Source organism: Medicago sativa, chromosome 4 (assembly GCF_051527215.1).
Source record: "Medicago sativa cultivar Bolivia chromosome 4, Bolivia_mono, whole genome shotgun sequence".
Taxonomy (NCBI): domain Eukaryota; kingdom Viridiplantae; phylum Streptophyta; class Magnoliopsida; order Fabales; family Fabaceae; genus Medicago; species Medicago sativa.
Window position 1 is genome coordinate 59,090,117 of NC_140752.1, and position 72,089 is coordinate 59,162,205.

A 72,089-nucleotide genomic window follows, 5' to 3' on the forward strand; every position below is an offset into this window, starting at 1 on the left:
CAAACAAAGAAATTCAACGACAAATAGAATGAACAGATAATTCTTGTTTCTGCAAAGAAATTGCAAATGTCTAGTCAACGTAACTACCCATATCAAGAAAAGGCCAACGTTCTTGATTTGAAGCTTCTCAACAACTCTTAATGCCCTGACATATTTCGCCAACGTCTCTCTAATCCTTGCGTATATAAGGATATGAAGACTTGAAGAGAAAAAACAAGACTCTGCTATTTTTACTGTGTCGTTACTCTGCCAAAATCAAATAACGGTAAAACACTTAAGAATATCTTATTAAAGTTTGTATCTTAGAAATTCTAAAGTCTTAAGAGTCTGTTCTTATTTGTTCAGCTTACACCTCTGAATGTATATCAAGTGTCAGAATACATCTTGTTTATTTATAAATATTTAGAAGTCTTTTGTTTGTATGCTTGAGTAATGAAAGTCTCATGCATGTGTGCTTGAGCAGGAACTAAAGTTTCAAAGACGAGGCTCATGACGCGGGGTAAGCAGTGGAATAGGTTGAGTATTGATCCTCACCGTAGGGATTTAAACCATTGTGTTAGATTCTATCCGACAGTCGCAGTTGTCCGCGGGATGAATATCACTCCTTATTTGATTGATTGCACATTAAGTCATTCTGAATTGTAAATGTTTTTAGTTTTTTTCTAGTAGATTTGATCTTTTGTAAATAAACTGTGGGGAGAACTTAGTTCCTACAGATGACGCCATTGATATAATCTGATCAGTAGAACAGCGTCCAGTGCAGTGAGGTACTTTGTGCTTGATTCTTTGAATGAAGGGGGGTAGTGTCCCTACAGACACTCCAACGCTCAAGTCAAAAATTTGAGCTAGAAATGGGTTAAGGGATAAAATAAATCGCTCATTGTGAGATTATTTAAGTCTCATTATATAGTTGAGGTGTAAGTTGCTAGTTGTTAATGGTAGAGTCATTGTTCGACGGTTAAGGACAATGGGATCCATAGTCGTCAAACGTTACAAAGTGTTTATAGAGGAAACTTAAACAATCTGTTGGTTTGGATTGTGTCTCTCTCATATTTCCATGAGCACACATTATTACATGATACTATCAATTTAGATAACTTGGGCTCCAAGTTATAAGCAACTGTGTAATAAGCTAGAGCAGCACCATAGTTTGTTATGGTGTACTTGCACTCAGCTATAAATAAGCCTGTACTCTATGATTCAATCAAGGAAAATCATTTCATTTTTCAGTTTCATAATATGGTATCAGATTTTCCCTCAAGGGAAAGTTTGTTACGGTCCTTGTAACCGTTTTCCGTTGTGCCTTGTAGATGAAGCTTCGCTGAATCTTCATCTTCTTCCATCGTTTTTCGCCATTTTCGTTGCTTCAATTGCAGCGTTTCTCGTTTCTTCTTGTTGATTTGTGAAGAAGCTTCTTGTACTTCTTCGTTGTTGAGTTGATTTTACTCAATTCGGTTACTCTGTTTCTTGATTCGTTTTTCGCCATTGTTGCACCTTCTTTTACTCCTTTTCTTCATACTCTGTTTCATCATGGTTCGCAACAACAATCAGCAACATCAATCTGATTCTGACTCCACCTATTTCATTCATCCAAGCGAAGAACCCAATTCTGTGGTTGTTTCACCAAAATTCAATGGTTCTAACTATCTTGCATGGAGTCGCACCATGCAACGTGCTTTAGGAGCCAAAAACAAGCTCCCTTTCATCAATGGAACTTTACCTGAACCTGATCATGATGATTTGAACCGTAATGCTTGGGAACGTTGTAATAATCTTGTTCATTCATGGCTTATTAACTCAGTTTCAGACTCAATTGCACAAACACTTGTCTTTCATGACAGTGCTCTTGAGGTTTGGAATGATTTGAAAGAACGTTTCTCAAAAGTTGATAGGATTCGCATTGCTCAATTGAGATCTTCATTACACACACTTAAGCAGGGTAACAAATCAGTTTTGGATTATTTCACAGAGATGAAGGCTCTGTGGGAAGAGTTGCATTCACACAGGCCTCTTCCTAATTGCCACTGTCCTTTCCCATGCAAGTGTGATGCTGTTAAGGTACCAAAAACCTATAGAGTTGAAGATCAGATTATTCAGTTTCTTACTGGTCTTAATGAGCAATTTTCAGTGGTTAAGACTCAAGTTCTCTTAATGGATCCTCTTCCTACATTGAACAAAGTTTTCTCATTGGTTATTCAAGAAGAGAGCAATAATGCTTCTGTCCCTGCTGTGGTGAATTTTGAAGACAGCAGTGTTTCAGTCATTGCTTTTGATGCCAGAAAGTCTCAAGGGCGTGGTAAAGGTGGTTACAACAAGCCAACTAGACATTGTACTTTCTGCAACAAAACCAATCATACAGTTGATTACTGTTATCAGAAGCATGGATTTCCCAATGTGAATAAACCTAATTCGCAGGCCAATGCCTCTTCTAGTGATGTATCTGAAGTCAACACTTCATCTGGTGTATCTGGTTTGTCTCAAAAGAAGATGGAACAACTTGTAGCTTTATTGCAACAAGCAAATTTGATTCCCTCAGCCTCCACTTCAGCTTCTCCTAGTCCTGTCACCAATAATGTTACTGCACCTCAAGTTTCTTCCAGTTACACCCTTCCTTCTTCTTTGTCTCCTACTTCTGCAGGTATAATCACTTCTACTACTTGCTCCTCTTTATCAAACTCATATTGGTTAGTGGATTCTGGAGCAAATGAACACATTTGTTGTGATTTGAATTTGTTTTCTTCATATCATGCTATTTTACCTGCTGCTGTTACATTACCTAATGGTTCTATTGTCACTGTCACACATGCTGGCACTATCAATTTTAGTCCCCAATTTTACCTTCACAATGTGTTATATTCATCTTCCTTTAAATTGAACCCCATGTCTGTGCATAAAGTTTGTGAGTCATTGTCTTGTATTTTCAAGTTTCTGCCTAACCAATGCATCATACAGGACTCAACATCCCTGAAGATGATTGGTTTGGCTAACCAACATGATGGGCTATACAAGTTTCATGCTTCTTCAGTGTCTCAAAATAAAGAGTCTATTCCTTTAGTTTCAACTACTTGTAATGCTTCTGTTTCTTGTAATTCCAGTATCATTCCTAATAAGGCCATTTGGCATTTTAGACTTGGTCATCTCTTTTCTCAGAGAATGACCATGATGTCCACATTGTACTCCAATATTATTACTGATAATAAGAATTCTGTTTGTGATGTTTGTCACTTTGCCAAACAAAAGCATTTACCATTTACTATTAGCACTTCACATGCTGCTTCTAATTTTGAGCTTTTGCATCTTGACATTTGGGGTCCTCTCTCTATACCTTCTATACATGGCCATAAATATTTTCTTACCATTGTTGATGATCACAGTAGATTCTTGTGGATCATTTTGCTTAAAACTAAATCTGAGGCCTCTCATCATGTTAAAACCTTCATTAAAATGGTTCAAACTCAATTTCATGTCACCCCTAAATGCATAAGATCTGACAATGGTCCAGAGTTTCTCATGTCATCTTATTATGAGTCTCTTGGTATTTTACACCAAAAATCATGTGTTGAAACTCCCCAGCAAAATGGGAGAGTTGAAAGAAAACATCAACACATTTTGAATGTTGGGAGAGCCCTGTTGTATCAATCTAAGCTTCCTGCATGTTACTGGTCTTATGCCCTTCTGCATGCAGTTTTTATCATCAATAGGATACCTACTCCTTTGCTTCAGGGTCAGTCTCCATACTATGTCCTTTATGATAAACTCCCTGATATTGATACCTTTAAGGTATTTGGTTGTCTTTGTCATGCATCTTCTCTTCAATCTCATAGAACAAAACTTCAACCTAGAGCCAGAAAGACAGTTTTCTTGGGCTATAAGTCAGGATACAAAGGTTTCATCCTCCTAGATATTCATTCCAGAGAAATCTTTGTATCTAGACATGTTGTTTTTCATGAGTATTTCTTACCCTATCCAAGTAATAAAGAGTCTGTTACTACTCAATGGGAGTATTTTTCACCTGTTCAGCCTGTTGCTTCTGAATCTGTTGATACTCCACCTTCTGTTCCTATTATTGATGATGAAGATTACACTTCATCATCACCCTCTTCACCTATTCATTCTCAATTACCTGTCACTAATGACTCACCACATCCTTCACGTCCTCATCATTCTCCTGATGATCCTCCTTTACCAAGAAAATCCACCAGAACTACAACTGCCCCACCTTATCTGCAAGATTATGTTTGTCATAATTCACATGTTGTTTCTTACCCTATTTCCAATTATATTTCTCACCAACATTTATCTAACACACACTCTCATTTTGTTATGTCTTTACACTCTCACACTGAACCTAAAACCTATGCTGAGGCAAGCAAATTTGAATGCTGGAATAAAGCTATGCAAGTTGAATTATCTACTATTGAGCAAACTGGTACCTGGAAGATTGTTGACTTACCAGATCACATCAAGCCTATAGGATGCAGATGGATATACAAGATTAAATACAATGTTGATGGTTCAGTAGAGAGGTACAAAGCAAGATTGGTTGCTAAAGGTTACACTCAAATTGAGGGCCTTGACTATTTTGACACCTACTCTCCTGTTGCTAAGATGACTACCATCAGACTTGTCATTGCCTTAGCATCCATTCATAGTTGGAACCTTCATCAGTTAGATGTTAACAATGCCTTTTTGCATGGTGAATTGCAAGAGGATGTTTATATGATGCTTCCTCCAGGTGTTACTTCCACAAAACCTAATCAAGTCTGTAAACTTTACAAGTCTTTATATGGTTTAAAGCAGGCCAGTAGAAAATGGTATGAGAAGTTAACTTCCATACTCATTCAACAAAACTATGTTCAGGCTTCTGCAGATCACTCCTTATTTACCAAGCAGACTGATTCTTCTTTCACTATACTACTGGTTTATGTGGATGACATCATATTAGCAGGCAATTCACTTTCTGAGTTCCAACATATCAAATCCATTCTGCATACTTCTTTCATGATCAAAGATTTGGGACAATTGAAGTATTTTCTTGGTCTTGAAGTAGCTCATTCTAAGCATGGTATCTCATTATGCCAGAGAAAATATTGCTTAGATTTACTTTCAGATTCAGGACCTCTCAGTTCCAAGCCTGTTTCTACTCCCTCTGATGCCTCCATTAAGCTGCATCATGATTCATCTCCACCATATGAAGATATTTCTTCTTACAGAAGATTGATTGGTATGCTGCTTTATCTCAACTCTACCAGACCTGACATCACCTTCATCACACAACAATTGAGACAGATCCTTTCTAAACCAACTCAAACACATCACAATGCTGCCCTAAGGGTTCTCAAGTATCTCAAAGGTTGCCCAGGAAAAGGCTTGTTTTTTCCCAGAAACTCCTCTCTTCACTTACAGGGATTTTCTGATGCAGATTGGGCTGGCTGTGTTGATAGCAGGCGCTCCATTTCTGGTCAATGTTTCTTCATAGGCAACTCTTTAATTTCATGGAGAACAAAGAAGCAGACCACTGTTTCCAGGTCTTCTTCTAAAGCTGAGTACAGGGCTTTAGCTTCAGCAACTTGTGAGTTGCAATGGATCCTTTACTTGCTCAAAGATCTCAATATTCAAAGCTCCAAGCTTCCTGTTTTGTTCTGTGATAGTCAGAGTGTCCTTCATATAGCTGCCAATCCCGTGTTTCATGAACGCACAAAACATTTGGAGATTGATTGTCATTTGGTTAGGGTGAAATTTCAAGATGGCATCATGAAACTGTTACCAGTTTCTTCCCAGGATCAACTTGCTGATTTTTTCACCAAGTCTTTGCTTCCTCATCCATTCAATACTCTTTTATCCAAGTTAGGGTTGCTTGATTTGTACCAACCTCTAACTTGTGGGGGACTATTACATGATACTATCAATTTAGATAACTTGCACTCCAAGTTATAAGCAACTGTGTAATAAGCTAGAGCAGCACCATAGTTTGTTATGGTGTACTTGCACTCAGCTATAAATAAGCCTGTACTCTATGATTCAATCAAGGAAAATCATTTCATTTTTCAGTTTCATAATACACATCTTCATGGCAAGGGTATAGGGAGTGTTGTTGGTACAAAAGTAACGGGGACTTTGATGGGCGTTGGACTGCAAGCGTGGGCCATTTAGCACACAAGAATGAATGATTTCTTAATCATGAGTTTGACATTTGTAATTGTAAGAATACTTGCATATCGCAATAATACACCTTAAGGTTGTAATAAAATTGAAAGGCTTGAGGAATATTAATTATAAGAGAAATGTTAACTTGTGCCCTTAAGGCATAAGTTTAGAAGCCAAATGTAGAAATATTGTATTGGAATGCTGCATTAAATTTAATCTTTAATGTTTTAATGAATTTAATGCACAAAGTTTAAGGGAATATTTCTTTTTTTGGATTTCTTAACATGTGCCCTAAGGGTACAACTTAACACTACCCTAATTATAATTGTGCAAACATTATAACGTACATATAATTTCTTACGTTTAGAGGTAGCATAAATATGTCCTTGTGAGCATAGCTTAGTTGATTTGGACAATACATAATATATGCAAGGTCCGGGGTTCGAACCCCAGCCACCACAGAAAAAAAAAGAAAAAAAAAAAAGAGGTAGCATAAATATATTCTAGAGGTAGCATAATTATTCTCTGGACATCTCTAGATAATCATCGTCAGACATTTCCCCTAAATCGTACTCACACATTCCATTCTTATTACACGTAAATGAGTAATGTGACATCTCTCGGCAATCATCGTCAGACAAGCAACGAACACCATCTGCATTGTCAATTTTGTTTTACTAAATGTTATTAAAATATTGTGCATAAGATAAATTAGAAGATTCAAAAATGGTTTGAAAAATTACATACCTCTAACAAAAAGAGAACTAAAGATGATCAAAGCATAAATAAAGATGATCAAAGTATAAACAAACGTGAGAATATGAGTCATATTTTTCCTCCTTTGTATGAATTAAACATAATTTTTTGATTGCTTTATAAGTAAATATTTTATGCTTTGGTAATTTCAATTAAACAATTTTTAACACTTAGGATTTGTAAGAAGCCATTTATTAAATCAAAATTAATAATAAATGTCTCTGATTAATATGTTGTGTGCAACCCTTTATCTCACCCAATAGATCATTTAACCCTAGTAACATCTTGCTTAAAATTATTGATGGTCATCAATGTTTATTTTATTTTATTTTATTAAAATTTATGATATATTTATATTTTAGACTTTGATAAAACATAGGGGAAATCTCAAAAGATAAACAATGGTAATGAATGATAAAAAAAAAAAAAAAACTAGTTTAAATAACATATCAAATATTTTTTAAAATAAATTAATAGTATGTTGAAGCAATAATAAACTGAAATGATATCAACTATGTTGGAATTTCATGTCTCTAACAATCTTAGTAGCAGTCTGTATATACCAAATAACAATAAAAAGCTTGTTCTGGACTGGGTTAAAGTCCAATCCAACTTCGCTTGGGTTCGGCCCAAGTTCGCTAAGGACGTGACACCATACGATGGACATGCCCTAAAATCCACCAGATTACGGCAGGGGCCGAGGGTTACACACGAGGTCCGATAGTTGGCCACGCCTACACAAGCCGAGGGTAGATCACAAGGGTCGAGGTACGATTGCCAGGATAAGGTTTGCCAGCCAAGACCTACCTAACCTCTATATATACCCAAGATTTAGCCTTGGGACAAGTATGTTGCTTCTTACCTTAAACGACTTCACAAGGAAAGACATCATTCCTCACCCAACTCTTCAACTCAAGATGGGGAACACCTGATTTGTCCACCGTAACACTAGTGGAGTCGACGGAGTCGTCTATTCCTCTTCTTCTGTTCCAGAGCCATCAAGACAAACTCTTGGACTTGTTCTATTTTCGGTTTCCTTTGAGTAACCCCCCAGATATAGGGTTCCTGTAGCAGACGCCACCAACCGTGCTACCACGAGGAGCCAAGGGAGGACAACTCAGGTTTTTTTGAACATACATCAAGTGTACAACGAAGTACACACATAAGTTGTTATAACCCCACATCAGTTAAGATTTATAAACAAACATGTACAACCACTAACTCAAAATTAAAGCACTACATGATGAGGTTAGAAAGTGGGTGGCATTTAGGGTGGGTAAGGGAAAGAATTTCCCACCATAGGAAAGTAGATTCTGGCCATTAGATTAAAGAGGATCACTGATTTTACCCTAGTCTGCCTACATTATATCTTTTTCTCTTTCTCTTTCATATTGTCTTCAACCCCATGAACACAGATTTTTTTCACAGATCTGGAATTTTTCTTGCTTTACCAAAGCCTTTCCAAGTATATTGTGAAACATCGCTGGAGAATATAAAACGCTCTGTTCTCCTCCATCACCCCACTGCATCTCCTTCTCAATTATCTAAAACCTCCATAAATTACATGCTACTTCTCTTCTTGCATCATTGATCTCTCAGATATATATTAGCTAATATTTTCTTGCTACTAGCTCGTATTTTAATTAAAAAACGTACTATATGTAAAAAAGTGATATATAGCTGAAAGCGGAAATGAAGTCAAATTATAAAAGAAAATTGAAGGCAACCATAAGTTACTATTTTACTCAAGTTGATTTCGGTTGAATTCAATTGAACCAGAATTTTTTTCATTGAAATTGCAACAATCATCATAGGTCCGATTTTCTTATTTAACTGAATACATAATTTTTGTTATGTTTTTTTTTTCTTTCTAAAAAGATTATATGATGATTTTGTTGTTGATTATGATTGTATTTCACCGGAAAGAGGGGGAGCTTAAAGGGTTTTCTGCCATGGAGTATAAGGTATTTGAGAGAATGTTCTTAAATGGGTTAAATGAGATTGCTGAAAGAGGAGGGTGAGAGAGACATGGAAGAGAGTGAAAAAAAGTCTTGTGTTGAGTGTCTATGATAACATCAGTGCTCCTCTTTAATCTAATGGCCAGAATCTACTTTCCTATGGTGGGAAATTCTTTCCCTCACCCACCCTAAATGCCACCTAGAAAGTGACATTACGTAACCAACAATTGACAATATACATACTCTATCATGACAATAAAACAACTAACCCTTACCAACTGTAAGCTATGCGTTTTACAACAATTAAACCAAATTAGTTGACCCTATAAGGTATTATCCAACCATTTTTTTATATATCTCATGAATTTTTCCACATCATCCTTTCACTGTTGGAGTTCATGTTCAAGGATATCCATGAAGGTATTGCAAAATACAAGGAATGGGTTATTTTAATCGTATTGATAGGTTAAAAAAAATTGTTTCCATAGTTTTTCTTCATTAAGTTAGATATATACATTGAAGAGAAGAAATAAAGAACATTCAAAGTAAAGACAGAAGATATGGGAAAGACAAAATTACAAGAGGATTTATATACTAGTTCATAATAAATTGTTGGAACAAAAGTGGTTTGTACAATTCCTCTAAGGTTTGTCCTCGTGAGCTTAGCTCAGTTGGTTGGACAATGCATAAAATATGCAAGGTTTGGGGTTCAAATCCCGGCCAATACCAAAAAAAAAAAATTCCTCTAAGGTTTTGATGATAACAAAGTATTGAAAAACAATATAATTGAATATACTAAATTTGTTCAAATATGCAGGATTACAAAATATATTCATCAAAGTATTGAACATGTATTAAATCATCAGAAGCACGAGAGAAGTTTAAGAAGACTATGGTAGAAGATCTGAAGAAAGGTCAACTATAAGTCAACATCTTGGATCAGAAGAAAAGGATGCCTCTCAGAAGCTGAAGATTAACCTCATCAGACTCTATGAAGATCATCAGACTCAGGATACCTCGCCAGACTTCAGAAGATCTTAAGGGATCCAAACTCCACGTCAGATTTGTCGTCTTCTATAACTATCTCCATAAAGGATCTGAGTACAATTTTGTCTTCTTCCGACCACATGTAGAAACAGACAAAGAACTTCAAGGACAATAAGAAAGAACGGATACTTCCAGTTTCAACAAAGGATTTTCGAATGATTTGAAGCTTCTTAACGACACTTAATGTGGTGGCACTCTTCTCCAGCGTCTCTCAAATCCCTGCTTATAAAAGGAGCTAAAGACTTGAAGAAGATTACCAAGACTCTACTATTTTACTATGTCATTACTCTACCAAAATCAAATAGCACAAAACACTAAGGATTTTCATTTCAACTTTGTATCTTAGAAATCCTAAAGTTGTAAGAGTCTGTTTAAACATTGCTCAGTTTACACTACCATTGTTATATCAAGTGTAAGAACAAATTCGTTTATATTTGTAAACATATATAAGTGTCTAACCTGCAAAGCTTGAGCACTAGAAGTCTCCTTCATTTGTGATTGAGCAATAGAAGATTCTTGGAGTTGTCCTTTAGCATTGGAAGTCTCTTGTCTGCGTGCTTGAGCATTAGAAGTCTACTTGAGTTGTCCTTGAGGAGTGGAAGTCTCTTGGTAGTGAACTTGAGTATTAGAAGTCTTTTGCAAGTGTGCTTGAGCAATTGGAAGTCTCTTGAAAGAGTCTTTGAGCAATTGTAATTAGTAGTGATTATAGTGAAATTCCTATGAAGTGCAAGGGGACTAAACTACTCCTGTGGGTTAGGAGGAACTAGAATAAATTAATTGCGTCTGCTTCTTCTCTCTCTCTTTTATCTATATGTCTGTTATATTCCGCTGCACTCAGACTCTGTGTCAGATTCTTAACTCATCACATTCTAACCGGTTATAAACACTCAGAGAAAGCCAACACAAACTCTGTGTCAGATTCTGAACTCATCACATTCTAACCGGTTATAAACACTCAGAGAAAGCCAACACAATTTAACACCCCCTCCCCCCTACGTGTTTTTCTCACCTTCACAAATTATCCGACATATAATCCTCCCTTTTAGGGGAGTATAGTCTCGTAACAGTCAAGGATTTAATCCAATATCCTAACCAAGCTAGAAGTTATTAAACTCTAACTTCTAGCATTTCATATATATTGCTTCCCAAGCCTCATCATGATCCTTATAATATAATGCATTTGCATACAACTATAAGGAACACTTCTAGGTTCCCCAGACTATGACATCAAGCCTATTAAGTTGAATATTACTATAACCAACTCTCCATGATGTGTGTTTTTATCAAGTCTTAACAACAAACTGTCGTAAATACAATTTTTGATATTCTCATGAATCCATTGAGGTACCAAGTGTTCTTTGAGGCCTATCTAGGCATGATTATTATCTGCAATCCTGTCTGTGACATGGGTATTCCAAACGGCTTCTCCTAACCAAAGTTTTCCCCAAGGCCTATTCAGACCTAAATATTATCCCTTCTTCAAGGTTGAGTATTATTAACCTCTCTAGGGTTATAATATTATTTAAATCCTCTCGAGGTCATGACACTTATTCACATCCTCTCTAGACCATGAGTATTTTTCGTAGCCTCTCCAATTCAATACGCTTTCAACATTCCCAAACTTGAAAACCCTTAAGCTTGTTGAAAGTATCGAGTCCTTATTGTTTCTCCACACCCCCTTTAATTACAATAAATGTTGTTTTCATTACCGCTTCAATTATATGGTTTGAGTTTTTATCTATGTGATACAAAGTCCTTTTCTAGGATTATAACTCTCAACATAGAAGATATTACACATAAAAAAATCTTAGATTAGAAACAGCTATGAAGGAAGCTTGACATATTTCCAACATCATCTTAGAATCTCTCACATAGAGGATATTACATATATAAGCTCATTGTCGTAGATAATTAAATGTCCAAGAACTTCTATAATTTACAGTATAAACATACCTTTTCTTTTTCTCATTTCTGACAACCATGGAAGTTCAAAACAACCATAACATGGAGACTATAAAGTATTCAACAACCTTGAAAATTATCCATTGAGAAATAGTCGTTGGGTGCTTCTCATGGCGCATTGAAGTATTTACAATTAGTCGTTTGAATATTGTACTTTAATATAGTATCTTAAATGATGATTAGATTTCAAATAGAACTTGCTAAAGCTAGTGAGGATTCAGTATGTCTTTTCTTCCAGAGTCTTGTGAAGCTTAGGTAGATTACTTTGACCATAAGTTGGACATGTTCTTTTCATATGAGGATGTGGACTTGGACTAATTTTTGTTTACTGTTTCTTTTTTCATCCTACTAGTTTCCCACGCTCCTTATATTTCGGATTTAATTATCCAAAAAGCCTTAAATGCCCTTCAAACTCTCCAAAACACGTTGAAAACCCTTAAAAGTGCTCTATCATTTCGAATTTTATAATTCAAATAGGGCGTGTGAGAAGAGAGAATAGTGGGAAAAGAAATTTTCTTTTTTTTGGGTTAAATGTGGTTTTAGTCCCTATAAAATTGGACTTTATGAGTTTAGTCCTTATTTAATTTTTCGGTTTATTAATGATGCTTTTAAAAAAAGTTAATAAGTGGGATATTTAGGGTTAAAACTCCGACATCTACATATATTATGTAATGTCTTTACCAACTGATTTATCTATAATAAGATTTTAAATAGCTACCATTATTACTTAGTATCCTTCCTTAATCTCATGGTGTCATTAATTTAACGGGATTAATGGTAAAATTATAACTAGATCATTAATAACCCTATTTGCCTTCTCCCAAGTCTGATACATCAAACTATTTTGGTTTCACAATACTAAAGGGTCATGCTATGTAAATCAACAAAAGTCACGGCATTTTCTATAAAATGTAGATCAACTAAAGTCACGGGCATTTTCTTTATGAAAAAAAAAATGTCACAAGGCAAAGTTTAGACAAAGGTTTACTTCTTTCTCAAAATATATTCATTTTTTATTTCACTTTTTTTTTTACCACTTTTCATTTCACTTTGTAGACCTTGCATTTCAAACTTATACTACTCTCTTCTCTCATTTAATTTTACTTCTTCAAAATCTATTTTATTTTCATCTCACTCGGTAGATCTTAAATCACCTCGTTCCATTTTATTATTTCTTCTTTTTCGATTTTTCTATCATTGCAAAAGCATTGATGGAGCTGAACATGACAAAGTTGTTAGTTTTGATTTTCGGAATCAATTCAAAATCATTGATTGACGTTTGTAAAATTCTTGGACGTTTTAGCTATTTTAAATAATTTGATGAAGAAATTGAACGGTGAGTGCAAATTCAAGAACGAAAAAAATATTATTCACTTCGAGGAAGAGATCCGAGTTTAGCCGTGGTGGCACGTCTAAAAGTCGTTAAAGATGGTGGTGGTAGTTCATGGGTATTTTTAAAATATCAACATTAATTTAGTATTTCTATAAAATATTTGTTTATTTTAAAAGTAAAATCAATTAAATATACGGTGGTGGCGGCACGTCTTATAATATTCTAAACATTCTTGAAAAAACTCATTTAAAATTTATAAAGATATGCATGAGTTCACTTAAAAGTTTCAAAAGTGGTGCTTCAAAAGTTTAGACACACAAAAATGAAAATTTGAAATATTTATAGGGACCAAAAACTTATTTAACCCTTAAATATTTATTCATGGGAAGGAGGTAAGACATCATAACAACCTACGTAGGTGTTGTGTTTCCTGTAGGAATTTTGAATCTTTGTTTAAAGTGGAGAATGGGAATCACGCCTCATACCCATGTCTTATACAACCCAAAAATTGATCAAGCTGGTAATGATATGATGCTGGCCCTGTTTCTGAAGGAAGAGTTGCACCAAAACCTTTTCCAAATGCATCTTGATAAACCTTCGAGGCTGGATAGGTTCAACACACATTTTAACATTAATTTTTCAACATGTTCTCTTTAATTGGTTAAAACTCACATGGGTCCCACCAAATCGTGGGATCCATGTAAATTTGGTGAATCTTATATATGTTTTAATCAATCAAAAAGAGTGTGTTAAAATGTATGTTGCTAGCATTTCTCTAACGATATTGCAAATAAATTCTTCCGTAAACAAATTTTCACTTTCACCTTCCCTAAAAAAAAGTTCACTTTCACCTTACGTTTGCAAATCCAAGATTTTTCACATTTTTTTACAAGAGTCCTGGTTATTTAATTATTTAGTAACATACTATTTATTAAACTTTTTTTTTTGAAGATACTATTTATTAAACTTATATCGATAATAACTTTGCATACATTGATTTAATTATTTTATCAAAATAAGATCAAGTATTAATTTATTGCTGGTCTTATTAATATTTTTTAACAAAGTATTAATTTATTGTTGGTTTAAACTAGACAAAGATAAACAGATGTTTTCATACAAAGATATAAAACTTTGCAAAAAGCTCGATAGTTATCGTAATTGTCATATAATATACTTTGGCCATCTTTTACAAACAAGTATATTCTGGGAATTTCATTATATTTTTTTTGACACAAATAAAAATTGTTAAACTTGCAGGGGTAAATTTATAAATAACCATAGACAAATAAAATGCTTGGTACAAAAGGTAGTCATTATTCAATCCTAGCCATCAAATATTTTAACAATATCTTTAAAAAATATATATATTAACAATATGTTAATGGTGGATTTGAGCTTTTCCTATCATGGGAAAATTAATAAGTCTTCCCACCTATCATGGGAAAATTAACAAGGTTAGGCTCTCGAAGCTTAGTTGGTGCCAACCTTCAATGCCAAAGGTTCAAACCTTGTTGTACCCTGTATTTTAAAATTTTGATCCTTATTCAAAAGTTTTTGTACCTAGATACATAGTTATTGGTCCTCGTGAGCTTAACTTAATTGGTATGGATAATACATAATATATGCAACTCCAGACACCACAAAAAAAAAATATATGGTTATTTATCTCAATAGAAAAAAAATATCACCTATATCATAATATAAAGATAACTTCAATAAGTTTTGTGTTATTTTTCTTTCATGAAAAGCATCCATTTTATTTTTCGCTTAGGCCTCATAATCTATTGGGTTGGCCCTGATCTCCACATATATCAAATTTTTCTTTTGTGTTTTTTTATGATTTCGGCGTTTGAGTGCGGCGTTGTGTTGTTCGTCGTCTTCTGAGGCGTTGTTTAATTTTGCGTCTTGTTACGGTGTTTGTTTGGTTCATATTGAAAAATCAGCTTTTATCAACCAAATGATTTAGACATCAACGTTGCAGATCCGAAAGCATGTGTATTCTAGTGATTTAGATTTTATCATATTATTTGTTGGCATTTTACCATTGTATGTCATTAACTTGGATGATGTGAGTTTGTTCGCAGATCTTATATTAATAATAATAATAATAATAATTAGAAAATGTTATACAATGGAAATATTATCTTTACCCTTGACTCCCTAATCGACACCTCGCTTAAATAAGGGTATTTTGTGTCCAAAATTTACTTTTTGTAATTAAAAGATGGTATATAACTACACACGCTTTTTACTAACTTTTTCGCACTTTTATCAATGTTCAAGACAAAATGTTAAGTCAATCAACTTTTTTCTTTTCTTACAAACTTTTTGACAATATCTCTACTCTCTACACTCCACGTTGTTTTCAAATTTCTCACATTTTCTTTTCTGGTGGCATTTAGTCTGGGAATGGGGAGTTCTTTCCCACCATGGGAAAGTGCCCTTTTCCAGGACACCTGTCGCTGTCGGTGGGTAACCACCTTTGGAAAAAAAAAATTGAAATTAGTTTTTTAATGTTGTTTTTATTTTATCCCGTACACCTCCCCACTTACTATTGCGTCACCTGAATTTCTCTAATTTTCCAGAACATGTATTATCTAATTTCTCTTATTTTCTACCGCTGAAATCGAAAAACCCAAGGAAAAAAAGCTTAATCTTTAAAACTGAAGTATACTATCTTCTCTTCATTTCCATAACACGTATAAGTTAACTCATAAAAATCTAAGAACTTCATCCAAAAATATTCCAAAACCTAGATTTCATTATTTTGTTTCTCTCTTTCTCTCTTATACAAGCCACAACCTAATTTTCATCTTTATTCTTCGGATCTGGAAATGAATTTTTGAAGGAGGAAGAAATAAGAAATGCATGAATTAAAGTTGCATCTCAGATCTAGAATTTTCAATGACGTATTTCAAATTTAGAAGTAGATTTGATGTGATGCCATGAATAGTTTTGATTTAAGCTCTTCCTTTGTATAACATCTGAATCGGTTTTGGAGTGTGAAAGGGAAAAGTATAGGATGATTTTGATTGTGCTTGGGTATGTGGAGAAAGAGTAGTATATAATGATTTTTGAGGGTAACAGTGATGGTTAGGTTAATCAAAGGGATAAGTGTGAAGCATGAGAACACATGATGTGAATGGGAGAGAAGAGGACTTAAAGCATTCACAATCATTAAAATACATTTATTCAGTCTCCCTTAAACAAAAAAATGAATTTAATTTCTTTTTTTTTTAATAAAGGTATGAAGATCTGGGAATTTAGTTTCTCCCTTAAACATTTATTCGATTTTTTTTTCCTTCAATTTTATGTAAAAAAGATAACAATATTAGCTTTTTAAAACTTAAAGATTAAAATAGAAAGAAAAAAAGACTAAACTGTCAATTGAAAATTTGAGATAAGCCCGTAATTTACTATGAATTGATGGGGTCACTATTTTTTGTTTGATAATTGCCATCAAAAGGTTGTTGCCATTAACAAGACAACAATCTGGACCGTTGGAATATAAAAAAAAATATCTACGGTTCTAATTTAACTTTCTCATCATGGGAAACAACTTCCCTTTCCCATACTAAACCCCGCATTCTCTTCTATCATTCTTTTAAACTACTCCCTCCGTTTCAAAATACATGTCCAATTTTTGCAATGTGCACTATTCATTTGACTTACTTTGACCATATTTTTTAACTAATGTATAAATACAAATATTGGCATGCAAGATGTTGTTTGATTTGTCTCGACAAATATTTTCAAAATATTAAATTTTTATAATTTTTTACTTTAGATAATTAAAGATATTAGCGGTCAAAATTGTGCATTGACATATGTGAAGTGGTTGACTTGGACATGTATTTTGAAACGGAGGGAGTACTTTCTTTCCTCATTTCAAGTTTCATTATTCATTTTGTATTTTCTTTCTCTCATTAACACACGTATCTAATATTTTTTTAATTAGTACATGTATCTATATTTTACTCATATATCAATATGGATATCTATTTTTTTTTTAATTTATGCATGTGTCTGTATTTTTACTCATGTATTAACATAGATGCCTAATTTTTTTAAGTAATACACATGTCTATATTTTTACTCATATATCAACATAGGTGCCTTTTTTTTAATTTATACATGTGTATGTAATTTTACTCAAATATCAACATGAATGCCTAATTTTTTTAATTTGTAAACATGTATATATTTTTACTCATATATCAACACATGTTTCTAATTGTAACAAAAAAAAAACACAGGTTCCTAATTTTTTAAATTTATACATGTGTCTATATTTTTACTCATATATCAACACGATTACCTTTTTTTTTTAATTTATACACGTGCCTATATTTTTACTCATATATCAATACATGTATCTAAATTTTATAATTTATACACATGTCTATATTTTTACTCATATATCAACACATGTAACTAATTTTTTGAATTTATGCATGTGTCCATATTTTTACTGATATATTCACACGGGTACCTAATTTTTTTAATTTATACACGTGCCTATATTTTTACTCATATTTCAATATGGATGTCTAATTTTTTTAATGTATACCCGTGTCCATATTTTTACTCGTATATTAACACGGGTGTCTATTTTTTTTAATTTATACGCGTGTCTATATTTTTACTCATATATCAACATGGATGCTTAATTTTTTTAATTTATACACATGTATATATTTTTACTCATATATCAACGCGGGTGTCTAATTTTTTTAATTTATACATGTGTCTATATTTTTAATCATATATAATTAATGGTACCTAATATTTTTTAATTTATACATGTATCTATATTTTTATCCATATATCAAAACGAGCGCCTACAAAAATTATAAAATTATAACAACTTACAATACATTATATTGTATATAAATTTTAACTGGAAATTTAACTAATTGAGTATTTCAAACTGGAAAAAAAAAAGAGCGCAGCGCGCTCACACGTGCGTATGCACGAGTATCCCGCTAGTTCACCCTTTACGTTTTTAGCGATGTTGATCATGTTATTATATCTCATGTATGCTATCAATTTGAATGAATGAATATCGTTTTGTTTTTGTGAGAAATAAAAATTTCTCAACAAAAATATTCTCCCCTTAATTGCAATATAACAAGTAATTGAAGTAGCTTCAGACTAACTCATTTACCGTTTTAGTTATTTTAAAGTGGAAGAATTAAGATTATGCTCTAGATACTCTCTATTATGCAGAACAATTCATACTATGCTCTAGATACTCTCTATTATGCAGAATATAACAATATTGGACTGGGAGCTAGAGTGCAAAATCGAGTCCAGTGGCAGGGTTACCATATCTTTAATGAGTCCAGCCAAGCTATTAACTTCACTGTTGCCATATTAATTTCAGGAGATCAATGGTTGAATGCAACTGATGTCTCATACACATCTGGATTTTGTGATCTTTATGCCATCACAGATAAATAATAATATTAATTATTATTGTATTTATAAAATAAGTGTAGAAACATTATATGTAGTGTGCTTTTCATTGTAATTAATCTTTACTTTATCATATAATTAATGAATAGTGTGCTTTTCATTGTAGAACATTATATGTAGTGTGCAATATTTTATTGTTTATATTAAAATATATTTAAGGTTCTATTACAATTTTATAAAATCAACAAGAATATAAATTAAGTATTTTCTTTCAACAATCTATCTCATATGAAAATGAGAAGTGATAATTATTTAAGGTTTTGATTCTTTGTCTCTCATATCTTATATTTATTGTTTTTCATGACATATCCACAAAAATCCATCACTTGCTACTGCATTTATAAGAAAATATACACATGATTGTTTTCTCAATGTACTAGGGAGTTCAAGCTTGTGTGTGCGAGTGAGTGCATACATGCGCGTGCGCGTGCGTGCATGTGTGTGGTGTGTGTTATTTCATTTTTTGTTGATGAGTAGTTTGTGTCAAAATTGATTCAAAGATATAATGAATTATTGTTTTTATTTCTATATATGATACTACAATTTTACAAATATTAATCATTTAGATAATTAATTTTAGGGTTAATCGTGTTTTACCCCATGTAATATAGGGTACTTTTGGTTTTGCCCATTGTAAAAATCAAAATATTTTAACGTGTGGAAATTCCATGTACTCTCTATATAATGCTTGCTAAACACTCACTAGCATATCATCCATTTGCATGCTAAACACTCACTAGCTTATCATCCATTTGTTTGATCGGTTTAGATAAAGAATTTCATTGCAATGACATTTTATGCTACTATTCATGCTTACCTTATAATGGTTATGTTGGTCTTACCTTGTGGAATTGCCTCCGACCTCAATGTGGGAATCAAGTTCCTAAGTGTTCCTCCTTCGGAATTTCTTGTTTCTCTAGAAGAAGTAGGTCAAATTTTACGTGACATTTCATCAACTTTTTTCTAATGAGTTCAACACCAAGGGCATTCGACCATGTCTTGATTTTATAGACTTATCATTGGAACAACTTAGCTGATGTTTGTCTGCTATTGAGAGTCCTCCAGGTACTTCCCTTATTCAATATTACTTGTTAGTGAAAAAAAAATGTGATGTTAGTTTATTGCTCGAAAATAATCATACCACTATTTAAATTTTATATGAACATATAGCATGTACTAATTTTGATGAAAAGAGTTGTTTCTTCAATATTAAGTTACTGTTAGATGGATGTATTTCAATTATATAGGTTAAAGTGAATCTCATGGTTGCTAATCTCATTGAAGTTGATCAAAGGAAGAGTTATGGATTTAAAGTTAAAACTTAAGTGATGTGGTACATCTTATGTTTTTTAGTACAATTTAAAAGTGTTTTGACAATAATATGAACTGTTTTTTTTTAGGGGAATATGAACTTCTAATACAATAGAACAATCATTTGTTAAAAAAAAAAATAGAACAATCATTATTGTCCAATGTTTTAAAACCCGACCCGGTCAATAGAATAATATGAAATTCATATATTTAATATATATACAAATATAATAAATTACCTAAAATTAACAATCTTCAACTAGTTAGATAATTTCAGTATTTTAATAATTAAAGAAAATAGTTGATTTAATATAGCTTAAGAATGCTTAAATTTAATTCATCAATCTTTACCTTTTTGTACGAAATAAAATTCATCATTCTTTAGATGATTTATTGCAATTACTATTTTATTTATTTTTTTTGTTATTCATAAAATTTATTGCAGTTACTGATATAGAGACTTTGTAGTTGAATTTATTGCATGATAGGTTTTGTTACGAAAAAAAATGCATGACAAATATGTTGTTTCTCATCACAGCTTACAGTTATTATTTAGTTATATAAAATTTAAATGCAACTGCATCACAGAAGTTTCTTTTGCCGAGTGGTAAAGTAATTTATCAAGATGATGTGAGTCCCTGGTTCGAATCCCTCCTAATGAAAAAGATCTAGACTTTTTGTAATTTTACTGTAGCGCCAAAAAAGTTATAATGCATGTTGATTTACTTTAATTAAAAAAAATATTGCTAATTTATATGCGTGTTAACATAAAATAAATTGTAGGCAAGCATATTGGTAGTGGGGATTTGGAGTTAGATGTTAGGACATGGCTTAGCGCCATAATTGCCCATGCCAACACATGCAAGGACCAGATTGAAGGCGCGGACGCAACCAATGGATAAAGTGACCATTCTGGTGAATGACATTCTTACTTCCCAAGTTAAGGTGTCTCATCAAGGTCCACTTCCCATTTCACTTGCAAAGGATACATATGAGATTCACGCTGCTGCAAATGTCGTTGTCGCCAAGGATGGTACTGGCAACATCACTACGGTGACCGCGGTAGTTTCCGCAGCACCTGAAAATAGTTTGGAACAGTATATAATACATGTTAAATAGGGAGTGTACTAAGAAAAAGTAATTATTAATAAGAATAAGATTAACTTAATGATGATTGGAAATGGCATGGATGCCAACATCATCACCGGCAACCTAAGCACGGCACAAAAAAATATGTCTACATATGCTACAACAACATTTAGTGTCTTTGGTATCAGGTTTATAGCAAAGGACATCCCTTCCCAAAATACAGCAGGGACAGTTAACCATCAAGCTGTTGCTTTAAAGTCGGATTCAGATTTATCTGTCTTTTACAGGTGTGGGATTTCCGGTTACCAAGACAGTCTGCTTGTCAGCTCCAATCGCCAATTCTACGCGTATTGCAAGATCAGCGGCACCGTTGATTTTATTTTTGGATATGGCGCAACAGTATTTCAACACTGTCAAATACTGGTAAAAAAGGGTCTGCCAACAGACACGAATACCACCGCAGCTCAGGGGGGAGCGTACGCACCTAGCGCAGTATTTGGGTTTACACTCTAATTCTGCAACATTTCAGCCGATCACGACCTCCTTCCCTTTCTTAAAACCACCAAGACATACCTTGGAAGACCGTGGAAACCTTACTCAAAGGCAATTTTCATGCAGTCTATCTTAGGTGATCTATTGAATCCTGAAGGGTGGTCTAGGTGGAATAATTCGGATTATGCCCTAGATACTTTGTACTATGCAGCGTATAACAATACTGGACCGGAAGCTAGAGTGGAAAACCGAGTCAAGTGGCAGGGCTTCCATATCTTTAATGAGTCCAACCAAACGATTAACTTTACTGTTGCCAGATTAATTTCTGGAGATCAATGGTTGAATGCAACCGGTGTCCCATACACATTAGGATTTTGAGATCTTTATGGCACCATATAGAAATAATAGTAATTATATTATATTATTCAAAAAACACATATTGTAATTTATCATTACTTGATCATACAGTACAATAAATGAATAAATGAGTTGGTTTGGTAGTTGTTATCTCTTTTGAATTGATTTTTTTTTTTTTTGTTACAAGGAGACAAGCATAGATCTCTTTTGAATTGATTGTTACAACAAAAAAAACTCTCTTAAATTGATTAAATAGTAGTATATAGAGAGGACATATCTAGTGAGAATGCCTTCTTTATATGAGAATGGTGAGAATACTTCTTAACCATCAGATCTAAAATAAATGGTTAAGATTAAAAAAGTCCATTTAAGAAACACATGTATCTCTCCCTACTACATTATTTCTAATAAACCCATTTTTATCTTTTCATCTTCCTCAACCCACAATAAAATAATTGAATATGTTCTTGAGAAAAACTTTCATCATAGTGCTTGCTAGTATCGATCCACCATTAACGTGTGGCTGATGTTTATTTGATAAGCTGTAAATTGGTTTGTCAATTTCAATCCTATATATCCATTTTTTAATTTAATTGCTATTAAGGTTACAACAACGATCCAGCCATCACTCTATATGATAAAAATTGAAACTTGGTTTGTTTTCAAGATTGGTTATTTTTAACACTTTTATTGATTTGTTATACAAATCGAAACCTGTAAAAAAAATGAAACCATTAAAACATTACATTCAAACTCACGTACACCAAATTCTCACCGTTGCTCATAAATTGATTTAGCCGTGTTCTTCATAAATAAAGGCCGCACTGGTGTTTTCTTTCAATTGGAACCTCCATGATGAAAAAAGAAAAAAAAAACCCAAATTTCAAAATTAATTCTACACTTGTGGAGTTCATATTGAAATCGCAAATCTGAAGTTCATTTCAAACATGATATCACTTGATTGAAGTTGATTTAAAAAAAAAAACAAAAACCCCCAATTCACATCCCAAACACAGATAGAAGTTGTTTTGAAGATTGAAGCACTCAATTGATGTTGATTTGTAACGTATATAACGAGGAGAGAAGGAGGCAGATTCTTCAGATCTGATGAGATGTTACGTGTCGGATCTGCAAATTCTGGGCTCTATAGATCAATAGGAAGGGGTGAAGAACAACATGATCAACCATGGATAGCGAATGTTTCTGGTGCTGCAAAATCAATTGAAAGAAATGGTGGATCAAAGGAATGATGAGATGAATATGGGTGAGAATTGGGTGTGCGTGTGTTTTGATGTGATGTTTTAATCTTAACCGTTCATTTTTTATTTAATGATTGAGATTTATTCTCATCATTCTCACATAAGATACTCATTCTCATGTGGTACATCCTCAGTATATAGATACAATTGTACAATTCTAATAATGGAGCGGGTCGGGTCGGGTCGGTCTAAGTTAGCCTATAATCCTTTGCTTTATGGAACCGATACTGAACCCAAAGAAAACCCGGTCCATTCTCAATCTCCAAATCAATGGAACATAGAAGAGAGAAAAAGAGCTAAATCTTCTATGGGTTCTTCCAGAACGTAACTTTGAAACAAACGATTTTCAAAACATTAGTATAAAATTAACACTCAAAAAATCAATTTAGGGTTTGTGAATTTTCGCATCAATGTCACGAAGACGAAATTTAGTAGTTGCTGCTGGATTACTTGCTTTTGCTTCAGCAGGAATGGCTTTTCCTTTCTACATGGCGTAAGTTAAATTCGTTTTCATTCGCAATTTTGATTTTTTATATGTTGATGAATTTGATTTTGAATTGATAATTTGCAATTTTTGGGATTTTTAGTTCGTCGAAGAAACCGGTAATTGATCCAACAAAGCCACTTTCACCACAAGCTACATTTCGAGGACCTTATATTAATACTGGGTCACGTGATATTGGTCCTGATTATGAAACTTATAAGAAGAAGTGAATGAATTTGGCCCTAATTGTGATCAAGTTCATGTTTTCTTTATTGGTTTTTGTAATTTTGAATTTTAAGTCTTGCAACTAAGTTAGAGTATAGGTGGTTGATTAATCTGTAATCTGTATGGTTTATTTCGCAAACGATGATTTTTTTTAATAAAAAGAAGATGATTGTTGTTATTTAATTACGTCTCGTATATATGTTAAATGAGTTTGGATCTCACTTTCAAAAGTTATGGAAATGGCTCTGTATGGTCTTAAACAAGCTCGTCTCTTTGTAACTTTTGTATTTATGATTATGTATTATATTAGAACCCTAGCACTTTGTTCTTACTTCCTGCGCTTCTTTGTAGATTCATTTGTTAACAATATTGGTTTGTAAATGAATACTGTATTGCTTGTCCAAATAGTATAAGTTGTCTGGCAACCTGAGCGGCTGAGCCTATGGCAATGCAATGTGAAGGGTTCCTCTGCATTTGCATCTATGTTCGTATCATAGATGAATTTAACATTGTGAACAAGTTGACCCCTGAAGTGTTTACAAGGCATCGGATTAACCAAGATAAGTGTTGATGCTGATTGTTTTACAAATGGTTTTATTGTCTGGGGAGTGATTTTTAGAGATTATGCAAGGGATGTGTTTGCTGAAGCCACCAAACTTGAAAAGATTGAAGCGTTTCTCACCCTTCCATTGGCATTAAGGCTTAGGTGGTGCCTACAACGGGTTAAGGAGGAAGACATGGCTAACTTGAGAATTGAATGTGAGTGATTCTGAATGGAGTACTAAGTTAGTAGAGATAGATTTTTTGAATGTGAGTGATTCTGAATGGAGTTACTAAGTTAGTAGAGATCAATTTTGTTAATATTAGACTGCATTGATCTGCTCATTCAATAAGAAAAGACTAGAGTTAGTAGTATTAGAATTTAGAAGGGAAAAATGTTGTGGCATGGCATGTGGCTCATGCTCTAGATTGGTCTATAGTTCTGTTGCTGACCTAGTTTATCAAGTTTATTGTAATGATCTTTCAATCTAATGAAACTGGATTTCCTGTAAAAGAAATGTGTAGTTTGAGTTCAGGTTTGTATATTTGATTCTATACAAGCAATTTGAGAGGATTGTGTGACTGTGATTAAGATTATTAAGATTGTGTGACCTCTGGCCATGAATTGGTGTGAATAGGTCCTTTGTTATGAGCTGGGCTCAGGAAAGTCCAGGGGTCCAGTCTGCAGAAACCCTTGGCCCTGACGTGTCCACAAGGCAACTAGAGTCAAAATCGGAGACCCTTTGCCCTGAGATTTACCGACATACGGGTTGATGCAGGCTGTTTTACAAATGTTTGCATTGGTTGGGGAATGATTTCTAGCGATTGGGCTGGTACCTACAGTGGGTTAAGGAGGAGGACTTGGCTAATTTGAGAAGTGTATGTGAGTCTGAATTGAGTTACCAAGATAGTTGAGATAGATTTTGTTATATTGGACTATTAATCTGCTTAGTGAATTAGAAAATACTAGAGTTAGTAGCATTAGAACAGGAAAATATGTTGTGGCTCATGCTCTAGTTGGTGTAGCTGGTAATGTAGGAAGTAGAGATTAGTCTAGCTCTGTTCATGACCAAGTTTATCCAGTTTATTGTAATGATCTTTCAATCTATTCATGAAACTATATTTACTGTGAAAAAATGTGTAGTTTGAGTTCAGGTTTGTCAATTTGATTCTATGCTAGCAATTTGTGAGAATTGTGTGACTCTGATTAAGATTCTTAAGATTGTGTGACCTTTGACCATGAATTGGTGTGAATAGGTCCTCTGTTATGAGCTGTGCTCGGGAAAGTCCCGGGTCCAGTCTGCAGAAATTCAGACCTGAAATGGGTAAATGCTTCAGTGTCGGGGGCTGAGACGCGTGCCACTGAAGGAATTGGCCGAATATGTACGGTCACTCACACGGTCCTTGCGAGTTGCGACTAACATAAGGAGGCTTACACTTCATGGTTGAAATTTTTGGACTGGACTAACTGCAGTAACTATGTGTGAAAAGCCAAAGGAGAGGATGACGAAGACAATTTCTAAACTGTTGGCATAACTTTTTCTATTATCATATAACATCAGAGGAAATAAAATACCATGTCATTTGAAATAAAAGTTTCCCCAATCCAACATTAGTCATCTAGTTGTCTAGATCTGATTTTCATGATCAATTTCTGGCCATGATTATAGTATAAGAGATGTGCCTAGAATTGTACTAGTAATTGATTTGGGTTAAACGCAATTTCGACTATGTATCTCTTGTATGAGGCAAGCATATAAATGTATCCTTGCATGTGCTTCGCTTTAGAGATTGGTTTTTACCAATAGTTGTGGAGATTGTAATATTGAGACTAGTTTTATAAAATTTATTAGTTAGCTTTAGAGATGAGTTATTTATTTGAGACCTTTCTTAGTCATTTTTTTTTTTTGGTAATGAGACTTGTGTTCTAGAACTTTTTAGCTCACCTTACAAATATTTTGCTTTTCACGTTCACGTTCCCATGCAAGATTAGATTATGTTGTGATTACCAAAATCACCATCATGTTTATAAGAACTCAATTCTATTATGAAACAAGGAAAAGAAAAAGACCTTGATTTTCGAAGTTTGTGCAATAAGCACATGTAGGTAGGTATGAAACCTTGATCACTAAATACCTGTAGCGGCGTTACAAAGTGGAATCAAACTTGAACATGAATAGTGCCTCACAAGTCACAACCACAACTTGCGGTGCCAACAGTTTCACGAGTGCATGACACATTCAAGAAATCAATTAGAGTTTTCAAAAAATAATTAACATTATTACAAGTGGTGAAAATTTACACGAGAAGATTTCAGGAGATTGAGACATATTGTCTTAAAAAGGTATGAACAATTTAGTCAAAAAACAAAGGTAAGAATCACTATATGAAATTTACATGCAACTACAAGGTTTCAACTTCGAACACAGGTATGAACATTATCGGTTGAACTAAGTCTTACGGACTGAAGTACAAATAATAACATATACTAAAGCCACGTTTATATGACACTACAAGCCATGGTTTGGTTGTTCCCACTGTTTTTCTCCAAAATAAACTATCTAGATGACTAGATTATGCAAGTGTTAACGTGTTGGGTTGTACAAGTAGATACTCGATACCTCCAAACCCCTGGTCCACAAGTACCAAAAATGTATGTATTACTTGTCAATACCTATATCAACCTTTGAACACTCTTCAAACTTGTGTGGACGTTCCTCATTACGCCACATTTGTCTTTCATTTTATTTTCTAGAAAAGCTAAAATAAAATTGAAATTTGCCACCAAATTAGATTGAAACATTACAACAAAATTTGACAATATTTTCACTCATTGTTTCCAGTAAATTACCTATAACCACAGTTTTATGTTTCCATGGATTGTAATTAGTAGCTCTAAATGATCTTAATACAAAAGTTTAACCTCAATTAATCAACATTAACAACTGCTCTTACAGTAATTGATTCATTGAACAGAAAAATTAGACAGACAAAAACTGATCCGACAGTGACATTGTTGAACAAACATTTGTCTGAAATCTAAAAAGACATAAATAAAATGAGAAACATTAGAAACTTGCACGACTCAAACAATTCTTGTTCTTATATATAAACTTCTCCCATTGTTAAAAAAACTCAACTTTAAACAAAAAAAAAAAAAAAAAAACACCATTGATGGCACTTTCACCCACACTTTCATCTTTAGCAACACTTTCATCACCAAGAAATAAACCTCCAAAACCGTTTCTCTTTTCATCCTTCACAAAAAAGTCACAATTTTTAACAAATTCAACAAGACCCAGAAGCAAAAAAAACCTTTTAGTAACAGTTAGAAGTGTTGCAGCACCACCCACAAAAACTGAATCGTACCCAGAAGCTGAAAAGAACGAAATAGATGAAGAATTTGAAGATGAGAGTTCTTCATCGAAGTTTTCATGGAGAGATCATTGGTACCCAGTTTCTTTGATTGAAGATCTGGATCCTAGTTTGCCTACGCCGTTTCAGCTTCTGGGTCGTGAAATTGTGCTTTGGTTTGATAAGGCTAATTCTCAATGGGTTGCTTTTGATGATAAATGTCCTCATCGTCTTGCTCCTTTGTCCGTAAGTGTAGTTTTTTGTTGTTGAAGATTGAATTGAGGGAAATTTAATTAAGCCATGTTTGGATAAACGGCTTAATTAAGCATTTATAGTGTATAAGTGTTTATGTATAAGTTATTTCTATAACAAAAGATAAAATAAGCTCAATTTGTTTTCATATAAACGATAAGCTATTTTCATAAGCTATCCTGAAACAAATGAAAATAAGTTGAAATCAGCTTATAAACATGTCACGAGCTATTTACAGAAGCTCTTAGCCTATGTTTGGTATCACATATGTCAGAATCACGATGGCCCACCTTGCTTCTACAAAGTCACGGTAGGTCACTGATTCTGGCATACCTGACACCAAACATAACTTACTTATAACAGTTGATGAGCTCAAATTCCATAAGCTCTTACAAGTGTTTGTGCCAGTAGATGAGCTCAAATAAGTGATTTTTCATAAGCTTTTACAAGTGTTTATCCCAATAGATGAGCTTAAATAAGTCAATGTAAACTGACCTTTATGATTTGGTTGGTTTTTGCAGGAAGGAAGGATAGATGAACGTGGAAACTTGCAGTGTTCTTATCATGGATGGTCTTTTGATGGACGTGGAAGTTGTACTGTGATCCCCCAGGCTTCACCTGAAGGTCCGGAAGCGCGTGCTGTTGGATCTCCTAGAGCTTGTGCTACTAGGTTTCCTACCTTGGTGTCTCAGGGATTGCTCTTTGTTTGGCCTGATGAGAATGGTTGGGAGAAAGCAAATGCATCTAAACCTCCAATGTAATGATTTGTTTAATTATATATTTAGTCTAATTAATAATATTTGTTAATTTGTTTATCTTGTTGTAACTGATGCAATGAGTGTGACTCAGCTAGTCAATCAGTGCTTAAGCTACAACTTAAGCACCTGAGTTGATATAAGTCCATAATAGGTTTAATGATCTAAATTTACGAAAATATTTCGAGCTAAATACCCTAATTACGGTGGTTTCTTAGAAAAGTTGTTGTGATTGGGCCACTTAAAAATGTTATCTTATAGTATTAAAGAGTGTTTGTTGTACACTTTTATTGATCTGTTTGGTAAAATTTTGTATGTTAGGTTGCCTGATGACTTTGTAAAACCAGAGTTTGCGACGGTGAACATTCAGCGCGATCTTTTCTACGGCTATGATACTCTCATGGAGAATGTTTCTGATCCTTCTCACATTGATTTTGCTCATCACAAGGTACTAATGACACACTTCGACTTGACTTTATGGTGTGCTGGTTATTTTATATTCAAACAGTGTGCTTGTTGATAATATTTTATTAAGATATTATTGTAAGTGGAATTTGTTGAATTAAATATACTAAGTGATGTTGATGTGGTCCAAAGATTGTGAAGAGAGGGCCTTTTGGTTTGTTCCATTTTTATATATTTTCACTCACTGAAACTGCTGCTTGCTCAGCATATTTTATATATCTTCACTCACTAATATTATATTGCAATCAAGAATTTAGTCAAGGACAGTGCTTTTTTAGGTTTAGAAACTAGTTGCTTGTAATTAATTGTTTTTTATTTCATTTATTCCAAATTATTTAAATTTAATCACTTAAGATTGGACCTTTTTAACAAAACAAAAGGGAAATTGATAAGTACCCAACCACCCGGGAAACCCTCCCTTAAAAGCTAGACATCAAGAAGGAAGAAACTCCACCCCCAAACATCCCAGGAGAGCCGATGTCCCAGTGGCTGCTCTCTATGATACCTTACTTGGTCTTTCCGGTCAGCGCCTTCATAGGGAGCCCTTTCTAAGACACTGAAAACCAAGATCTTATACCAATTTATAAGTACCCAAGCACTTGAGGAACTCTTCCTTAAAAGCTAGCTATCAAGGGGAAAAACCAAGCAACATAAATACACCATCGAGCATTCCATACAGGGACGGATGCATATTGTTACATGTGCAGGCTTGTGCCTACACAAAATTTAGAAACACTTTTTTTAGTAGTATAATGTACCAATAGTTGACGTTATGACTACGTAGCTCACACTTATCACAAATTATTTCTCTCTTGGTCCACGCCTATCATCATATATCTCAAATCCTTTCTTAATAATATGAATATTATAAAAAATTGGATGCGAAATCGAGTGAGAGATGACAAGTTAAATGATTGTTTAGTTATTTATATAGAGAAACATATTTTTATTGATATTCAAAATGAGATATCATTCAAAATTTACATAATATAAAAAATTGGTACCCTCACTATTCAAAAATCCTGGATCCGTCGCTGATTCCATACTACTTGATGTTTGAGAGGAGGTGCAAGCAGAAAAACAGTGAGGCGGTATAGGAGATGGGTGGGTGCAATTTTGTTGTACAATCATATTGTGTCTTAATGATTTATGGTGCACAGTCAATTTCCCTTTTGGATTTGCTAAATTTAGATTGATTGTCAATGTTTGTCTATCATTTTGCATATTAGTATGTGTTATTAAGACACTATCAAGATAAGAAGTTGAAATTATTTAGTATTATTTGTTAGGGTTATTTAAATCACTAACATAAATATGATTTCCACTCCATAGGTTACAGGAAGGAGAGACAGAGCCAAGCCTCTTCCATTCAAGATGGATTCACGTGGTTCATGGGGCTTTTCAGGAGCTAATGAAGGGAACCCGCGGATCAGTTCCAAATTTATTGCACCATGTTATTATATTAACAAGTAAGCCAGTGGCCTTTGCATGAAAGTACTTTTCATACGAATTCTGGTTTCATTTTCCCATTTTACATTATTTGATGCCATCTTAAATGATGAGTAACTTAATATGAATTATGTACTTGTTCATGGCCATAAAAGAATAGTTTTAATTTTTAATTGAAAAAGGACGGTATCTACCTCGATATTTGGATGATTGCGGCATCATGCGGCTAACTGTGTCTTGTTTGTATGCTATATTTCAAGATGCATTTCAAAAGATATTACCTAGCCTTGTCACTGTTTTCTTTCCATTTGTTGGTTCTGGCTCAGTAAATTAAGAACTATTTTTTTCAGGATTGAGATCGATACCAAACTCCCCGTGGTTGGTGACCAGAAATGGGTAATATGGATATGTTCCTTCAATGTCCCCATGGCACCTGGTAAGACTCGCTCCATCGTTTGCAGTGCCCGAAATTTCTTCCAGCTCACGGTGCCAGGGCCTGCCTGGTGGCAAGTAAGATTTCTATATTCAATGCTTTTGTTTCCATTCTCTGCTATAAAACCACGTGAATGTTTCATTGACAGAAATTAAGATATAATTTTAGCAAACCTTGACAGAAATTATTTGCTGTTATCATTGAAGAATGTTATGTTTCTTTCTATGAAACCATTTTATTCGGAAGATTTTTAAACAAATTGGAATTCTTGAACCTCTAACATCGACTTCTAGGATAAAATATTTCCAGGAACAAGCAAATCCTAACGATTTTCTTGTTCATGTCTCAGGTGGTTCCTAGATGGTATGAACATTGGACTTCAAACAAGGTATATGACGGTGACATGATTGTACTTCAAGGTCAAGAGAAAATCTTTCTCGCAGAAACCGAGAATGGCGGTGACATTAACAAACAGTACACAAGCCTCACCTTCACACCAACACAGGCCGATCGCTTTGTGTTGGCATTTAGAAATTGGCTGAGGCGACACGGCAATGGCCAACCTGAATGGTTCGGCAAGAGCAGCAGCCAGCCATTGCCTTCAACCGTACTATCAAAACGTCAGGTATAGCAATTTGATTAAGTTATTTCATTATGAACCGTTTTCCATTGTCTACAAAACCAAGAATAAAACACAACTTTGATGATCTTTTGTGTTTGTTTTTCATGTAGATGTTGGATAGATTTGAACAGCACACACTAAAGTGTTCAGCTTGTAAAGGAGCTTATGAGGGATTCCAAACATGGCAGAAAATCCTGACTGGTGCAACAGTTGTGTTTTGCGCGACTTCTGGTATTCCATCAGATACTCAGCTGCGCATAGTTTTGGCTGCACTTGCGCTTGTCAGCGCAGCCTTAGCTTTTTCCATAAACCAACTAAAAAACAATTTTGTTTTCGTCGATTACGTGCACGCTGAAATCGATTAAACGTGTTATTACTCCAAAGGTTTTATTACTAGTTGCAAATTGTAAATGTTAGAGATGAGGACAAATAACCACGTACGTGTATATATATTTTCATCAACAGAGTTTAGATCTACCTTGATGTTAATGTTAACATGTGTGTAACAATGTGACATTAGGCTACAAATACACAATATGAAACTTATTTTTTCATAGATCACAGATGATTATTTCGAAGGTCTTAATCGTGACACAATTAACATCAATCTTTAAGTGACACAATTAACATCAATCTTTAAGTATGTTTAGAATATGAAAAACGTCTTAAATCTGAGTTTTAATTTTTTTTATACACAAATAACAAATCCAGTGCAATGTTATTTGTGTATAAAAAAAATTAAAACTCAGATCTGTGTCAACTGCAGTTGATTCATATATATTACCCCACTTTTATAACTACATTTTATAATTTATTTATGATACAACATTTAAATTGTGCTACTTCTATGCAATTATTTGTTTTTTTTTTAATCTTTCTGTAATGCTCTTGATGATTTTTAATTCATTTCTATCTACATCTCTATGCTATTAATTATTTATAATTTTATTCTAGGGTATAGAGTTTAATGAATTTGATAAAGATGTGATATATGATAGAATATTATGATGTTGATTTATTCATTTAACTGATTCTATTTAGTGGGATAAGAATTAGAGTATGTTTGATTTTGTGGTAAAAAAAATTGATTTTGAGTGAATTGATTATGTAAAATTGATTATGACAAAAGTTGATTTGAAGGCAAAATAATTTATGTTTGGATACATTCATGTAAATAAAATGTAGTTGAATAATAAATTTGAACATAAAAATCAATTGTAGAATTAGAAGCTTACTATTTATAACTTTTAAGTAAGATCAATTCTAGAGGCAAAATCAACTATACTTTAGAATCATTTTTGCATAGCTAAAATCAATTTTGACTCCTCCAAAATGAAACTAAACATGTACACTCTTGTACTTTAATCTCAATGCAATAAACAATGATGAATTATTTTTTTAATCCAGCGGAAAGAAAAGACAGAAAAGAGGAAAACTAAGCAACTTTTTGCCTAAACATCTCATAGACATCAACAATGCACGAGAGTCAACTCTGTCATATGAGAATTCTACAACTTCATGATGTCGACATTCTTTGCACCAAATTTGGTCAACCAATCAACACACTCGTTGTCTTATCTTATATGATAGTATTCAAGGAAACAAACCAAGGAAGAGGGATGAACTTCGTAACGAGAGAAATTAAACTTACATAAAGGTGGAAATCGTCATATTGAACATCAGTCATCAATTCTAATGTTGACTCTCAGATTCTACAATACTCCCTCCATCCCATATTAGATGACCTAGTTGACTCCAATACACGTACCAATGCTTTTTTTTTTTTTTGATACCTTCAATTCTCTACTAAAAAAAATTATGAAAATTTAATATTTTAAAAATATTCATCGAGACGAATCCAACAATATCTTACATGATATTATTTATCTTTGTGAATTAGTAGAAAAATATGGTCAAAGTATGTTAAGTCAATATTGTTTTTTGTTGAGGGACGGAGAGAGTAATATATAACCAAAATCCCAAAGCAATCGATTTTTTTTTTCTTCCAAACCAATGTGAGTTCAATAAACAAATTAGATGAGAAACTATAAAATCTAGATAAATCGTGAATCCAACCAAATTCTAAACTCATTCCTCGGAAATTGACAATTAAAAATTAATTAACTTTTAAAAAAAAAATAATTACCTTTTTTGTAAAAAAAATAAAAAATAATAACCTTTTTACGTTATATCCACTATTTTTCGATGTTCGCTTGAAGAAGAGATAAGAGACGAAAAACAAAACACAGTTTGAGCGGTTGTGTTAACAAAACAACAATGGCATCATCATCAACATTATCTTCTTCACTTCCATTGCAACACAGTTTCACCGCTAACTTGAACAGTTCTTCTCAATTTTCCAACAAAACTTCAAGGTTCTTAATTTTCGCTCAAAAGAAGACAAAGAAAACCCGAAAGGTTAGTTACTTACATCAACATTGTTTTTCTCTCTTATTTGATATATTTTTTATTTGTATTGAGTTTTTTTGTTCTATTTTGTGAAATTAGATTATATTGAAGGAAGATATTGTTGATGTTGGAAAGAAAGGTGAACTTCTTGATGTCAAGGCTGGATTTTTCAGAAATTATTTGTTTCCAAGTGGCAAAGCTCAGATTGCAACTGCTGATTTGCTTAAGTAATGTTCAATTTTTTATATCATCTAATCCTTACTTAAGTTTTTGTAATTTTAATTTACATTAGTAGTAGGTTACTTTGGATAAATTACTAGAAGCAGAGACACCAGACACGACACTGACACGTGTACAACACTGACATGTAGACAGTAGACACTCTTAATAATTTAAGAAAGTAGAAGTGATTGAATTCAACATGTGTAAGTGTTGTGTCGTTGACCGAGTATCCACCTTTGATCTGAAGTTCAGTGCTACATAGGTTACTAGCGGTAGTGAAGGGTATATACTATAGGTTATTGAAATATCATCAAGAATAAACTTTGTCAACAAAAACACCAAATTCTCTTAAGAGTTTCTAATTAGAATAATACATTAAGATTATGTAGAACCAACACTTCATATTGAAGGTGTGTCTGGTATCCAACACGCGTTGGTCTTTGACATCGAGACATGGGTTTACATTCAATCATTCTATTTTCTCAAATTAGTACTGATGTTGATGTGTCAGTGTTGTGTTTGGTATTCGTGTTTGTGTTATGGTTTCATTACGTTAAGCATTACATTTAGAAAGAAAAAAAACTTGTTTGGCACGGTTTTGAGTTGTGTTTCCCTTGCATTGATTGTCTTTGGACCTTTTCATTTTAACCTTCTCTTTCCAGGGAATTGAAGATAGAGGAAGAAAGAATTGAGGCTGAGAAACAACGGGTAATTTTTCGCTGATCTCTTATCATTTCTTTGGTAAAATTTGCCTTATGATAATGTTTAGTTAAAATTGTGATAAGCTGATAAGTGATTAAGAGTGTTAGAGTTCAAGAGGAAAGGAATATTAATATGTTCTGCTGCTAGTTCTAAACAACCTTGCATGTAAAGCTATAAGCTCAAAACAATGATATTCTCCTGATTTTGAATTCACTTTTTAATATCTGATTATCTGCAGTTTAGGAAATTTTACGACTTTCAAACTTACTTATAAAATATTTTAGTGAAGTTTTTACCCCTAGGTGTATTTGAAGACATATCAGACTATCTAAGTTTTACATTTCTATAGGTAAAAGAAGAGGCACTGCAACTTGCTCAAATTTTGGAATCAGTTGGGGCTTTCAAGGTGAAGCGTAAAGGTGGTAAAGGAAAACAAATCTTCGGAAGGTATACGTTCTACCCAATTACGAGGTTTCACTTTGTGCCATGTATGTATGATTGTGCCTAATCTTTGGTTTCTGTTTAGTGTTACGGCTCAAGATCTTGTTGACATTATCAAGGCACAGCTTCAAAGGTACCATTCATCTTTCTGATGCACATAAACATTTTCTTTGTTAGCATTATAAATCTTACATTATTTAATATTGTCCTATAAGTTATAACATTCCTGTTTATACCTTTCTAATAATTGGGACAACAAAACACATTTCAGTATGCTATTTTGTTCCAAATAGCTATATGCTTAATGCAGTTTATTGTTATTTTTTTTTTTTTTTCTGGCTTTGGAGCCTTTCAATTTTGAAGAAAGGTTCATATTGATTTTGCCACAATAATGAAAGATTCTTTTCGATTGAGTTTTCGATATAATTTATCAATGGAAGCTAACCAAATCACTATAATATTAATAGGTTCTACCAATACCTGATATATCCTTTAGAGAAATTCCTTTTAGTTTGAATGGAATTGTCATAACGTTTAGTCTGTTAATATTCAATGTGCATTTCAGTAATAACTACAATGTTATTTTACTCTTTCCTGCTTATCCTTATCGATTGATAGCACCATGATTATCAGTATCTTGCGTTAGATTTGAGTCGTATCTCGTTTTGAATAAGATTGAACCCACCCGATATGAATCCCTAGTGTGTATCGACTTTGTACACGAATTCCATCTTATATCCTAATTCATTATGATGAATTTCGTTTCACTATAATGAATCTCAATTCATTGTAATGAATTACTACCTAAAATTAGTGTAGCTAGGCATTTTTTGTCAACTTTGTATAGCTGGCCATTGTCTTTTGTAGTTTGATGTATGACTTGAATCTTGAATTATTGAGGTTCGTATATGATGCTGTGACTTATTTTTACATAAAAATGTCATACTTTTATGGTAATGTATCTTATATTTATAATAAGATTTGATTCACGATTAGGAAAATAGATCGTTTTGTTCACGACTGGAATCTCAATTTACTAATCATAGTTAACACATAATACCACAAAGGAAAACTTTATAGGTGCAAGATATCCTTCCATGATTCTGTAGATTCATTTGGATGTGTTCAGTGTTGTATGCAATTTTCTAAAAGCTAGAAGAAATTTGGAAGACACTTTAGAAATTCTTCAAACTAGATCTCTGACGATTTATATTTCTAGTTCAGTTAGTCTCAGTTCACATGTGTTTTGTAGTCTGATTAATTGTTTTTGATTTTCTATGATTCATTTCTAGGGAGGTGGACAAGAGAATTGTTGAACTTCCTGAGATCAGGGAAACAGGAGAATATATTGCAGAGTTAAAACTTCACCCTGAGGTCACAGCTAAAGTGAAAGTGAATGTATTGGCTAACTGAGCACTAATATGTTTCAAAATTCCATATGCTAAATGCACAATTGGGAGTCACAGAATTGCATAAGTTGAAGGTGCATCACCATCTTTTGAGTTATGATGATAAATATTCAGTATTCATTCAAGCTTGACACAGTAGTTTTTGTAACTATGGCCCATGGCTCGGACGAGACGACGAGGGAATCTTAATGGACACTTTCTCAGATGTGTGGGCATTGTTGGTTATTTTAACATTTTTGTTTGTCTTTTGGTATCCCCTCCTTGAATGTGTATTCAGTTTTCAGGACAATGTAATGTTGTACTTAATGTTTATGATGGTAATATTTTTTTTTTGGCAATTCATTGACATGATGTGCAAGTAAAATGAACCTCTAATTTTTTGAGTATGTCTTAGTTCACTGATCAAATATTTTCAAAATTAAGGGTGAAAGCCTTTGAAATCAATATTTTTGGCCTTAGTTGTATTAACATTGACTAAAACATGCTTAAGATGTTACTAACGGGTGTTGGGTTTAGTGGAAAGGACTAGACCTTCACAATGTGGTGAATCAAGGTTTGAATATCAATCGGAAGAGGTATCTACATTTAATGTCCGACACGTGTCAAATAAGATTACCTCGGTGGAGTGTCAAATAAGATTACCTCGGTGAAGGGAACCTATGAAAAACTAAAAGAAAAACATGCTTAAGATGTTGTCCAAAACATATTGGTTAAGATTAACATTGATTAAGAGTGTTTTGTTTAACCATTCAAAGAGCTTAATCTTTTGTTGAATTGAAGTGAAGCTTCAAAATGTAGCTTCACACTCCCACCATATATTGACACATTTGCTAAGGTAGATATTTTATGTTGTAGATATTCATATACTGGAGAATTCTTTGAACTTGTGTTTTTCCTTAACTATTTATTTCAGCAATGATGGTCCTGTGTAATTTTAGTGTTGGGTTTTTCATATACTACAATAGATCTTGTTATAGCTTCCTTTAATTGGTAATTGGTTTTGAGCAGTGTTTAGAACGAAAAGTGCAAGAGATTAAGATCGTTATCCATAATTTTGAATAAGAAAATTGAATGTTGAATGAAACGTAACACAAAAACAAGAAATTGTGAGAAGAAAAAAAAATTTACATGTTGCTGCCCAGGATCGAACTGGAGACCTTCAGTGTGTAAGACTGACGTGATAACCACTACACCACAGCAACTGCTGTTGAGAGTATTCTCTATCGTTAACTACTAGTTCTTTTATTTGCAACGATTCAACAATTTTTTTACTCAACTTTTATTTTCAATTTAAGTACACTCTCCATAAAGTTTTCTTTGAAGGAAGTACACTCTTCATAAAGTTTTATTTTTATCAAAAAATGAAATGCTCCCCATAAAGTATTTATTTACATGGTCAAGCACTTTCTTTATAATTCGTTATTTTATAATATTAGAAATTAAATCAGTGGTGACGAAACCAGATACTCATGGTCATGGGAAACAAAGAAAAAAACCACATAATCATGATAAAGGTGTACACGAAAAAATATATTTCATTATCTAAAAATCTGAATTCAACGCTAATCTTAATATCCCAAGCAGAAAATATTCGAGTATATCCTCATCGTTTATGAATTATGAAACATACATGTATTGTGTCTGGTTATCACTGCTGTTTCTTTTCAAAGGTCATTCTTTTTTCTCTTATTGAAACATAATTATTTTATGAAAGATTTGTCATGGAATAATTACTTTTTCCAATTTGAATAGTAATTATTTTAAGTTTAGTAGAATCCATAAATCTTAAACCCATATCTTTTTATCCTAGTTTTTGATTTATCTATGGAACACACCCAAGAGCTAGCACTCCGATGTATTTTTTTTTTTTTTTTTAAATGATGTAGTCCTATTTTGAGATTCGAGGGAGGAATTTAATAGGTGATTGGAGACTTGAAGACAAGTCTTAGAAACGTATGACTTCCGCCTAAGTAGAAGTAAGATAGAGTATATAGAATGTAATTTAGTGAAAGGTCTAGTAGTTCTATCTTAGAGGTGAAAGTTGAAGATCATATTATACTATAAGTTGCACAATTTAAATACCTTGGGTTCATAGTATAAAACGGCGAGGAACTACCCCAAAGAAACTATTAGAAAATATTTAAAACTTAATGAGTTGAACCGAAATATGGTATATAATAGAACATTATGACACAATTTAATCTTCATAGCCAATCTCATTCAGTAGAAATATGTTTGGTTTTTAATGTTGTAGAATCTATAAATCTTTGAATGAAGATTATTATCAATAATTTTTTTAGCAAAACTCATTATATTTAAACTCTAAACAAGAATAATTTTAGGCCAAATACCTCTCTGGGTCCTTTAAGTTTCACGTTTGTAACAGATAGATCCTTTAAGTTTCAAAGGTTACGGATAGGTCCTTTAAGTTTCTAAGGTTTCAGATAGGTCCTTAACGGAGATTGATAGAAAGGACCTATTTGAAACAAACTCAAAACTTAAAGGACCTATCTGAAACCTTAGAAACTTAAAGGTTCTATCTGTAACCTTTGAAACTTAAAGGACCTATCTGTTACAAACGTGAAACTTAAAGGACCCAGAGAGGTATTTGGCCATAATTTTACTTGCTATACTTTTAGGCTTCTCATTAGAGACCATTTTCTCATGATTCACTTTAACAAATTCACAAAATGAAAAGCTATGACCAATGTTATGCCTTTTTTTTTTTTTTTTTTTTCTACAATCAATCTTATGACTTTGAGAACAAAGAATTGTTATATTTTCATATTCAACAATATTTCAAACTCAATAGAAATCAAACGAAAACCGTAACAAAAAACAACAAATCAAACATTTTATAAGATGATGACCAAAACCACATGTCTCCGGCGAGGAAAGGAAAACAACTTATTTCTCTTTAATATAGCTAAATTATTTTTTATTAATCTTTGAATTATGGGCTAAACATTGACTATATGATTTTAATAAAGTTGTTAATTAATTTATTGAATTAAGAAAATTGCCAATGCCATTGCTGAATTTTCAGGCTAATACAGCGCACTAGCTAAAGCTCCGTCTAGTTACAACTTAATCCCAATTAATGGTTTGTAAGTTGTAACATAACTAGATATCTCAACATGTATTTATTCTCTTATTTTAAATAAAATGCGTTAAGCTAGTTTCCCTTAAAAAAATTGTAATATAACTACGCACGTCATTTATTTGTTTGCAATTGTATACATTGATTGATTGATATTGTAAAAACTTTGTATACCGTCAATTTGTTAGGAATCACGAACACATTGATTAGTCAAAAGTTTTTAATGCGATATTTAAGTTACGAGTCTCTACCATTTAATAAACTAGTTTTTTGAGTTAAGATCTCCTCATAAACTTAATGGAAAATGCTACTTCTCAAGAAAAATAGCTTCAAGAATTTTTCAAGAAATAGTTGGCAAATTTTAATTGGATGATTTATTTGTACACTTCCTATTTTTCAGTCACATCTCCTTGAATTGTGGCAAATAGTGCATTGTGATTGGCTATTCTTTATTCTTGAAGAATTCTTGATGTTATTTTTCTAGAGATATATCATTGCTCAAACTTAATAGTATCTAGCTAGTTAAAATCTATAAACTTTCATTATAGTTTTCACCCATTCTTATATGCGGGTATCAGCTAGTTTATTTCGCTCTTTGCTAAACACTTGCTGTATTTTTCTGATATCTTAGGTGGTACATCTTGTGCCATCAAGATAGTCCACTGTTTCGTGTTAATATATCATTTTGATTTCATAAAAAAAAAAAAAAGACTTAATATCTAGCTAACACAATGATAAACAAATTAATCTAATATCAAAATATACTTTGCATTAAAAAATTACACTTGACAATGTCTAATAAAAACTAACCTCATATCAAATATTTCAATAGTGGTTCTTAGAAAGAAAGAAAGAAAAAAAACTATCTACATTTTGCACCACAAAACTGGAAAAGCTAACCAAACCAAACAAGTGAAAGTAGATTAACTTTAGGTAGCCACATTCTAACCAAACTAAGAAACACCACTAATTAAATCAAATAAAATAAAAAGAAGGCAAAGTAGATCCAAATTTATTCATCCGTCACGGCATGCCAAACTCCAAGTGGGTAACTTAATAATGAATGAATGGTTTGGTTAATTATGACATTTGGGTCAACACACTCTATACTAACTATAGAGATTAATTAAGCAAGCTAAGCAATTGATTTAATGAGTGTAATGAAAATAGAATTAAAAAACCGGCCAATGCCTACATTTTTTTGGGGTTACAAACTTACAAAGTAGGGACAAGAAAGCCACATAGTAAACCAACTCATGCATTTGAGGCATTTGTCTCTATCAACAAACTGTGAACCAACACACACTTCTCGTCCAACCGAAAGGGATAATAACAACTATACATAGATAACACAATGCATATACTTGACTAACTTTAGTTCAATTAATTTCCTACTCCACAACTGAATAGTTACAACAACCATATTCCAACTGTGTAGTTAAAAATATGTTTTGTTTTTAATAATCAACAATGTTAGAATTTTTTTAATCTATGTAATTTTAGTGAATTTAGTTAGGTTTTGGTTTGGTAAAAAAAGTTAAATTTTTATCAGCCAAAATTCTAATATTAATCTCACTAATGTCATGAGTTTTTAGTGGTTTCTAAACGGCCTAGGATACAACTCACACACTAAATGTTAAGGAGTGGATAATTGTGGGTTTAAATTTGCTTTCAACATATCAAACATCCTTGCAACTACATATCATATAAGACGTATTTACGTGACCAATGTCATGATATTTATTAACTTTTTTTAATATCATTATGATGACATATTTCATATCAACATGCAACTCTTTTTATTCCTTCTTAAATCCTTTATAAAAACAAATTTTGGCTTTAAAATGAATTTTGGGGAAAGAAATAGTGATTTCAAATTTTAAAAAGCATAAAAAATCAAAGTTTTCTTTTTTATATGTATATGATTTTAATATAGTATTTTACGGTGACAATAAACATTTTTTTTAACTCAATAAAAACCGTTTTTAAATAATGGGTAATTAGAAAATATAAAAAACCATTTTATGAAGAAAAAAAAAAATTTACTCAACAAACAACCAATTTTAGTTCATTTCACAGGATAAAAAATTATATAACATTTTTCCCAATATGGAGTATAGCAAACTTCTACAAAAGTACTATATATTCTCTCTTTTGCTATAATTTGTTGACGTAATTACAAAAGTAGGACTAAAGTTCTTCATTCATATTCTTTTTCTTCAAAAGGACATTGACATCTAAGCAGATCCTTTGGTTGGCATTCCCTCGTCGTGACTTGTAATTAGGCAACAGTGGCCATTTGGAGTAAGCAAAGCAACCTAGTGAAATGCTTAATTAGTACACAACCCCATCACTTGTTTATGAATTCATATTATATTAAGGAAAATTTCTTGTTTTTCTTATTCATTGAGGATTAATAAACAAGATTGGTGCGTCTTATTAAGGAAAATTAGGCTTTAGTGGTTATTGCTAAGCTTCATGAAGAAATATTGGTTTTGTGTAACTATATAGGTTGGTTCAATCGATAAAGATTCGATCTAATCAAATTCAACAAAAATCAAGGTTGAATCACGTTTCTTGTATGAGGACTAGTTCGTTGATAGTAACTTGTTAAAATATTTGTAACGTAATTAGTTTTGAGATTTTTTTTTTTTGACTCTATCAAGTTTATGAGATTGTCCTTGTCTGTGAAGAAATGTTGGTCTGGTGTAACTACATAGGTTGGTCCAATGATAAAGACTCAATCGAAATTCAACAAAAATTTAGGTTGAATCACGTTTTTCGTATGAGAAGTTCGTTGGTAGTAATACATTAGAATATCTGTAATGCTAATGAATTTTGAGGTTTTTTCCGACTCTGATAAATTTCTTGTCTGCCTCGCCTAAAAAATTCATTAAAAAATGAAAATGAAAGTTGAGTGAGTAGAACTTAAAATAGGGGGTTTTTCTAGAACAAGCAAAGTAATGCTTTATGATTGTAGTGATAATAAGTGTCTAAGTACCTTTTCTTAGAATAATTTTAGTATAAATAAAGTATAGTTTATAGAGAGGGAGAAGGTTACATGACAAGGAGGGAAGCTCCCCAACTCCAACTACATGTGCTAATGTCAATGAGTGATTTCTTCTCTCATATATTTCTTATACATTCGGACACCTCACGCAATGTATGTGTCCACATGCTTAGCTTACCAGCATTCCAAAAAAACGTGCACATAACTAACTTTAGATAAGTGGTGGCCACTGTAAGTGACTTTAAAGTCTTCCTTCTCTCTCTCTATTCTCTCTCTACATTGCTTGATTAATTAATTTAATCTCTCACTTACTAATATGTGATCACATACATGTATGCCCTCCTTTCAAGTTATTACTCAAATTAATATCATTTGTATTTCATTTCTCATTATTATAGAAGAGTGGATAGGAGAAATGTTTTTTAAATATGTTAAGCTAGTACAACTAAATAAGTATCGAAGAGAATCGAATTTGAGATCTTGAGATGAACACACTCCAAGATATTAAGTCAACACCATCATACCAACTCAAATGAGTTCTGTAAATGAGAAATGTTGTTACTCCCTCCGTGGCCTATTTTACAGAGATTAAAAAAATTATAAATAAAAGAGAGAAGTGTTTTTTTTTTCTTTTCAAATTATCGTTATTAATTATTAGTGTATAATATCGTAAATGTAAGTGAAAAAAATAAAATAAGAGTGATGCACATAAAATTAAATAGATAGTACAATTGAAAAAAAAATGCATTAAAAACTAAAAATGACACTTCTTTTTGGAAAAATTATCTTTTCAAATGTGACTTATTTTGAGACAGAATGAGTATTTTGTTCCTCTAATGAACCCTTGTTATAACGCGGACTCGAACTCGAATCCACCGCAACTGCTTTATGGTGCAACAATTGTAAGAGATCTTATTACAATTAGGAACCACTTTGGCTTTGTGCATCTTATGGTCTCTTTACAAGCTTAGGATTTTTGAAACGGCTATAAAGTTAATCTCTTAGTTAATTTTAGAGAAGAATCTGATTTTTGATATGTAGTATTAGAATGCTTACTTCAGAAGTTAAATCTGAAATCTTGTTATGGGGAAGAATCACATATCAATTCTTCCAACATCATATTAGTAGAAATGTTGTTATTCATCTTGTCCTTTTCTCTCATCCTTCATTATGTGATCTACATAAATAAGGCTGAATTTAGTAACTAGAAAATAAAAAAAAGGTACGTATTGGTGATGGGTCCAATTCCAAATAGTGGACATACCATCGTATAACTCCCCTAATAAAATGTCTGTGGCTTGAAAGTTAACTGTATCTTTCTTGGGAGCATCAACTTTTTATGGGCTGGAACTCCCACGACAATCCCTAAGCTAATTATTGATTTCTCATTTTTTATTCATACCACTATTATACAAAAAAAGAAAGGTATATAATTAAATTAAATTAAATTTGACTTTATACAGTATATTTTATAAATATATTGAGTTTAGGAACATGCTGAGTAAGAACAAAACATATTGCTAATTAGGTGAAAGTGATTAGATATTAGTTTAAAAGCTAAGACCAATCATCATAAGAGGTAGCCTGGATCTTGAAATATATTAGGATACATTAGTACTAGTGTATTTTATTTAAATAATAGTCTCAGATAGACATCTAACCATATAAATTGAAGGATTGATGTAACTATTTTAAAGTGAAATTTTTTACCTTATAATTAGCTAAAGTAAGTAATTACTCTAAATTATTCAAACATAACTTTTTTTTAATATTTATTATTACCTGCATATATTTTTGGTAAATCTTTGTAAGAGTAAGAATGTGCTTAGGTTCAAACAATCATATTTTAAATTACATATATCAATGTTTACTATGCAAAATATAAATCATGAATATATTAAAATATATTAATTGATATTTTATTTTTTGTCAATGTTATCCTTTATTTCTTAAAGACAAAACTCACATTATACGTTAGCCAAATTCATATTCATAAATTGAAAGGATAAATGGCGATGGGTGCATATGGAAGTGGCATATACAGTTGCTAATCCTTTATTTATTCTTGTCATTAATGAAAAGAGTGGGAGTGGGGTGGCCAATGTGAAAGAGAGATAGATAGATTGAAAGAAAGAGATCTTTTAGCTTTATTATTATTATAAAATCAAAAGCACACAAATGGAACCTAATCCATACAACACAAATTTGGTTGTGGTTGTGGTGCTGCCAAACCCTAGCTAACCATATATGCCCATCTTCATGACACTACACTCACTCCACCTAAATACCCACATTCACACACTTCTTTGATCTTAATTGAGTTTTGTACATCACTCTCTATTTTTCCTCAAAGAAAAGAAAAAAAAATTGATATTAAAAAGGCCAAAAAAAAAAAAAAGATGCTATATCACTCACTTTTCGTGAATGAAAGGCAAACACCACAAACACTAACCACTTACTTACTCAAAGTATACCAACTTGAACAATTTTGCAGATCAAATATATCAAAATGGAAACTATTATTATTAAACCAAAGAATAATTCAAGGGAATATTGGATAGTTATGAATAATTGTAAATTAAAATAATGCTATAATAATTCACATTGATAAATCATTAATCAAAAATAAAAATAAAAATAAAAACTCTTCTTTCAATTAATCCCACCATTGCCTAATAATGGCAACCCACCAAAGCCGGAGCAGCAGCCATCACCATTGATTTTTGTGTAGCCGGAAACTGAAACTTTGTTTCCCGGATATCCTCCTCCGGTGCCGGAAGGTTAAGATCCAATTGTAAAATATTCCTTGGCCTAACTCCTTCATCCGGGGCCGCGACAGCCGCGGCGTTTGCCACTGATGCCCTATGCCTCCTCATGTGTCCACCCAATGCTTGTCCGGATGTGAACTCTGAACCACAAATGGAACACTCATGAATCTTGGCCTTGTTCCCATTAATAGCTGCTTTCAAACCATGATGATTCCCCATTTGGAAAGAAACCATGGGCCCACGAGGTTTCTCAGCTTCTTCAAACTCATCACTATTCGCAACCAGGTTAACTGATTGCGAATCATGTGATGAAGACTGTGGCCGAGGCTGCTGCGGCGGTGATGATGGTTTCTTCTCCTCCGCCATGATTTTAGGCTTTTTGTGACTTGCCCTGTGACCACCCAAAGCTTGAAAAGATGGAAAAGTTCTGTTACATGTTTTGCATTCATAAATATACAAACCAAGTTTTGTGCTAGTATTCTCATGAATCTTGGCCTTATTTCCATGACTACCCTTTTCCCTTTTATTCTCATCAACAAAACCACCATGTTGCTTATGATTTCCACCTTGAGCAAGAAGAATCAAACACTTAGCCAAATCTTCTTCTTCATCATCATCTTCATCTTCTTCAAGATCAATGTTGCTGTCATCACTTGAACAACTAGATGCCATAGCAACAACACCACAAGGAGACAAAAATCTTAACCTCTTAGTACGTTTTCCTTTGGCTATGTAAGTTGCATCTTTCTTAGCATAACCCACCATCTTTTCCTCCATAACAAACTCTTCCATCTCAATATTAAAAACTCACTTATAACACTCAAAGTAGAAGCAGTTATAACAAGAGAAGAAACAGACACACACAAGTAAAAGTGTGTGTATGTGAGAGTGAACAAGTTTAATGTGTGTGTTGTGTATTTATATATATATTTTGGGAGAGAGAGAGAGAGAGAGAGGAGTTTAAAGTTTAAAGCCGTCCTTATAATTTTTGTTATAACAGCAAGTCTGTCACACAAAATCTTCCTTGCGTTTCTAACCTTCGAAGTGTTACTAACAAGAAAAGTTGTTTTGTTTTGTTTTGTCACGCGCTTTTTAATACAATTCTTTCTACGCTTTCATCATAACCACACTTTTTAGCTCTCTTTCTGTTTCACTTCTACTTCCACTAGCTAGCTACTAACTATTTTCTGTTCTGTTTTGCCTTTATTATATGCTACTATTGTTAATTCATATGAGTGTGGCTTTTGTGAAACGAATATTTTATTACAAAATAAGATATACATGAGTTAGAAAAAAGAGATATACATGTGAAATTAGGAATACATATTCTACATTTTTTTCTTTTTAATAAATGTATGATACTTTGTGTCAAAAAATTAAATGTAAGATACATTATATATATAGATGAATTTCACTAAAGAATGAATTATTCGAAAGAAATCAAATTTAATTTTTTGATGAAACAATTTTTGATTGATTTTATTCATCTTTTTGATCGAACTTTAGATTACCAAGTCTCATTCTCTTAAAAATTCCATGATTAACACAAAAAAATTAATTTGATGATAAAGGCGAATATAATATAAGATAAACTATGTATTATCATTTATCATATATTTTCTCTTTATTTCAAAAAAAAAAAAAATTGAAGGATATTTTGTATAGTAAGTGTAACTAAAAGTCTCACCTTGAATGAAGAAGTGAAAGTTGAGAAATACATAAACTTAAGTTTTTTTTAAAGGATTTTTTTTTTTGTTAAACACACTATCAACACAATTGTGTGCAAGGAAGGAATAGGATACGAAATACAATGTTACAAACAATGTAGTATGAGTAAATATACATAAGGATACACCATAAGTACTTTAGACCTAATATCTTTAAATTTTGGGTAAAGTTATAGTGTTTAATTTACTTGTGTGGTTGTTTTTGGTCCAATATCATATCCCTTGATTCCCTTCATGACCCAATAGAGGGTGAAGCATAAATAAAATATAGAATAAGAGATCTATATTTTTATGAATTAAAATATATGTAATTTTTACACAATGATGAAATTTAATCATTTAAATAAATATGATATATGTAATGTGTTTGGATCTCATGTCAAAAGCTAACTCAAATAATGATGGTACCGGCTTTGATACCATCTCCTAATTCGAGTAGTAAGCTCAAAGGCCGAAAGTACTCAAACATATGTATACACTTAACAGCTCATGAACCTGAGTGATGTGGTACAAACAACAAACTACGTACGAACAACTTCAACAATAATTATATCATTTTTAATTGATAACATGTCTATGATTTAGTATTGAATTTTGTTGTTGCAAATATTATTGTGAAACTGAAGTAAACTATATGTTATTATGTAATATTAATACACCGTAACTTACATGTAACCAAAAAAAAAAAAAAATACACAGTAAACTTACTAATTGTACTAGTACTTTTAAACAAACTATAGGTTAGCGTAGTTTCTACGTGGACCGTATAAAATTTGATTAGGTTTGAAATTAGAAATGGAGATAAGTGGCAGCTGAATGTGATGATTTTTCTGTGGGTAACAGATAAAGTGGAAAATTCTACGTGAGTTTAAAAGAGTTGAAAAAGAAAGGTTGGTATTAACGTATAGAGTCGGTTTCATTACTCTCTCTTTTGCTTAGACCATTAGACCAACCAAATAGAGGTGTAACGATTTATGCTAACCCATTTAAGCAAAGTGAGATTGCACGTTAAAAGCATGTCAACCCTCATAAGTTCATCCCTGATTAAAGAAAACTACTAATCTATTTGGTATGATTAAAGATTCGGTAGCTTTCAAGCAATCTTTGTAAACAAGAAATACTTTATACTCTTATAAAATTAATTAATTAATTAGTAAAATGCATTTGGGAGCATCTGACCTGGGTTCAGAGGAACATTAAGCATGTACATTAGAAACTCTTTAATTTAATACTCGGTAAATTAATAAACTCTCTAAAATAATAAATTTATCCGGTCCCGACTTGGGCCAATGTAAAAAATTGAAAAACTCGATAAAATAATAAGATAATAATTTTTCGGGAGATCCCTTTATAATTTTCGGTCCCAAGAAAATCATAAATTAATAATTCATAGAAACTGAAAAAAAAAATATTAAGAATACATTGAACACATTTGTTCCTTTTGTTTACATTTACTGCACTTCAAAATTCATTATTGATTTCCAATGCATATGAACACAGTAGTTACTAATTTACGTTGAGTTCCAAGGTTCGCTGCAACGTAATTCTAAGAGGCATAGACTAATTTGCCTTTTTGTTTGATATGTACAGTATAATTACTTAAAAACTCTTTAAATTAATAATTATTAATTTATCGATAAATTAATAACTCTCTAAATTAATAAATTTCTCCGGTCCTGATATTATTAATTTATAGAGTTTTAACTGTATATTGTTTTGATATTAGTATAAATTAGAGGCTTCGAGAGAGAGAGTGAAGAGAGATTGGTTCTCATGTAGTGGTCCTATATTTAATTGATTAATTAATAAAATTAATGTAACTAATAACATATCATTAATTTTAGGTCAATCCTTTTAAAAAAATATATCATTTTAGATCAAAATCACTGACTTGATCATCTCCACTAACTATAAGACATATGGTCCACTAGTAGGTAACACACAAAGACACACAATCTACACCACTAAGAGTGAAGAAATGTACTATTAAACAAAAACAAATAATTTTCAGTCGATAGTTTCCCACAAGGTTCCAATTTTTATACATTTCCACTCCCTTAATTTTCTTTTTGATATGCAATTTATCCCCTACTATATATATTAGTCCGTATTCCCTAAAAAAAAAAAATATTAGTCCGTATATATCTGCAAAGTCAAATTTTATCTATACACCATGGCATTTTAATATATTATCACCACATATCATACTATAATCGCAACAAATATTTCATTAATGATGGACTTAGATCTAAAGTAGTCTATTTTTTTGTCATGTAGTTTAGTGGTTAGAAATTCTTCTTTTTAAAGAGAATAAGTGTGATGTTCGGGGTTTGAACCTTAGTCCCTGCATATATCATGCAATGTCCCTGTCAACTAAATTAAGTTCATGGGGACAAAGTAATCCATTTTTTAACCGTAGAGGTTTAGTCTAAAGGTAAAACAATAAATATTGAATCAGAAAGTCACGGGTTTGAGTCTCACAAATAATTTTAAAGGGAGATAAATGTATGCGTCTTTATAAATGTAAACACCTTTACAAGTATATACACATTTGCTTTTTAAAAAAAAAAGTATATACACATTCGTAAAAGAAAAAAAAAACATTTTGAGTCTTTTCATATCTTAAACCAAGATTATATCATCCCATCCTAAATTTTTATTAGAAAGAAAAAACTAGTCTAGTTTCTAGGTTATGTTTAGTTGACCCACTTCTTATGATACCCAACTATACATAGTGAAATACTTGCCAGAGATCAAAGTTCAAAGGACCCAACCATATGAACGTATAAATACATTAATTAATGAAGGTCACGTAAGTAGGAAATTAATTACAAAGTTAAGTCTTCAATAAAATTTAAAATACGTAAACTTAAACACAGTAAATAACAAAGTCGCTTTGGCCGAGTGGTTAAGGCGTGTACTTGCTAAGTACATGGGGTTTCCCCGCGAGAGTTCGAACCTCTCAGGCGACGTTTTGAAACTTTTTTTTTTTCCTTTTTTCTGAATTTTCATCACTCGGCATGTTTTGCTTGTCTTTTAATTCTAATCATAGATTTGGGCAAATTTGCTTCTGATTGAAAATGTGAAGGGTCAGTTAGGGATTTAGGATATTAGTTTTTTTACTGAAGATTCATTTAATACCAGTTGATTAAAACATCATACAAAAAACTTAAATATACTTGTAGTCCTCTATTATAATAAATCATCAATTTTGATCTCTTTTTCTTATCTCATTTTTCATTAAAAAAAAATCAATTTTGATCTCATTTTTATTTCTAACTACACAGTGCACTCTCAATCGGTAAATTTAAGAAATTATAATATATGTCAAAAGTTAATATTGTTAAACAAATATAAAAATAATTAACCTAAATAAACTTATTATAAGTAGTCAAAATCTTTATCATTTAAAGGAAATTGCCACGATCTCTAGTTATTTATCAATGATTCATCACAAAGCCTCAAATGTTAACCGTCTAACCGCAACATGTTTTAAGTCGCATCCGATTACTCAATATTTTTTGCCCAATGCTTGGAGAGAACGTTTTCAATGTGACAAGAGTGATTCTTGAAATCTTCATAACGTATAAGAGCAACATCGAGTGAGGAATTAAGACTTTTTTTCTTATGAGATAAAAAATGCACAATCTTCTCCATTATTTATTTGTCTCCAATTTTTAAATGCATTTGAATTAAAAGGATTTGATTTTTTAGTAAATAACCCTACATACTTGTGTAAAAAAATTGCAAATAAAATTGGGGGAGACCATCGCCTCTACCGATTCACCTACATAATAGTGTAAAAAAAAAATTAAAACAAATTTATATCATATAGAACCTTCTTCCGGTAAGTACTCTACCCACGTAGGCTTCAAATAAACACTACATATTAGTGTAAAAAAAATTCAACAAATTTAAGGAGGGTCATGGCCTCTGTCTGTCCCCTTCTAACTTCGTCCCTATTAAGTGGAGAATCCTCCGAAGATGCCACCACACCCCTCAAATAAACATATTTTTAGAGAGGGTCTTATATGATCATAATATTTAAGCTCATCACTTAGGCATTCAAAAAAGATAAGATTACATGATTAAATTATGTGTATTTTAAAAGAATTAAATGATATGTATTGTTTTGTGTGTGCCCTCACGCTCAAGTAATTACTTATTTAGGTCTGTGACCATCCATGTTTTTTTTTTCTTCTTAATATACTATTAGAAAATACTTGGGTGGTCACAGACCCAATACATGATATTTAGATACAACCAATCACAGATTTACATGTAATAAAATTAATGAGAAATTTCTCTAAAAAAAATAATAGTGAGAAATAAGGAAAGGAAGTCACGTTGGGACGTGGGTCTGTCATGTTTCTCCTATTGCAAACCAAGTAAAATTCACATTCATTCAACAGCTATTCTATATCCAAACCAAGTAAAATTGATTGGAAATAGGAAGAAAAAGGATTTCGATTCTTAGCGTAGCAAGTTGAATGTGGTAAGTTGTGTAGTGTGAGGCACGTAATGTGAGGAATGAGGATTAGATGCTGCCATAAATTCATACTCTCATATTGATAAATATAAATTGTTCTAATGATCGATATAAAGAAGGATAAGTTGTACTTGTCAAAAAATAAAATAAAATAAAATAGAAGGATTTGTTGTGGATCAAAAAGTATAGCATGCTCCTTTATCTCATTTTGAGAAGAGAAATGTGAATTTGCAGCCTTTTACAACGAAAGCCATGCTATAGTATTAACTTTAAATTAATATCCAACGTCTGAAAGACGTAACTTGAATAAATATTCTCGTATGGTTACATTTTTTCCCTAATGTACTTGACGAGGACCGGAAATGATTGTCGGTGCACAAGACATGATAATGAGTGACTCTTGAAAGTTTTAAGGCAAATTGAATCACATTGGAATGAGAGAGATCATGAGACTGTGGTTGAAGAAAGGTTTATAAAGATAATTTTGTATTATCTATACTAATAAGATGCATCTTCTTTTTGATAGTTTGTTACTCATCAGTTAAACGTGATTGACTTGGAACAATTTAAGTATGAATAATCTTTTGGAAAATTTCTCGAAAAACTTGCGAGTGAAGACAACATACATTGAAATGACTTGTGTTGCTTTGTTGAGTCAATCAACAATACTTAAAAGTCATCTGAATGTTACATGTATAGCTACATTTATTCTTCTAAAAACTATACTAATACTATGCATAATTTGCTTTAAGAAAATAAAGAAAATTAAGATGAACCAAATGCATATTATTAATTAATTAAGGGAAACCGTAATAATTGGGACACCGACTACTAAATAATTGAACTTAATACTCCAACTCCACTTGAAGCCTTTAACATTTCACACGTCACTGAGTGAGTGAAGCTCGTGAACCACTCATGAGAACAAACAAGTTGATTGCAGCTAAAGCACTTTCACCTTCAAGTGTATCTGTTTTCTTGAAAATGAATGAATGAATGAATTGTTAAATAAATTTGATTTTTTGTTTTTTTTTTGCATTTTAATTTTCATTGGTCAGCAGAAAACGAATTGCCACTGAAAACAAAAGCTTTCCTATTATTATCCACAACCATATCAGTTAATCATATGCCAATCCCATTCAATCCAAGATAGTGACAGGCTTAAAAAGATTCACTTTATTTTTTTCTAGTTGGGAAAATTCCCACTTCACTTGCATTCTTTTCCTTACCGTCAAAAAATTAAAGCATTTCTATCCTATTTTACTTTAGTGGTATTTAAACAACTTTAAAATACAATATATTTTTAAGATAAAGAGGTTTATAATATTCTATGAAGCACGAACACTTCTCGGATTAAGCGTGTTTCGGTGTTGAACACGTGTCGTGTCCGACATCGACACGACACCGACACTTATAATTACATTAAATTATGTGATTTTCTTAAATTAATAACAGTGTTACGTGTCAGTGTCCGTATCGTATCCGGTATCCATAACGGTGATTCATAGATAACATTTCATTTATAATGACGTGTTTAATATGTGTTGGAATCTCAACAAAGATACTGACGCTAGCAAGCTAAAGATTACACCATCTTACCTAAAACACGAGTTGCTTCATTGGCATATCGCCTACTAAACTTAACATAGGAGTTATAAAAATAAAAGAGGAATCGTCTACAGTCATCTAATATAACACCAACTTACAGGCATCCTCTCTCTTTTCTGTTGTGAAGTACTGAAACAACAAACTTATAGCTTTATAAGATTTTTCTGTGTGTATAAGTTTGAATGTATTCAAGCTTGTGATTTCCCTTTTAATTTAAAGATATTGAGACTGTTCAACATGAAATTTGTCAAATTTATTTCCAGACATCGATTCATATCCAAGCAGGCAACAAAATGGGAAATTGCATGCAGATACGAGAATCCTACATTATGTCATTGTCACAATTCTAAAAGCATATATACAAAAAGAGATTTTAGACCTCCAGTCACAATTTCTCTAGTATCATTCACGTCAACCTAACATTTAGCGCAAGCTAGTGTTCATCCGCTATAGATCGAGACCAAGCTTATTCAGAGACTTAAACGCTGGACTCTTTGAGAATTGTATGGAGCTTTCTTTTAAATCATGTCAAAACTGTGCATGCGTACGTTACTTATTGGAAAACCAATATGTGGGGAAACAAAAGTAAATCACAAAGTTATAGAAAATTGTTCATCTTCAAAAAATGCAGCGAAAAGTGAAAATCACATAACATATATGCATTTAAGTATGGAAGAATTGAAGATCATGAAAAGGATAGAACTGTTTTAACCCATAGTTTTCTACATATATACCACAAGCTAATCTTCCACCGGCATTTCCAGTGCTCAAACTAAGTTCATGTCCACCTGCATAAGTACGAGCAGATGCAGATGAGACCAAAGTAAAAATACTGCAGTTATTATTAAGACATCATACTTGATATACAAGACTTCAATCTCTACATGAGATATACAATAATGTTAGAAAGAACATGAACAACCAGTTTCATATTCATGTCATTCCTCCCCTGTGATATGTAGCCATTACCTATTGTTTGGTGTTGAAACAAAAACAAATAATTTTTAGTCGATTTTTTTTTTTTTGAAGGAAAATAATTTTCAGTCGATAGTTCCCACAGGGTTGCAATTTTTATTTTTTATATATATCCATTGCCTAATTTTCTTTTTGATATACAAACTGCTAAATATATTTGTCCGTATGTATCTTCAAAGTCAAATTTTATCTATACACCATAGCATTTTGATATATTATCACCACATACCATACTATAACCGCAACAAATATTTCATTAACGACGGACTTAGATCTAAAGTAGTCCATTTTTTAACTATAAAGGTTTGGTCTAATAGTAAAATGATAAGTATTGAATCAGAAAATCACGGGTATGAGTCCGATTAACGATTTTTTTTTTTTTTTGAAAAAAGAGTCCGATTAACGATTTTAAAGGGAGGTAAATGTATGTATCTTTGTAAATGTAAACACCTTTATAAATGTATACACATTTGTAAAATAATTTTGACTTGGAAGATCTTTCATATCTTGAACGGGTAAAATAATTTATTAGAAAGAAAAAAAAAAAACTAATCTATTTTCTAGGTTATGTTTAGTTGACCCACTTCTTATTTATGGTACCCAACTATATATAGTGAATTACTTGCCAGAGTTCTAAGTTCAAAGCCGATTGGTTCCTTCATATATGAACGTATTAATACATTAATTAATGAATTGTTCAGTCACGTAAGTAGGAAATTAATTACAGGACGTTAGGAGAAGTCTTGAATGAAATTGTATACAAAATTAAGTCTCAATTAAACTAAAAATACGTAAAATTAAAACCATAAAAATAACAAAGTCGCTTTGGCCGAGTGGTTAAGGCGTGTGCTTGCTAAGCGCATGGGGTTTCCCCGCGAGAGTTCGAACCTCTCAGGCGACGTTTTTATTTTTCTTTACCTTTTATTTTAACTAGACTTTTCACCCGTGCTGCCGCACGGGTCATATACAATGTAAATGTAGTAGGGAAATGCAAAATTACATTGTATAGTTCCAACTTAATATTCAACTGTCATAACTTTAAATTCAATAGTAATTAAAGTTTTTCGTGTCTACGCATTTCGGAAAATTTCTTTAAACACTACTCCCTCCGGTCACTATTATAAGCAAAAATTCACTTTTTAGATTCATTCAATAAATGATGTATGTAGTCTATATATAGACCACATACATCATTTATTTAATGAACCTGAAAAGTCAACTTTTGCTTATAATAGTGACCGGAGGGAGTACATTCGAAGAACTATCAATGCAAACACCATGCGATGCCAGGTCTATTAAAAAATAAATAAAATAGAGATACAACGTTGCAATCAAAATCTTCCTAATACACCCTTTGCTAACATTTGGATCTTATGATTTTCTTTCGGGGGTATAATGACCTTATGAAAAAAATTAACACATGAAAATGGAATATATTGAATTTTTTTTGGGGAATCATATATTAAACTTATTTGTTTGCTTTGACAATAAAAAGAAAATTAGATGCAAATCTGTTAGTAGCATCAAGGATCTATATCAACAAATTAAAAGCAAAATTTTTGTTGTTAAAAGCTTAATTTTTTTAAACGGAGTTGCCCTACAGGTCAAACATACTATAATTTACCTATTTAGTAGAGACTACCTAAAAACACAATTACACACAATAAAATGAGTTATAATAGTATAACTACTTCAACGTTAAAAAGAAACCACAACTTTAGAAAATGAATTAAAACGATTTACAACTGAATTATAGGACTTGTCTAAATTATTGCAATGGTTATTGTATAAGATGCCACCAATAGATAACTAACAGATACTACATTTTAGTCTCGCAGAAGTATCACATCGCTTAGCATTCTCAGTATTAATAACTTGCTCCCTGCACTAACCATACATAATTGTCCAAATATATGTATATAAGTCGTCTTTTCATCTAACGAAATAACAATTACATGACAAAATTGTAATTAGAACCTTTCATGGTAACCAAAAAAACAAAAACTTTCATGAAAAAAAAACGCACAAATATATATGCTTAAAAACCTTTCACCCAATTTAATAGTAAATACATTTCATTTCAGATATTTTTATTTTTTTTAACCAAAGGTAGTGCAAAGCACACTACTAAACTTCATTCAAATAAAAAGAAGGCATACAAAACAAAGAAAAGTGGGATATGGCCGAAACCTTTTCAAAAGTTGGAAAATCTATAATTAGGCATATAATGGTAATAAAAGCTAAAAATGACAAAAATTAAATATAAGACGGGTTGATGGCCATCTCTAAAATCTACCAAAGCTTATGGTGACTTGACAGACCTTCACAAATTGGAGGACTTAATTTTCCTTTATTGTTGGCAAGCTCTTGGTTTCTATATATTCCATTGCCTTCTAAATAAGTTTTACCTAAAACAAAAACATAATTTTCTATAAAATTAGCATCTCCAAAGGACCACCTCAACAATAAAACAAAGTTATTTTGGCATAAAGTTTTACGTCTTGCTTAAATTTTAGTAATTGAGTGTGAAATTATATTGAAAAAAGGGGAAGTGCAGGAGTAAAGGTTTTGTAAAAGAAGTGAAGGCCTTACAATGCCAAAATTACTCATAACTAAGTTAAGAAAAATGTTTGCTTATTCTTCAAGGAAAAATCGATTGAACCTTTAAAGCCATTTTTAAATTTGCATGTGTAGAAATACTTTTAGCTTATGTTACCATAACCATTCTTCTAAGTTTTCTTTTTTATTTATTTTCATGTTATTTATATTTATAAACTCTAAAGAAGAAAGAAGCAACAAAATTATTCTAAAGGGTATCTTATCTGTTAGTGTTTTCCACTCCATATGAGCAAACTTTATATTTGCTGGAAAGCACAATGAGGCTTAGTTTACTCCAAACAAAGTTCAACGATGTATATATAAACAGGGCATGCACATAGTCAACGTCAAACTAAATTTGTATAAACAGTAAAGTAACTATAATTACCAAAAAAAAAAAATTGTACTCAACTTGACATGAAATGCACTTGACAACTAAGAAAATTCTGCTAAGATTGTGTGCAATAACCTTTAAAAAAGTACCAAAAAATTTATGCATAATTCTGCAATTTAATATTTACATCGTTCATCATTCTTTGCTAGTTGCTCATTTTGGGAACATAAATTAGGTAGGAACTAACCATAAACTTAACTTCATTAAACACGGATTTGTTTGGATGCGGTTACCATAAGTTTCAGGTGTTCAACTATATGTGCAGTTAATCACGTCCAAATTTGTGGTTAATGAATTTCAACACACACACACACACACACACACACACACACACACACACATATATATATATATATATATATATATATGATATATCCTATTAACCATCTAATTAGCTACATATTTGAACTACCTTAAACACTTAAAATGCTGTCATGGAAATTGTCTAGATTTAGTTCATCAAATAACACATCTAATGTAGCAATACAAAATCAGTTCAAGACTTCATTGCAATGCAGTTAAAAACAATGTTTTAACCGTGGCCGCAGTACAAAGTGCAACATCAAGATTAATCTTGATGTAGTCACGGCCCTTGATGAACCTGCATCAATCATATATGACAGTAATTTATCATAAATATCAAATATCGCGAAGCTTACTTATATTTGAAGTAGACGATTTGGATATGTTTTGGTAACAACAGGACTCCATTTGGTATTAAGAAGAACGATCCAAGTATAAGTGAACCAAGATTCACATGAGAAAGCAAGAAACCATGGAAGTGTCATGGAGGAAGATTTTCTTGGTTGACCATTCTGCAAATGATAGAAAGCTAAGCAGAATAAGAGCAAGTTTATTATATTTGAGATTCTTTAGAGAACAGAGAAGTTTGCTACTGCTATATATGCTACTATCTTAATCATAGGATAAGATAACATTTTAATCCATCAATTTGGCATTAAAAAAAATCGTAGGACTATGGTTTATATGCTACTGCTATATATGCTACTGAAGCCTCATGATAAAAATCCATCTCCTACATCATCAAGGCTCCACTCATTTATTGACAGTAGCATATATTTCAGAGTGCAGAATATAATTTGTAGCAGTCCACAGAGTGCAGAATAATAACCAAAATCAGAAAAGAGAATATTATATAGAAGTGCAGACCAAAAAATAATAAGCAAACAATGAGCAAAAATAATAAGAGGATGAAATTTTGTAAGAACCAAAACCAAACACGAAAGTCTAAAAACAAAATGTTGTACATTAGCCATGACAAAAAAAAAAGTTTTTATATAGGTAGTAATTAAAACAAAAACAAAAAATAGTGTATTTGGGGTGACTAAAAATAGTTTTTATATAGCCATGGAAAGAGTCGCATTCTCATAATATATAATAGTTTAATTAATTAATTTAAAATTCTGCACTAATTAATATACTTGTGAATTGTTAACTCTATCTCTTGGAGTATTAACCAAAAATCAAGGAACATTAGAAGGAAGCACATACTCACAGAAAAGGAAAAGGATAGCTCAAAGAACATTATATAAGCAACACGGATAGTGCACACCAAAAATCATTATATAGAAGTGTACACCAAAAATTAAATAAGAGACAAAAAATATAGAAGTGCAACAGGTTATAAGCAAAGAACATTATACAATTCAAGGAAAAGGATAGTTGACCGAAAAGGAAAGTATACTCACAGTTTCGACGTCATACTCGACGATGTATGTTCTGTATTTGAGTTGTAGCTAGTTGATTGCCTTGTCATACTCTGAAACTGGGTTTTTCAAGAGAGGACCTGTCAATGAACGAAAGTGAAATTTTCGTTATGTATAAACCGAAACAAAAAAAAAAATATAAACTGCACCAAAAAAACAATTACATAAATATGTGTTGAAGTGTTTACCAGTTAGGCAGTGATAGGAGAGGAGAGTTTCCATGTTTCTTCTGGCCATAGGTGAAGAAAAGGAGAAAGGATTTCTGGGTTGGAAACAAAATAGGAAGCAACTATTTTGTTTGATTTGCGGCCTTAGTTGTTATAGGGGCAGATAGTTTAGGCTGTTGTTGGTTGGAAACAAAATAGGAAGCAACTTTGGAAACAAAATAGCGGCAGATTTTTTCTCTTCTTATGCTTATCTGTATTTCTTTCTTATGTTCATCGTTATTTTTTTTTTAGTTATGTTTATCAGCCCTAATTTTCATCTGTGAGCAACAAACAATGCTTATCTGTATTTCTTAATTTGCGTTTTTTTTTGTTCTTATAATTAAGGTTTAGGTTAGGGCAAAACAGGAATTTTATTCCCTAGGGCTTAGGTTTAATTAGGGCAACAATATTAGCGTTGTTCAACTTTTATATATAGATAGATTTTCATCACTCGGCAGCATGTTTTGCTTGTCTCAGCCAATTGATTAAAAACATCATATAAAAAAAACTTTCTTGTCTCAGCCAATTGATTAAAAACATCATATAAAAAAAACTTTTTTTTTTTTGACGTTAACATCATATAAAAAAAAAACTTAAATATACTTGTAGTCCTCTATTCTAATAAATCATCAATTTTGACCTCTTTTTTTATCTCATTTTTCTTTAGAAAATAAAAAAATTTGTCATCAATTTTTTTATCAACAATTTTTCTTTAAAAAAAAAAAAAATCAAATTTGATATCATTTTTATTTCTAACTACACAGTGCATTCTCGATTGATAAATTTTATGTAACCATTCTGTTTTTGAGTTATTTTATTTGAAATAACACTTTTCTTATTAGCATGGGCGGAGCCAGAAATTTTGTTTAGTTGATACTATGTTTAAAAGTATAATTTAGTAAAGAGGAAAATATATATTTTTAAATGCACAACATGTACAAGAAATTTAAAAAATTATAGTATATATCAAAAATTAATATTGTCAAACAAATATAAAAATAATTAACCTAAATAGACTTATTATAAGTAGTCAAATCTTTATCATTTAAAGGAAATTGCCTCGATCTCTAGGTATTTATCAATGATTCATCACATCCTCTAAAAGCACAAAGCCTGAAATGTTAACCATCTAACCTCAACATGTTTTAAGTCGCATCCGATTACTCAATATTTTTTGCCCGATGCTTGGAGAGAACTTTTTCAATATGACGAGTGATTCTTGAAATCTTCATAACATATAAGAGCAACATCATGTGAGGAATTAAGACTTTTTTTCTTATGAGATAAAAAAATGCACAATCTTCTCCATTATTTATTTGTCTCCAATTTCTAAATGCATTTGAATTAAAAGGATTTGATTTTTAGTAAATAACCCTACATACTTGTGTAAAAAAATTGCAAACAAAATTGGGGGAGACCATCGCCTCTACCGATTCACCTACATACTAGTGTAAAAAAAATTAAAACAAATTTATATCATATAGAACCTTCTTCATGTAAGTACTCTAACCATGTAGGCTTCAAATAAACACTACATATTAGTGTAACAAAAAATTCAACAAATTTAGGAAGGACCATAGCCTCTGCCAGTCGCCTTCTAACTTCGTCCCTATTAAGTAGAGGATCCTCCGAAGATACCACTACACCCCTCAAATAAACATATTTTTAGAGAGGGTCTTATATGATCATAATATTTAAGCTCATCACTTAGGCACTCAAAAAAGATAGCATGATAACATGATTAAATTATGTGTATTTTAAAAGAATTAAATGATATGTATTGTTTTGTGTGTGCCCTCACGCTCAAGTAATTACTTATTTAGGTTCGTGATCATCCATGTTTTTTTTTTCTTCTTAATACACTATTGGAAAATATTTGGGTGGTCAGAGACCCAATACATAATATTTAGATAAAACTAATCACAGATTTACATGTAATAAAATTAATGATAAATTCCTCTAAAAAAAATTAATGAGAAATAAGGAAAGGAAGTTACGTTGGGACGTGGGTCTGTCATGTTTCTCCTATTGCAAACTAAGTAAAATTAACATTCATTCAACAGCTATATCCAAACTAAGTAAAATTGATTGGAAATAGGAAGAAAAGGTACTTCGATTCTTAGCGTAGCAATTTGAATGTGGTAAGTTGTGTAGTGTGAGGCACGTAATGTGAGGAATGAGGATTAGATGCTGCCATAAATTTATACTCTCATATTGATAAATATAAATTGTTTGTTCTAATGATCGATGTAGAGAAGGATATGTTTAACTTACCACAAAATAAAATAAACTAGGATTTGTTGTGGATCAAAAAGCATAGCATTCTCCTTTATCTCATTTTAAGAAGAGAAATGTGAATTTGCAGCCTTTTACAACGAAAGCCATGCTACAATATTAACTTTAATTAAAATTCAACGTTTGAAAGACGTAACTTGAATAAATATTCTTGTATGGTTACATTTTTTCTAATGTACTTTAACGTTCAAGGTTGACGAGGACGGGAAATGGTTGTCGGTGCACAAGACATAACAATGAGTAGCTTCTGATAGTTGTAAGACAAACTGATTCATATTGAAATGAGAGAGATCCTAAGATCGTGCAGGTTTAAGACTGCATGGTTGAAGGAATGTTTATAAAGATTGTTTGGTACTATTTATACAAATAAGATGATCCGTTCCATAAGAACTAAGAGTTTGTTTGGATGGGGGAATGTTTTGAGGGAATGTAATGTTATGAGGGAATTCAAATACTTTGAGGTGAATTTCATTGTTTGGATGGGGGAATGCAATGTAATGTTGAGGAAATATAATGTTACGAGGGAATTCAAATACTTTAGGTAAATTGCCTAGAATTTTAAATTCTTTAAAATTTCCAAATTACCCCATCCCAACACACTCTAAAGTTAAGCATATTTGACCTTAAGCAATTTATATTTGGATGATCTTTTGAAAAGTTTCTCGAAAGCAGTACGAGTGAAAACAAAACACACTAAAACGATTCGTGTTGGTTTATGAGATCAGTTGACAATACTTAAAATCGTCTATATGTTACATGAACGGTTGCTTTTATTATTTCTAAAAACTATACTTATACTATGCATAATTTACTTTAAGAAAATTAAGTTGAAACCGTAATTGGGTCACCGACTACTAAATAATTGGACTTAATACTCCAACTCCACTTGAAGCCTTTAACAATTCGTACGTCACTTAGTGAGTGAAGCTCGTGAACCACTCATGAGAACAGACAAGTTGATTGTAGCTAAAGCACTTTCACCTCCAAGTGTATCTGTTTTCTTGTAAATGAATGAATGAATTGTTAAATGAATTTGAATTTTTTTTCTATTTTAATTTTCATTGGTCAGCAGAAAACGAATTGCCACTGAAAACAAAAGCTTTCCTATTATTATCCACAACCATATCAGTTAATCATATGCCAATCCCATTCAATCCAAGACAGTGACAGGCTTAAAAAGATTCACTTTATTTTTTTCTAGTTGGGAAAATTCTCACTTCACTTGCATTCTTTTCCTTACCGTCAAAAAATTAAAGCATTTCTATCCTATTTTACTTTAGTGGTATTTAAACAACTTTAAAATACAATATATTTTTAAGATAAAGAGGTTTATAACATTCTATGAAGCACGAACACTTCTCGGATTAGACGTGTTTCGGTGTCGAACACGTGTTGTGTTCGACATCGACACGACACCGACACTTATAATTACACTAAATTATGTGATTTTCTTAAATCAATAACATTGTTACGTGTCAGTGTCCATACCGGTGATTCATAGATAACATTTCATTTATAATGACGTGTTTAATATGTGTTGGAATCTCAACAAAGATACTGACGCTAGCAAGCTAAAGATTACACCATCTTACCTAAAACACGATTTGCTTCATTGGCATATCCCCTACTAAACTTAACATAGGAGTTAAAAAAATAAAAGAGGAATCGTCTATAGTCATCTAATATAACACCAACTTACAGGCATCCTCTCTCTTTTCTGTTGTGAAACTGAAACAACAAACTTAGAATCAAGCTCAAGATCATCCACCCATGATAAAGCAAGAGACAGTTTCACCCACAACCACAAAATAGGGGAGAACAACTCAATTTTAGCGAAGAGAAAACGGTCATTATTATAAACTGAGGAGTCAACATTGCATTTGTATATTCCCATGATTGGTTTCATCCTTACCGTGTGATGCTTAACTCTTGGTTGAGGTAGTTGCGCCATGGGCCAGTCCTCTAAAAGATTATCCCACGCATGCAAACTCGAATAGAAGTTTCAACAATTTGTTTCCTAATTTGCATGTTTCGTTGCTTGATACTCGAGATTATCGAAGCACAATTGGTTTTTTGATTGGCCTCAAATTTCAGCAAAACACTAATAGCAACTAGTTGCACAGCGTGCCATAAGCCAATTTGCTCACACTATTGGAAGCTTTGGAAACATAAATGCATAATGTCATCTAACTCATCAAAGCGAAGGACACAAAAAACAACCGTCTCCTCGGTCTCAAACGATCCTAAATATCATGCATCTTTGCTTCCTAAGTCCTCTTGTCACCCTTAACAGAACGAAACTGTGGGGTGATAAGAATTTTACTCATTGTAGAATCACCAAACATTGTAGAAATTAAAGGACCCTTCAAAGTTTTGGTTGTGGAAGATAAGATCAAAATTTTGATTAATGAAAGTTTCTTTCAAAATAATTGATCGATCACCCAACCAACTTTCATCACCAAAGGTAATTCATGTTTATTCTTTTGACTGTAGATTAAGAACTATGAAGCGTTCATTAATTCTGAATCTTAGCCAATCTCAATGTTGGGCAGCCTTTGTAAGTCAGTTAGGCTTTGGGCTCTGACCACCTTTAAATTTATCTATATTATTAAAAACAAAAAATAAAATAAAAAATGAGCTACTTCACTCCATCTTTACTACTAAAATAACCCACATTTTCGGAAGTGCACTTTTAGACCGCACTAAATTAGTAGTTGTTTCAAATGCGTGTGTCTGAACTCATGTTGGGGGTCGATAATTTTTTTCCCGAAAGAAATAACTTTAGACACATCTACCCTGCTTTTACCCTTGAACCAGATTATAGCTAACTGAGCACAAGTAATACAGAAATCAATGTAAATTATCAAGTAGGTTCTTTCACAAGCAGGCAAGAAAGACTGCATCAGAAATCAAATTTTATTAGGGAGAAGGCACCTGACTGCATGATAAATCTCTCTGGTACAGGACCAATGTGTTTTCATGATCGGTTTACACACTCATCTAGGACATTAAGCTTCATAATTTACATTGCTAACTGAAGCAAGCAAATAATAGTAGCCCATCAAGCTTCACAAAACAAGGGTAACCGAAGAAATCAAATATCACATAAAATAACATGGCTGGTACAAAAGCGTTTGTAGCATTTATACTGGAGTCAAGCCAACCACACCTGAAACAATCAAGCACAATAGACAAGTTATCATAGAGGACAAACATAAAGTGTGTGATGCATAAATATTTGAGTATAAAAATTACAAAGATTGCAGACATATAAATCAGCCATAACTTTTAAGAATTGGACTATTGAATAGGCTAAACAATTTGACTGGGACGCAGAGTGCACATCCTACACGGGGCAGGTTTAACCCCTTATCTAAATTAACATGCTCATATAATTTATTAATAGAGACAGTTATATCAACTTGTCATCACTAGCTTATTCTTGACATATTTTTAAGTTTCTATTCAAGACTATGATAAACTATTGTATAAATAAAACTTCAAGTATTAATTAGTGACATAGGCGACGCAGGCATGGCGCAGAGCAGGTCAGGATATTGTTTTTAAAAGCAGGTTATTATTATACAGTAAGGGTGCAGGTTAGGGTTGACTTTGCAAAAACACACCCTTACATTCTATCCACTGTATTGCCAATCCAACTTTAAAATGAGATGATAAATATCGTAAAGACAACACGCAACAAGTGCTTCAATAGCCTTTTAACACCAAATATTATGTTTCGAGACATTGCAAGTTTGACATGTAGTATATACTTCTATAAGTATAAATGTAATCCCTATACTCGGAAAAGACTGTAATTTAAATGTAAACTTAGCGTTATAAAAAATTTCTTTGACAGTGTATAAGTTTGAATGTATTCAAGCTTGTGATTTCCCTTTTAATTTAAAGATATCGAGACTGTTCAACATGAAATTTGTCAAATTTATTTCCAGACATTGATTCATATCCAAGCAGGCAACAAAATGGGAAATTGCAGATACTTCCTAGTTTTAATTGGAGAATCCTAGATTAATATTATGTTATTGCCACAATTCTAAAAAGCATATATACAAAAAGATATTCTAGACCTCCAGTCACAATTTCTCTAGTATCATTCACGTCAACCTAACATTTAGCAACATATACAGGCTATTATGTCAATAAAGCATCTGCTCAATTTAGTAGTAGCTAGTGTTCGTCCGCTATAAATCAAGACCAAGCTTATTCAAAGACTTAAATGCACGACTCTTTGAGAATTGTATGGAGCTTTCTTTTAAATCATATCAAAACTGTGTGTTACTTGTTGGAAACCAATATGTGGGAAAATGCAGCGAAGTGAAAATCACATAACATATAAGCATTTAAGTATGGAATAATTGAAGATCATGAAAAGGATAGAACTGTTTTAACCCATAGTTTTCTACATACCACAGGCTAATCTTCCACCGGCATTTCCAGTGCTCAAACTAAGTTCATGTCCACCTGCATAAGTACGAGGAGATGCAGATGAGACCAAAGTAAAAATACTGCAGTTATTATTAAGACATCATACTTGATATACAAAACTACAATCTCTACATGAGATATACAATGTTAGAAAGAACATGAACAACCAATTTCATATTCATGTCATTCCTCCCCTGTGATATGTAGCCATTATCTATTGTTTATTTGGGTAATACAGGTGTTGAAGCATGTAACAGTATTTTCATCTACAATACAAAATCATATAAAAATTTAAATAAATATATAAAATGGATGAACTAACCCTTTCCAAGGTCATCTTCAAGCTCATGAACCACTAAGGCTCTCCCAATGACTGAATTGGGGCCAGTGAGTGGTATCTGCATGATTTCGCCAAACAACACAGTTAGCTACTTTCAACAAGGAAACATGTAGTTTCTTAAAAAAAACTAAATCAGAATTAGACCCACTGGCAGAAGAACTATAGTTTGAAATAACTATCAAAAGAACAACTATCATATTAAAATATAGATAACAAAGCATACCTGATTGTCAACGATTGTTGCCTCTGCAACGCCTGTGTTTCACAACAACAAAAAAATTACAAAATGATACATAAGAAAGTCCATAAAGTTTTCAACGCAGAGGAATGTAAACAAGCATTACCGTTGGCATCAGCAATTATGTTTCCCAGGTCACCCGCATGACGGATTTCATCTTCAGGAGCACCGTGTGTCAACTGGTTAGGATTGAAATGTGGTCCTAAATAAGAGATTCAAGAAGCAAACAATCTTAACTTCTTCAGCCAAACCAAACCATAGGAACAAAATATAAAGGTACAAAAAATGGAAACTAAGGTTAGGCTACATTACCTGTCGAGATACACCCATTGGTGGTATCACCATACTCGTGCTGCAAGATAAAACACCATATTTTTTAGAGGAAAATAAATACATAAATGAATAACTAAATAAACAATTTTGAAGGAAGAGGCATGAAGTATCACTCACCAGGTGAAAACCATGAAGCCCTGGAGTAAGGCCAGTGATACGAACATTGACTGTTGTTGGACCTACTCATCCACAAAAAAACAAATAGCTACAAATCAATTCAACACACAAAAAACTATACATTACATTACCACGTATACAGTATACTTAAGATAACTACAACTAATTAAGAAGAGCATGTTTTGGATTGGTTTATTTGAGCTTGTCTACCGGAAAAATCACTTGTGAGGCTGTTTGGGAAAGCTCATAGAAATAACTTGTAACATGTCTGTAAGTTGTTTTCAGCTTATTTCCATAAGCTCTATGGAATAACTTACATGAAAATAGTTTGACTTTATTTTATCTTTTGCAGAAATAGTCTATACTCTATACATTAGCATTAATACAAAAAGCACTCACTCAAGCTGTTTATCCAATAATCTTATGAAAACGGCTTATGATATGTTCATAAGCTGTTTTCACCTCATTTCCATAATCTCTCCAGGATAGCATATGAAAACAACCTATAGATTATATTAAAACAGTTTAACTTCATTTTATCTTGTGCTATAGAAATAGCTTAAACATAAGTGCTTACACTATAAAAGCAGCAAATTAAGCTCGTTATCCAAATATGGCCCAAATCAAGACAAGTTCATATGAATAATACAACTATTCACCCAAAACCTATAAAGATTCATAATGCATTATAAATTACAAACCAAATTTCAATTACTCATAATCCATTCTCACTAACCAAAAAAACCAAACTATTATCGATAATTGATAACGAAAATGGAGAATTGAACGGGATTAAGAAGATGGGTCACCTTCGTTTTCTTGAGTAAGAGTAACAACACCTTCAACAGTGGAGTTACCCTTAAGAACTGCAACAGCTTTCTTGGCAGCAGCAACAACGGAGAGAGGCTGGAATTTGGAACGCGAAAGGGTTGAGAATTGAGGAGACAGCTTGACGGAGACGCCGGAGAAAGATGATCGGAGAAGAGAGTGAGAAGTGAGTGGCGAAGGTGACATGAGAGAGTGTGACGCCATTGTTAGGTGCATGAAGATTAGGTGTTTGTGATAATGCAGCAGTGAATGTGTGTGTTTGTTTTGTTGTGTTGTGTTGTGTTGTGTTGCTCACACACTTGTTAGTTTTACTCTTTCTTTCTATCTATCTCTACACACTTCTATGTTGTTGTTTTTTTGTTTTCCAAATTTTTGGCATGTTCTTAGATTTTTCGATGGAGATAGTCGTCTTGGTTGGATATATGGAGAGAAAATGGAAATGCATAATATATTAACTAATAAAATGAAGAAAAATAAATAAATAAGGGTTACCATGACAAATGTTTTAAGGATATTTGTCATTAATATCGACTTGAAAAGTCAAACATAAGTGAGAATCTGAGTTTGACCTCAGATGACATAGTGTCTACCATTTTGGTATTTGTCGGTTGAAGTAAGGGTTGTGGATTCTAAATGTTTTTTAAGGAGCAAAAAGTGAATTTCATGTAGAAAAAAAGTATTTTTTTATATTTTCAAAGAATTAATAAAAACACTACATTGAATCACGTGTGATTATAATTATTTCTTGTTAGTTGAAGTAAGACTTGTGGACTCTAGATATGACATTAGAAGTCCTTGATGCAGATTAGTAGACAAACTCCGTATTATTTTCGTCGTGCGGATTATTTGTCATTTGTACTTTTTGGGTAGGATTTTGAGATTGTAATTATCACGCGGACTTATGTTATGTGTAATGCATTATAGATTTATAGTTATACATTTCACATTATAAGTTGTATGTTATATTTGTCAACAAAAAAAAAAGTTGTATGTTATTTTGTAAACATTGCGAACTACTTGGGTTGATATTTTTTAAAGGAGTTCTATATATAATGCCAATGGATTTTGAAAAGGTGATAAAATTATTTTACCTTTAATTATTTTGAAAATTAAGGTGTTACACAAAACATAAAAACATTATATATAGGTCTGGACATCGTTCGGCTTTTAAAGAAAATCGAATCGAATTATACCGAACCATCCTAACGGTTCAAGAAAATTGGACCAAACCGTTTGTAGTTTCAGACGACCTGAACTAGAGCTATGGTCCATTTAAGTGTTTTGTTTTCTACTAACCAAACCGAATTGAACCTAAATTACATTAACTTAATTGTGTTATTGTGTCGACAGATCTTGTTGTTCTCATTTACTTAGAAGAATTGTCAAAATTCATATCAGTTCATAGTTATTATTCACTGACTATGTTTATGTTTACTCGTGAGATATTACTTTTACTGAATTTAATTGAGTTATAAACTTTTTGAACAAGTCTTATTTGTTTTACTAATAAAATCAATGGGTACTACTGAAGAAAGAAAATTTATTTCTGCCAACAAGAACTACATTGCTAAACAACCATCACGACACTGCAAGTCTTTAAATTCCAAACAAAATTCCATTTTTCGGTTCAATGTGGTTACAGTTCGGTTTGGTTTGATTCATAGTTCTTTTTGCCCACCCCAAATTATATAGAATGTCTTAGATTTTAATTAACCTAAAAAAAAATAAGTGGGAGTTGATTAAACTTTAAAAAATTATTTAAATATAAAATTATATTTACAAATCAATGACTTAAATTTAAAAAATTAGTTTTACAAAAAAAACATGGCCTAAATAAATAAAAGTTTTTGAATCCAAACCCAGTTTTTTCATTTATATCAACACAAAGACAATACTACATCTCATAGTTGATTAATCATATTTCTTTTCTTGTGCAACTTTCTCCTTTTTGCTCAAGTCATATAATTTCTATATTTGATATGTATTATCATTGATATAAAAGTTGTGTAAAAAAGTTAGTCCATGATATTTTAATTTATAAATGTGTTGTCAATAATTTAGTGAATCGCAAATCATTTGTATGACAAATCTGAAAATTGGGGGCCAAACTCAAAATGTAAATAATTTTCACAATCTCAAACTTGGTTGTAGTTCAAAAAGACATTGTATGCTCGAATAAATATGGAGGAATGCAAAAGATAAAGACACCGAGAAGTTTTCTGTAACTCATACTATAGTCTAGGAAGTCAATTTTACTCTTTATTTATCCAAAACCTAAGAGAAAGGATTGAAGATTTAGCAAGTCCTCTAGAAAAAGGATTGAAGATTCAGCAAGCCAAAATAACTAGCAATGGTTACAATGCTCGTTCTAATGTTGTATGAAAAATTTATTTTCTTTGAATTCTTTTTTTTTATTTCATTGGGTTTTGGTTTATGTCCCTCCTATCTTTTTTATTTATTTATTGTATTATATATGGGTATGATGCTAACAATCACTAGAGGCCTGATGTTCCAACCTACTTGAGATCTCCTTCCGCTTTCCCATTTGCTTCAATGTGTTCTTCTTAATTTATCTAAAAAAACTCTTTCATGCATTATTTATACAACTAATTTTTTCATCATACATTATTGTTATTTAACTTTTGAGATTTCCCCCTTACGAAAGAATAAAATAAAAATAATAATAAAAATAATAAAAACATTTAATAATAAAAAAATAATGACATTTGGTGATCATCAAGATTTTTAAGCGGCATCTTTACTAAAATAGAGTGAGTTAAAGATACACACAACATATTGATTAGAGACATTTAACATTAATTTCAATTTTATAAATGACTACTTGTAACTTTTAAGTGCTAAAAACTATTTAATTGAAGTTAAAAAAGCATGAAATTTTTACTAATAAAGCGATCCAAAAATTATGTTTATTACATGCTAAGGATGAAAAATACAGTTCAAATTCCCATGTTTGTTTATGCTTTGATCATCTGTATTTTATGTCATTTTTCACACCATTTTTAGAATTTCTAATTTATCTTATACACAATATTTTATCACCTTTTAGCAACATTTATTTGTTTATTGTTTGACCATGCAGCCACCATTCCTTGCGATTCTGACACTGATTGTCCATGGAAGATATATTATACATATAGGTGTATTGATGGTTTTTGTAAGTACATACCCATAGTATACCCCCAAATCCCCAATCGTATTGATTAGGTTCAACTAAATTATGTTACCCCTAAGGTATAATTTTATTTTTATGTCATAACGTTTGCACTTTTACAACTTATTTTAAAATTTGATTTATGTTTCTTCGGCTTTTCAATTTTGTAATAAACTTACTATTTTTTACTTCTTATGCTATGCAAGTTTGCACATGATAAACAAAAACTCTTGTTATAATATGCAATTCAAATTAGATATCACAAAAACCATCACTCCATGAATATAATAAGCTACCTTAATAAATAAATGCAATATTTTTGAAAGTAAAAATTAGAGTGCAAATGAATCACACGACATAAATGATATTTTAATAAGACCGTTGTTTTTCATTTGAAGTAACACAATATTTTATTAGAATAAAAGTAAAATAAAGAGATCTAGGCCAAAACTAAAGGGTTCAATCATGATAAACAACCAACAACTGTCTCATTAAAATCCTTACTAGAAAAACTCTAAGGGATAAAACTATGGTGAAATAAAAAAAAGTATAGTGCAACATGACTAATAACTACAATTACAAATACTAAACTCATGATAAGGACATCATTAAAAAAGGAAATTAGAGTGTATGTTGAAGAATTGGTGAGAGGAGGTTCGTGAATAAGCCTTTACATCCTGGTTGTGGTCAAAAAGAGAGTAGGTACTTGTACCTAGTTTCCACTCTTTATTTCCTTCCTCCATTTGCTTAATATATTTAATCCA

At 32.2% G+C, this 72,089-nt stretch overlaps 5 protein-coding genes, 3 long non-coding RNA genes, 3 other non-coding genes and 1 pseudogene across 11 annotated transcripts; 8 read left to right on the top strand and 4 right to left on the bottom strand.

The window, feature by feature from the left end:
• Nucleotides 1-7,141: 7,141 nt before the first annotated feature.
• Nucleotides 7,142-10,705, top strand: LOC146930261 (uncharacterized). The gene is made up of 2 exons (XR_015006318.1): nt 7,142-8,024; nt 9,679-10,705. It is a non-coding gene; the product is annotated as an uncharacterized LOC146930261 (long non-coding RNA).
• A 10,184-nt stretch (nt 10,706-20,889) lies between these two features.
• LOC146930262 (pectinesterase/pectinesterase inhibitor PPE8B pseudogene) lies at nt 20,890-22,002 on the top strand (annotated as a pseudogene).
• A 1,468-nt stretch (nt 22,003-23,470) lies between these two features.
• On the top strand, nt 23,471-24,084 carry LOC146930263 (uncharacterized). Its single transcript, XM_085701849.1, has 2 exons — nt 23,471-23,685; nt 23,780-24,084. The coding sequence occupies exons 1-2, from the start codon at nt 23,603-23,605 to the stop codon at nt 23,904-23,906; spliced, it is 210 nt and encodes a 69-aa protein (XP_085557975.1). The 5' UTR covers nt 23,471-23,602; the 3' UTR covers nt 23,907-24,084.
• Nucleotides 24,085-27,519: 3,435 nt separating this feature from the next.
• On the top strand, nt 27,520-32,327 carry ACD1 (Pheophorbide a oxygenase family protein with Rieske 2Fe-2S domain-containing protein). The gene is made up of 7 exons (XM_085701848.1): nt 27,520-28,041; nt 28,569-28,804; nt 29,124-29,250; nt 30,600-30,736; nt 31,067-31,226; nt 31,499-31,774; nt 31,882-32,327. The coding sequence occupies exons 1-7, from the start codon at nt 27,616-27,618 to the stop codon at nt 32,134-32,136; spliced, it is 1,617 nt and encodes a 538-aa protein (XP_085557974.1). The 5' UTR covers nt 27,520-27,615; the 3' UTR covers nt 32,137-32,327.
• On the bottom strand, nt 27,526-28,671 carry LOC146930265 (uncharacterized). Its single transcript, XR_015006319.1, has 2 exons — nt 28,543-28,671; nt 27,526-28,226 (listed from the first exon to the last, which is right to left on the bottom strand). It is a non-coding gene; the product is annotated as an uncharacterized LOC146930265 (long non-coding RNA).
• Nucleotides 32,328-33,997: 1,670 nt separating the features above from the next.
• On the top strand, nt 33,998-37,292 carry RPL9 (ribosomal protein L9). Its single transcript, XM_085701850.1, has 6 exons — nt 33,998-34,189; nt 34,280-34,407; nt 35,065-35,110; nt 35,454-35,551; nt 35,631-35,678; nt 36,838-37,292. Exons 1-6 carry the CDS (start codon nt 34,049-34,051, stop codon nt 36,956-36,958), a joined length of 582 nt encoding a protein of 193 aa, XP_085557976.1. The 5' UTR covers nt 33,998-34,048; the 3' UTR covers nt 36,959-37,292.
• Nucleotides 37,293-38,083: 791 nt separating this feature from the next.
• TRNAV-UAC (transfer RNA valine (anticodon UAC)) lies at nt 38,084-38,156 on the bottom strand. The gene has a single exon. It is a non-coding gene; the product is annotated as a tRNA-Val (tRNA).
• A 7,410-nt stretch (nt 38,157-45,566) lies between these two features.
• LOC146930268 (zinc finger protein ZAT5-like) lies at nt 45,567-46,992 on the bottom strand. The gene has a single exon (XM_085701851.1). It carries the CDS (start codon nt 46,622-46,624, stop codon nt 45,737-45,739), a length of 888 nt encoding a protein of 295 aa, XP_085557977.1. The 5' UTR covers nt 46,625-46,992; the 3' UTR covers nt 45,567-45,736.
• Nucleotides 46,993-50,449: 3,457 nt separating this feature from the next.
• TRNAS-GCU (transfer RNA serine (anticodon GCU)) lies at nt 50,450-50,531 on the top strand. The gene has a single exon. It is a non-coding gene; the product is annotated as a tRNA-Ser (tRNA).
• A 4,919-nt stretch (nt 50,532-55,450) lies between these two features.
• Nucleotides 55,451-55,532, top strand: TRNAS-GCU (transfer RNA serine (anticodon GCU)). Its single transcript has one exon. It is a non-coding gene; the product is annotated as a tRNA-Ser (tRNA).
• Nucleotides 55,533-64,749: 9,217 nt separating this feature from the next.
• On the bottom strand, nt 64,750-68,463 carry CSD2 (copper/zinc superoxide dismutase 2). Its single transcript, XM_085701852.1, has 8 exons — nt 68,135-68,463; nt 67,326-67,387; nt 67,188-67,227; nt 66,982-67,077; nt 66,861-66,892; nt 66,620-66,695; nt 66,280-66,333; nt 64,750-65,020 (listed from the first exon to the last, which is right to left on the bottom strand). The coding sequence occupies exons 1-8, from the start codon at nt 68,367-68,369 to the stop codon at nt 64,995-64,997; spliced, it is 621 nt and encodes a 206-aa protein (XP_085557978.1). The 5' UTR covers nt 68,370-68,463; the 3' UTR covers nt 64,750-64,994.
• Nucleotides 68,464-70,962: 2,499 nt separating this feature from the next.
• Nucleotides 70,963-71,520, top strand: LOC146930272 (uncharacterized). The gene is made up of 2 exons (XR_015006317.1): nt 70,963-71,122; nt 71,254-71,520. It is a non-coding gene; the product is annotated as an uncharacterized LOC146930272 (long non-coding RNA).
• The last annotated feature ends 569 nt before the right edge of the window (nt 71,521-72,089 follow it).

Coding starts and splice junctions, on each gene's coding strand:
- LOC146930263 (XM_085701849.1), top strand. CDS start 23,603: ATGTCACGAAGACGAAATTTAGTAGTTGCTGCTGGATTACTTGCTTTT. Junction 23,686..23,779: donor GCTTTTCCTTTCTACATGGC/GTAAGTTAAATT, acceptor TGGGATTTTTAG/TTCGTCGAAGAAACCGGTAA.
- ACD1 (XM_085701848.1), top strand. CDS start 27,616: ATGGCACTTTCACCCACACTTTCATCTTTAGCAACACTTTCATCACCA. Junction 28,042..28,568: donor ATCGTCTTGCTCCTTTGTCC/GTAAGTGTAGTT, acceptor TGGTTTTTGCAG/GAAGGAAGGATAGATGAACG. Junction 31,227..31,498: donor CAGGGCCTGCCTGGTGGCAA/GTAAGATTTCTA, acceptor TTCATGTCTCAG/GTGGTTCCTAGATGGTATGA.
- RPL9 (XM_085701850.1), top strand. CDS start 34,049: ATGGCATCATCATCAACATTATCTTCTTCACTTCCATTGCAACACAGT. Junction 34,190..34,279: donor AGACAAAGAAAACCCGAAAG/GTTAGTTACTTA, acceptor TTGTGAAATTAG/ATTATATTGAAGGAAGATAT. Junction 35,552..35,630: donor GGAAAACAAATCTTCGGAAG/GTATACGTTCTA, acceptor GTTTCTGTTTAG/TGTTACGGCTCAAGATCTTG.
- LOC146930268 (XM_085701851.1), bottom strand. CDS start 46,624: ATGGAAGAGTTTGTTATGGAGGAAAAGATGGTGGGTTATGCTAAGAAA.
- CSD2 (XM_085701852.1), bottom strand. CDS start 68,369: ATGCACCTAACAATGGCGTCACACTCTCTCATGTCACCTTCGCCACTC. Junction 66,893..66,981: donor CATAATTGCTGATGCCAACG/GTAATGCTTGTT, acceptor TGTGAAACACAG/GCGTTGCAGAGGCAACAATC. Junction 66,334..66,619: donor TGAAGATGACCTTGGAAAGG/GTTAGTTCATCC, acceptor GTACTTATGCAG/GTGGACATGAACTTAGTTTG.